Source organism: Somniosus microcephalus, chromosome 22 (assembly GCF_052327205.1).
Source record: "Somniosus microcephalus isolate GS21.2 chromosome 22, FLI_Smic_1.0, whole genome shotgun sequence".
Classification (NCBI taxonomy): Eukaryota; Metazoa; Chordata; class Chondrichthyes; order Squaliformes; family Somniosidae; genus Somniosus; species Somniosus microcephalus.
Genome location: NC_141008.1, coordinates 40,202,300 through 40,274,388, shown reverse-complemented (window position 1 = coordinate 40,274,388; position 72,089 = coordinate 40,202,300). Strand labels below are relative to the sequence as shown.

At 45.2% G+C, this 72,089-nt stretch overlaps 1 long non-coding RNA gene and 2 other non-coding genes across 5 annotated transcripts; all 3 read right to left on the bottom strand.

Annotated features, from left to right (window-relative positions):
* Positions 1 to 56,028: 56,028 nt before the first annotated feature.
* On the bottom strand, positions 56,029 to 67,071 carry LOC147102190 (uncharacterized). 3 transcript variants are annotated; one of them, XR_015073223.1, is made up of 9 exons: positions 67,005 to 67,071; positions 62,117 to 62,239; positions 61,704 to 61,757; positions 60,932 to 61,003; positions 59,562 to 59,644; positions 58,781 to 58,834; positions 58,183 to 58,248; positions 57,313 to 57,414; positions 56,029 to 56,356 (listed from the first exon to the last, which is right to left on the bottom strand). It is a non-coding gene; the product is annotated as an uncharacterized LOC147102190 (long non-coding RNA). The 3 variants fall into 3 exon arrangements; XR_015073224.1 differs by having other exon boundaries at positions 61,704 to 61,754; XR_015073225.1 differs by having other exon boundaries at positions 62,117 to 62,206; positions 67,005 to 67,036.
* On the bottom strand, positions 58,328 to 58,464 carry LOC147102192 (small nucleolar RNA SNORA8). Its single transcript, XR_015073314.1, has one exon. It is a non-coding gene; the product is annotated as a small nucleolar RNA SNORA8 (small nucleolar RNA).
* LOC147102191 (small nucleolar RNA SNORA18) lies at positions 59,798 to 59,932 on the bottom strand. The gene has a single exon (XR_015073312.1). It is a non-coding gene; the product is annotated as a small nucleolar RNA SNORA18 (small nucleolar RNA).
* Positions 67,072 to 72,089: the final 5,018 nt, after the last annotated feature.

The window sequence follows — 72,089 nt, the reverse complement described above, 5'->3', positions numbered from 1 at the left end:
GGCGCACTAGGTAAGTGCAGGTCGGAGGCTTGCACCTGCGGGAAGCCTCCGACCCGAATTTCTGGGCCATTAGTAAACATTTCCAAGCTAGTCTGATTGGTTCTCTTGTCCAGGAAGAAAGATGAATGTTTATTTCTGTTAAATTGTAGCTTTTCCTGCTTTATGTTTTTAATTTGGTGATGCAAATTACGAATGTGTTTCTCTGCACTTGTGAATAAATGCTGCATTTCTGACATGTAATATGGGGGGGGTGCTGGTTCAAGAAGACAACGTTTATTAATGGAATTGATTGAAGTTGGAAATACGGAAACCTGTTTTTGTTCAGTTCTTTTTAATACTGTGAACTAAAGAAACACAGCACTTCGGATTTGTTGGTTGTCTGGTTGCATTGTAATTAATATCATAATTACTTATCTGGACGTACAGCACGTCAGCGCCATAGGAAAGCCGCTGCTCCTGCTGCTTGTGCAGCCATTGCTATAGTAACATGAGGGATGGACTAATACATTGAAAACTTTAAAATTAATACAAATTGCATGAATAGATATGCCTCTTTCAGTACATGTTGGGCTTTTGGATTGTTTGTCGATGCATAACCGTGTAACTGAGTGACGTTTCTGAAGTGTTAATGCATTATTAGGCAGTTCTTGCACATCCCAGTCATTTCTGACAAGTATTTTTTTTTGAAATAGAGTTTGTACATGACGAACTAAAAGCTTTTAATTAATTCTACCGTAAACAAACTTGCAGAATGGGCATGTAAATGACAAATGAATTTCATTATAGATAAGAGTGAGGTGGTGTATTTTGGTAGGTGGAATAAGGAGACTACCTACTCCTTGGAAAATAAGAGTCTAAATGGGGTAGAGGTGCAAAGGGATCTCGGGTATAGATTCACAAATCATTAAAAGTAGCAACGCAGGTTAAAAAAGCCATAAAAGTGCAAAATATAGCGTCGCGGTTCATTTCTAGAGGAATAGAATTCAAAAGCAGAGAAGTTATGTTAAACTTGTATAGAACCTTGTCTGATTGTCTCATGATTTGAGACGGTGGGGTGGCACTATGACATTACTGTATATATGCTTTTAAGTGGTTGCTGTTGCTGTCGTTGTTGTAAAAGTTGTTGCTGTTTTAAAATTTGCTCACGGACGAAAAGGTCGCGCTCAAAGGAGTTCGTGGCCCGCTCAGTACAATAAAAAATTAGAGGGAACATTGCTTGTGGGACTTCACTAGTCACTTCCTTCCATTTTGAGTACATACCCATTATCCCTACTCTCTATCTTCGACTGCCTAACCAATCTCCTAACCAGGTCAATAATTTGCCTTCAATTCCATGAGCTTTAATTTTAGCTAACATTCTCTTATGTGGAACTTACCTAAGAAAGGATATACTTGCCGTAGAGGGAGTGCAATGAAGGTTCACGAGATTGATTCCTGGGATGGCGGGACTGTCGTATGAGAACAGATTGAGTAAACTAGGCCTGTATTCTCTTAAATTCAGAAGAATGAGAGGGGATCTCATTGAAGCATACAACATTATTACAGGGCTTGATAGGATGGATGTTGGGAGAATGTTAGCTTTGGCTGGGCAGTCTAGTACCAGGGGCCACAGCCTCAGGATAAAGGGAAGGCCGTTCAGGACTGAGATGAGAAGAAATTTCTTCACACAGAGGGTGGTGAATCTCTGGAATTCTCTACCCCAGAGGGCTGTGGAGGCTCAGTCATTGGGTATATTCAAAACAGAAGTCAATAGATTTCTGACTAGTAAAGGCATCAAGGGATATGGCGATAGGGCCGGTGAATGGAGTTGAGGTCGAAGATCAGCCATGATCTCATTGAATGGCGGAGCAGGCTCGAAGGGCCGAACGACCTACTCCTGCTCTTATTTTTTATGTTCTTATGTTCTTATTTAGAATGCTTTCTGGAAGCCCATATAAACTACATCCATAGACATTCCGTGTCCACTACTTTAGTTACTTCCTCAAAAAATTCAATTAGGTTCATTACCCTTTACATATTCATGTTGGCTCTTTCTAATCAGCTCAAATTTCTCTAAGTGCTCAGTCACTCTGTCCTTAATATAGATTCAAATATTGTCCCCACAGCAGATGTTAGACTAACAGGTCCATCATTTCCTGGTTTCTCTCTCTCATCTTTCTTAAATAATGGAGTTACATTCGCAATTTTTGAATCTACAGGGACAATTCTTGAATCCAGAGAGCTTTGGAAGATTAGGCCAAAGCCTCTGCAATTTCCTCACCTACTTCCTGTCAAATCCTGGGTTGGAACCCATCAGGTTCTGGGGATTTGTCAGTCTTTTATTTTTTCTAATACTGTTTTCTTGCTTACTTTAACTTTAGTGAGTTCCAGTCCTTGATTCATTATTAGTTTCCCTGGAATGTCAGGTATATTAGCCTCTTCCTCTACTGCGAAGACTGACACAAGGTAATTATTCAACAAGTCTGCCATTTCCTTATTTTGTTTTGCAATATTACACGCATCTGTTTTTAAAGGGCCCACATTACCCTTGACTACCCTTTTCCTTCTATTATAACTGTAAAAACATTTTGTGTTAATCTTTGCTATCCCTCGCAAGTTTCTTTTCGCATTCCTTTTTGCAGCTCTTACTATCTTTTTTGTCTTCCTTCGCTGTTCTTTGTATCTCTCCCAGTCTCCTGGATCTACACTATTCTTTGCACTCTAGTATGCTCTTTCCTTTAGTTTTATGTTATCTCTCACCTCTTTTGTCAACCATGGCTGTTTTATTTGGTAAAGTAGAGCTCTTTCCCCCTAGGGGTATATACTGGTCTTGCATTATTTTTTGAACACCTCCCATTGAATTCGATCATATTATGATCACTGTTTGATAAATGTTCCCTTATTGTTAGATTATTAACTCAGTCTGGCTCATTACAAAATCTAGCATGGCCTGTCTTCTTGTTAGTTCTAGAACATATTACTCCAGAGAACTATCTTGAATGCACTCAAGAAATCCACGACCTTTCTGACTTGAACTACTCTGCTCTTCCCAATCTATATGAAAATTAAAGTCTCCCATTAAAACTTTGCTTTTGCTACAAGCCTCCCTAATCTCTGAATTAATACGTTCTGCCACTTCATTGTTGTTATCCGGAGACCTGTAGACAACTCCCTTTACTCTTTTAGGTCATTTCTTATTCCTCAATACTAACTCTAGAGTCTCCGCTGATTGTTTTCCCTTACCTACATCCTCTCTTACTAATGTTGTGATCGGTATAGATAGGTATAGTTTAGGTGTGACAGGCAGGTGTGACGGAAATTGCGTGATGGAAATAGGCATGACAAGAAATTGTTACAGGATGTACGTGTAATACTGCAAGTGCATGCATACAGATGATATTTAGTATGTTATAGATAGATATATATGCACTGTAGGATATAACAACAACAACAACAACTTGCATTTATATAACGCCTTTAATGTATTAAAATGCTCCAGGCGCTTCAAAGCAGCGTGATCAGACAAAAACATTGACATTGAGCCAAAGAAGGGGACATTAGGTCAGGTAAAGCGGCAGGTTTTTGATTGTGTCTTAAAGGAGGAGAGAGAGGTGGAGAGACAGAGAGGTGTTGGAGGGAATTATAGAGCTTAGGAGCTGGACAGCTCAAGGCACGGTTGCCAATGGAGGGGCGAAGGAAGTCGGGATACATGAGGCCAGAATTGGAGGAACGCAGAGTTCTGTGAGGGTTGTGGAGCTGGAGGAGGAAACAGTGATAAGAGAGATTTGAATCTACTGATCAAAAAGAACCTGGAATAAGTCCATAAAATAACTTCTCTATAAATAAACTGTTTGATGCGAGTATGCAAAGTCTGGAAAAAAATTCTTTGGAGTTGGCAAAATTTCATAATAAGGCCCCAAATGAGTTTGAGGATGTCTGTAAAAAATTGCTTGAAGGAATTGGATAGAAACAATAAATACAAAATAAACATAGCGTGACGGAGTTAGAGCGATTAAATGAATCATCTTCTTGTTAATGCAGGAAGATTAATGGTGTAAAAGAGAGAGTATAATCGCTTATGATGACAATGATCACATAGCAGGTATGACATGCTTTTATATATCACTTTGTCATCTCAAAATGTCCCAAAGTACTTCACATGAATTACTTTAAAATGCAGTCATGCAAAAATTATATATGCATCATTTTATTTTCTGTAGCATTTATGAATTTCTATTTCCCCAAAGCACATTAAATTTGTTTCGAGGTCCTGTAATACTGATTACCATCTTAGTTTCCATTATATGAACAATTGTGGCAGATGTGAATAGTATTTAAAAAGTAGTAGCCTCCTTTTTTTATTGTCAGAGAAGCCTTAGTTAATGAAGTATCGATTCCCTTCTTTTAGGAATGCCTTGGTATCTCTGGTGTAATTCCCTTAAGCAAATGATAAACTACATATCCTTTGACAATGTGCTGCTTTGAAAGTTGTTCGGAGTCTCAGGTCCAGAGTGAATGCTGCCCAACCCTTTGGCCAATGTTTAAACTTTGCTCGAGGGAGTGTTTAGATTTATATAATGGGGGGTGGGGGGGGGGGTGGCGGGGCATGCTATGGAACAGTTGGTAATTTTGATTTTGTTATGGATTGGAAATATTTTCCTTCTAATTTTACATTCTTTTCTAGGCTTTCATCAATTTTATAGAGTGCCTTCTTCCTTTTGTAAGTTCTCTCAGGGCATTACTGTGTGCTGGTTAATTCTGACTAAATGCCAGAAATGAACATATCCAAGTCTAATATACACATAGGAAGAATTGCTTTGGTCACTGTGTGTGACAACATCATAAACACATATTGACCAGGGTAATCCTTCCCCATGAATGATAAACCAGCACGTGCCAGATCTGAATCCAAAATTCATTGTGCCATTTCCAATCTGACTTATTATTATATGCTAAATATTCAAGCAAAGCATAATTATAATCAAAATGCAAAATTTCTTCAGAAACTCCTCAATGCGTTAATGGATACAGGCACAGCATAGTGTGTGTTCATAGAATCGTATCAATTACAGCCTAGAAGGAAACCATTTGGCCTTTCTTGCCTGTGAGGATATGAGCTACCAGCCTGGAGCGATCCCATTTTTATGCCCTTTCCTCATATTCTTTTATATTTTTCCTTTTCATAGACTTATCGAATTCCTTTTTAATTGGCTTTGCCTTAATAGCTATTGTGGCAATTAAATGTTCTAATAATCCTTGATGTGAAAAATATCTTCTAACTCCTTCCTTTCTTCTAGTGATAACCCCATGCAATACAAAAGAAATACTTGCATTTATATAGTGCCTTTCATGAGCTCAGCACATCCTAAAGCATTTTACAGCCAGATGTAGGCTGGCTGTCGGGCGGGTAGGCCTGTGGCACCAGGCTGTAGAGAGGAGGGAAGGAGGGATCGGAGGGGGGTCGGCAGGCTGGAGGGGGGGATCGGAGGCCGGAGGGGGGTTGGAAGGCCGGAGGGGAGGTCGGAAGGCCAGAGGGGGGATCGGAGGCCGGAGGGGGGGTCAAAAGGCTGGAGGGGGGGGTCAAAAGGCTGGAGGGGGATCGGAGATCAGAAGCCTCATGGGGGTGGGGGGGGGGTGGGGTGTCAAAGGCCTTGGGGGAGGTCGGGTGGGGGGGAGATCGGAAGGGTGGAGGGGTGTCTGATCGCAGGAGGTTGGTGAGGCAGGAATGCTGAATCCAGCAGGTATGTGGAAAGGCATTTACTTCTTGGATCCAGCAGTCCTCGCCTCCCTTTAGTTGGCAGGTTAGCCGTGGACCAGGAAACCCGCCCGCCCACAGTTCAATTTAAAATGGCGGAACACCATGTGCCAGCAGCTTCGCTATAATATTTAAAGTGCCAACCCACCTCCTGCGAGCCCCGCCCTGCCCCCTCCCACCTCCAGTAAAACTGGAAGTAGGTGGGTTGGGGTCAGGATTCAGATTTTTAACTCTTTAACCTCTCACCCGATCCCAACCCACCCGTTTTGAGGGGTTAACCCCACCCCCAATATATTTAGCCTTGCCAAGAAGCTGGTCACAGGGCAAAAGAACAGGGCCCTTTGGTGTTAGAGCTAAATCTTGATAAATGTATAACCAGCTTGCCAAGAAATATGCTTGGATCAGGATTTCATTAAAATGGAGATAAAAATATCCAACTTGAGAACTTTGATCTAAACCCAATTAATCATTCATTCAACAACTTAATCAAAAGAGCCAGAATCAGAAGCACTTAACAATAGTTTGCACAAAGTTAATTAGACTTATTAAATGGATTGCTATTTCCAGGTGAAGGTTGACAGCATATTGAATGTAATTTGTAAGTTAGTTTATCAAGTAGCAAAATAAGTAATTGGGGAACGCTTGTATAAAGACCTTGGCCAGAAAATCCACGGGAAGGTTTCTGGGGGCTGATCTATGGTGGGAAGAACTTCCACTTGCCCCATGAATGCCCCGCTGACCCTAGCCCACAGCTGCATTATTCAGAGCACCACTGGGTCACCCGCCTCAGGAGGCAGATGCAGAGTCCCTGCAGCAGCTTGGGCCCCAGCTCCAATGATTAAAAAGGTACAGAACAAAAACATTCCCTGTTTTTCAATAGGTTGCTTTCCTTGCTTTCAATTAAAATGGAAAAAGCCAGCTATTTAAATTTTAAATCCCCTGACGCCTCTTGGGAACACTGTATCCCAGGGACACACAGGCATTCATTGCGCCCTGTGTTGCGAGAGAGCAAATGGAAGAGAATACGGCATATTGTAGGAATAGGTGTATTCCTAACTAAATCGCTGAGGTCGACTCAGGAGAAACAATCCAATAAGTTTTTAATGAAGGATTTGACGAAGTACAGAAAACAGCAAAGACCAATGCAGGAGAGCCTTGGAACAGGTCTTACCCCAGTGGAGACGCCACGAGGACTGACTAGGCAGTCCGGAGGTTTGTGCGATGACGTCATCGCGTTTGCGTCGTGACATCATCGCGTTGCTCGCGTTTCCCGCGCTTGGGGCGTCACGTGACTTGCGTTGTGATGTCATTGCGTTTGCCCGCGCTTAGGGCGGTCACGTGATGTGTGCGACGACGTCAGCACGTTTACCCGGCACTGCTGCTGGCCGTTGCGGCCGAAGTCGGGAACGGGAGGCCGAACCGGGCCGGCGGCCATCGCAGGCGTGGGAGGCCGAACTGGGCTGCCGGCCGTCGCGGGAGCGGAAGGCCAAGCTGGGCCAGCTCGCGTCCTTAAAGAGGCAATGCCCCGTACAGGTAAACTGTATGTACAAACATAGGTAAGTTAAAAGGGAATTATGTACAGGTAAGTAAGGGAATTATGTACAGGTAAGTAAGGGACACCCGGTGGTATCGCTACAATATGACATATTGATCTCATTTGCATGGCGTCATAATATGCCCATTTATGGGCAGCTGTATTATACTCCCACCCCACCCCTGGCTGGAAATTTCGATAGATGAAAATTTCGGATTCCACTTCATCCCCTCCCCCCCACCAGGTTACCAACTCTGGTTGGATGTATTCCTGGAGGATTCATCACATGACTTCCCGCCTCCAACTGCCCCGCCCAGTCAAACAGCCTTTTCCCATCTCCAATATTCTTAGAACTAATAACTGAACGGGTTCAAAGAAATGAAAAATAAACACACAATTTTTTGAATGCACCATTGATTTTTCTCCGGGGTTGCTCGCGGCAGTGCCCAGGAAATTACGGGGTGATTTTCCTCGGATACTTTAGGCTCTCAAGAGCCTCCAAGGTTTCCAAGATGGGATCTTAAGCTGAAATGCTGGTTTAGCCCACGTCTAGCGCAAGACGCCACCTTGGTAAAGGAGTTGAAGCTTGTGCTAGGAATGGCCGCCCGGAGGATCGTTAAGCAACTGATTGCTACTTAAATTGCCTGCGAGCGCTCGTTAAAGAGGCTACACAGCATTTTGGTGGCTAGCGCTTGACCTAACGCCCTCTCCGAGCAGCGACCAGCTGATTGGGATTAAACAAGTTGCTGCTGAGGATTTCGAGCGCTACTTAAAGGTATATCACCTTTATTAAAAGAAAATACTGCAGATGCTGGAAATCTGAAATAAAAACAGAAAATGCTGGAGATACTCAGCAGGTCAGGCAGCATCTGTGAAGAGAGAAACAGAGTTAATGTTTCAGGTCGATGACCTTTCATCAGAACTCCAGTTCTGATGAAAGGTCATCGACCTGAAACGTTAACCCTGTTCCTATCACCTTTTACTGTTCACTTGCTGCTGGAGGTTTGAAAAGGACTTTTGAAACACACCGGGAGACTTTCTATGACACTTTGTCAAGACTTCACCAACACTCTATCAACATTTATTCTACAAATTCTCTGAGGACTTCACATCACCTAAAACGAGTGAGTGCTGTGCTACTCCACATTATTGGACACCTTATAGGAGTCACCAGGAGAAAGGGAGTGCTTGGTCAGCAGTAACTTGCTAGGGGTCCCCCTTGGTTTGCAGGAGGAATGGGAGGAGGACATGAGGCCAGGCAGAGCAGCACCAGATGCTGCATGGGAGAGGGACAGGAGGGCGAGGTAGACTCCTTCCCCCCTGCGGGTATAGGACATGCCTCCTCTTCTGGACCTCCTCCACCAGGGCCTCCAGTGCCGCATCCGAAAACCTCTCTCGGTCCCTGAGCCATCCTGAAGCCTGCCGCTGTGTGTCAGCCAGCGCACTCCACACCTTCAGTGGAAGTGAGTGCGTGGAACCCACATATACTGCTCCACAAAAGTTGCGTCTAATCAGCGCTTGTGTGCTAAACCTGCAGGTGTCTGTTTTAGTACCTCCAGGTAAATTCAAATTATGGTAATCAGCAAGTAAGCCCAAAATTGGGAGCTAAAACCGGACTTTGAAACAGGCGAATCTTATTAGCACAGCACCCATTTAGTGTCTGTTTTCACCCTTTCACCAAAATAACCCCCCTAGTCTTTAATTCCTGGAGACTCCAAGTTGGCAACCCTAAACCCTAGGCTACATTAGCACAAAAGGCACATAAATAGAAAACGCAAGAAGTAACTCTTCCCATGGCTTAGTTGACTAAGGTGTGCAATTAGAAAGTCCTGGGCTGGTGCTTCCTCGAGGCTTCTCCCACTTCGCTGCCATAACTTTGCTGGAATTGTGTCAGAAACCCTGTTTACCACTGGTGACATTTGCCACGTCACTCAATCTTCAGTCCACTGATGCATAAAACAAGTGAGAGCAGCTTGCTTGCCAGAGGAAACAATTTAATCACTATCCCCATGGAAAGGAGGTAACAGCACAGGAGGGTGCAGCATTTTAACCACACGGCAGGTTTCCTTGAAGTGCAGAGCCTCATTAATGGCAGACATCTGGTCATCTGAGCTCTTGAGCCACAAGCCTATGGCATATATGAATAGAAAAGGCTTTTATTCCATTAATGTGCAGCTGGTGTCAGACGACAAGAACAGAATAGTGTATGTAAGTACGCAAGTTCTTGTCATGAGCCACAATGCCTTGGGATTCCAGTGGCCCATCATGCCACCGTTATTTGAAGGAGAAGGGAAAGCGAGTAGCTGACTGGTAGGGAATAAAGGATGTCCATGTCGCTTCAGTGGGAGAAGTTAGTATGGGTGCAGCCTGCTACTCCTCAATGGGGTCCTCTTGACATGGCAGTGGCGCTGTACTAACGGACCCTGTGGTAGCTTCTGTCCACTCCCGGCCATTTCTTCAATCTTCTGAGGTTGGTACATGTGGAATCACCCTGCAGAGCAGCTGCCTCATCTGTATGTCAGGCTGCCATATTTCAGTTGCTAGGGCTGGGAACAAACCCATGGTTCACACTTAGGAATGTGGAACTTGCCATCAAGATTCTCTCAACTGATCCCTTCACCTCGTCATGCCAGAAAGGACAGCCTTGTGTAAATTGAAGCCCCTGGTTTTGATCGCCTTAGTCACAGTGCTTGTGAGGGAAAATGTATCTGCGCTTTGGACGTCTATTCTGCGGCACAACTCTGCAGATGCCTGTGTCGTTGTCCATTGGCTCCATAGTGGCTTGCAGGTTTCCCAGATTCAGTTACCTTATTGCTCAGGTTTCAGAACAGCACATCTGCTAAGAATCCAACATCCATGCAGGGAAGCGCTGAAGATTCTCAAAGGATTGTATGAAATACTTGTGCTCATTGATGAGCTCCCCCTGACAGGCAATCCCCATAATGTAAGAAGCTGTGGAGTCTGAAGCTGAGGAGTGTCTCGGCCTGACTTTCTGTTCAGTTGTTTCTGCTGCTACCTCCACTTGGTCCTCCTCACTTGTGCTCCCTCCAGATTCCCCAGTGGATGTATCTGAGTTGGTTCCTATATGCTCATAAGGTTATTCAGCTGGTGACAGGTACATCATCTTAGAAGGGTCGTGCACCTACAGAAAAGCACACAGTTCCAATTTTATTTTTCATTCATAGGATGTGGGCGTACTGGCATGGCCAGCATTTATTGTCCATCCCTAATTGCCTTTGAGTGGCTTGCTAGGACCTTTCAGAGGGCAGTTAAGAGTCAACCATATTGCTGTGGGTCTGGAGTCACAGCCAGACCAGCTGATTCCCTTCCCTAAAGGACATTAGTGAACCAGGTGGGTTTTTCCAACAAACTGGTCACCATTACTGATACTAGATTTTTATTTCAGATTTATTTAACTGAATTTAAATTCCCCAGCTGCCGTGGTGGGATTATGAACTCTTATCTCCGGATTATTAGTGCAGTAACGTTACCACTATGCTACCGTTCCCAATACATGAAATGCTATGCTGAAACTGAGCAGATCCAATTGTGTGTTATTGAGTGAATTTGAAGGGGGAGCAGGAAGAAGTTAAAGAAGACGCTTACCTTGTGGGCTGCCAACAAGCTGCCAAGCTTTCCAAAGCTCGACTGCTTCAACTATGATTTGAAGGGCCAATCCACAACTCTGGGGTTTGCAGGCCTGTCCCAGTCTAGATCGTCTCTCTTTGATTGTGTGCAGCCTTCTCCTTTGAAAACCGACTAAACAAATACGTACTTTCAGAATGTAGAAGAACATACAGTTGCACTCCATTGCCTAGCCTACAACCCAACTTGCATAATTGGGCGAGATCAGCTCATTTATGCGCTGGAACATGGAGTGCCTGAACAGCGACGCTCTGGTGACACTACAGGCGGGCATTATCAGCCCCACTGTCCATATTTATGTATGAATAGTAGCCACGGCGGTGAGGAAGTGTGGAGCTGTATCCCAGCATGGTTTAGTGCCTTTAGAAGAGGAGGGAAGAAATTGGAGGGAAAGTAAAAAAAAAAGGATGAAACCACACTGAGAGAAATAAATTTAAGAAATGCAGCAGATTAATGGATAACATTCTTAAACTGTATTAAAACTTGCCCAGGAACTGTTCCTAAAGGGGCCTGACTTATTTAAATCCCTCCACATCAGATATTTTCTGTTGCATTTTCGAGAAAAGCCTGGCCTGCAGAGTAACATAGACAGAGCAATTTGAATTAAACACTTCAGGGAACAACATGAATTTCTGGAATCTGTGGATTTCATTTCTCCTCAGTTAAGGAAAACTCAAAAACTTTCAGGTTGGCCTGGGAGACAAGTCTGAAAGTAACCACTGATGACAATTCCTGGAGGGACGTCGAGTTGAGATCTCAGTCTCTGTCTACCTTCAATAAGAAAGGAAATCCTGTTTAAACTTACTCAGCACTTCTTCAGCCTATATATTGTGAACTCATTTTCCCAGCAGAATACACTGACATGTCCAACTTCTAATGGGAACAGAGGCCCTTTCTTGCATATTCTTTTCATAAGGGCAGTGTTTTAATTGCATGCCTGGGTATCTCATCTGTTTCAGCTTATGTCAGATGAGACATTGAAATTATACTATATGGATTTTGACTCAAGTTACCAAAGAGATGTAACTCACAACTCAGACCTGAATCGTGAGATCAGTCCTCCTGCTGACAACCCAAGACATGGAAGCAGTTTAAACTCACTCAGCACTTCTTCAGCCCATGCACTGTGACCCTTCTCCTGATAAACATGGAGGAGGAAGGCCATTCAGCCCATCTTAGCTTCCCCTCATTTTTTTCTTTACACAAAGGTGATCCATACATGGAATGGACTTCTGGCGTTGAAGGCGAAAATCCTAGAATCACAAGAGAAAACAGTAATGGGGTAGTGTGGAGTCTTTCTAGATAGATGGACTAAAATGGCAGTGTATTCTGTCAGGAGAAGGTTCACAGTGCATGGGCTGAAGACGTGCTGAGTGAGTTTAAACTGCTTCCATGTCTTGGGTTGTCAGCAGCAGGACTGATCTCGCGATTCAGGTCTGAGTTGTGAGTTACATCTCTTTGGTAACTTGAGTCAAAATCCGTATAGTATAATTTCAATGTCTCATCTGACATAAGCTGAAACAGATGAGATACCCAGGCATGCAATTAAAACACTGCCCTTCACAGCATTCAGCCACTTTCCTCAGGGATCTGTCAATTTCGATGCACACATCTTCACTTCAATAGTGGCTTCAGGTCTTTTGGATGGACAAATTATGACTTTAAAAATGCATGACAACAGCAACGAGACTGTTATTACGTTGTCTGATTTTAGCAGCAATCAGACTCCTGGATCCAATGCTGGGTAACCTTTTCCCCCTTCCACTCAACTCTCAGCCTGCTATACAGAATAACTACACAACCACTATTCATGTTCCACCCACTTCACTTCTTTCATTTTTGGAGGAATTAAAAAAGTTTTCCCACCTGTGTGTGGTAATCTTCAATATATCTAACAACGAAACCTATAGTCCGACTTCATGCCTCAGTGCACGATACATCAAACTCTGTTCAGGCATTTTGCTTTGTGCTAAGTATCATTTAAATTAGACAATAGTTTATTGATATGTATTATTCCAATGTATAATTTATATTTGGTTAATGTGGATTTTAACCTATGTGTATATGCCTATCAATATCCCTATTTCCATCTGTTATGCTGATTTTTCCCTCAGTTTTTCCCATTATAAAGAGAAAAAAAACGCATTTATACAGCGCCTTTCATGACCACCGGACGTTCCAAAATGCTTTACAGCCAATGAAGTACTTTTTTGAAGTGTAGTCACTGTTGTAATGTAGGAATTATTCCCTCCTCGCCTGTTGGTGGGATTGTGAGTTGTGAGGAGGATGCAAACAGGCTTCAAGGCGATTTAGACAAGTTGAGTGAGTGGGCAAATACATGGCAGATGCAGTATAACGTGGATAAATGTGAAGTTATCCACCTCGGTAGGAAAAACAGAAAGGCAGAGTATTATTTAAATGGTGATAGATTTGGAAATGCTGATGTACAAAGGGACCTGGGTGTCCTTCTACACCTCCTTCTTCTTCTTCTTAGGCAGTCCCTCGGAACCGAGGATGACTTGCTTCCACACTAAAAATGAGTTCTCAGGTGACTGATGAGTCCAATGCGGGACCTCCAGTCTCTGTCCATGAGGGTCCTGACATTCCAGGTCCCGAACTTCATTTTAAAGGGTGGAAGGTGCCTGTGCGTGAATTCTTTTAATGTGGGGTGGCCGTTGCCCACCAGCTACCACACGGGCTTGACAGGGCAAGGTCTTGGTCCAATGGCAAGGGGATCCAAGATGATTGGAGACCAGGCTCTGCTACATCGGCCTAGCACACGCACAAACATACTCCTACTGTCACCAAAGATCAAAAACCAAAACCAAAAGGCACAGAGCGGTGCAGCACATACCTACCTCATCCCCTGCCTCCACATATTGACTTGCCTCTCTATCATTATGGTTTGTCCTCGTCTAATTCTAATATGTTGTCCATGCCACCTGTGAGCAGCCACTAGGAGGCGAGCAGGTGCAAGGCCCCCTTAGGCAGGACGCGCATGTCCGTTTTCCCCTCCTCCTCCTCCTCCTCGTTGTAGGGTTGCCAACTCAGGTCGGACATAATCCTGGAGAATTCATCGCACGACTTCCTGTTTCCAACCGCCCTGCCTCCACGTTTCGGCCACAGGTCGCCCGACACGCTCATCCACACGGCACTCCACCTTCCCACCTCAACGGGTGGGTAAACGGGCTCTTAAATGACCCGACCAGATGATGCTTGACTGTCAGCCAAACTGTCTTTTTATCCCGCCGCCAGCCAATATTTTTATTAACTAATAAACGTACAAAGAAAAATGAAAAAAAAAATCACTTTTTTTTTTAAACGCGCCAGTGATTTTTCTCTCAACAGCCACTGAAAGCAAACATGCAGGTGCAGCAAGCAGTTAGGAAGGCAAATGGTATGTTGGCCTTCATTGCAAGAGGATTTGAGTACAGGAGCAAGGATGTCTTACTACAGTTGTACAGGGCCTTGGTGAGACCACACCTGGAGTACTGTGTGCAGTTTTGGTCTCCTTACCTAAGAAAGGATATACTTGCCATAGAGGGAGTGCAGCAAAGGTTCACCAGACTGATTCCTGGGATGGCAGGACTGTCGTATGAGGAGAGATTGGGTTGACTAGGCCTGTATTCACTAGAGTTTAAAAGAATGAGAGGGGATCTCATTGAAATGTATAAAATTCTGACAGGGCTAGACAGACTGGATACAGGGACGATGTTTCCCCTGGCTGGGGGGTCTAGAACGAGGGGTCACAGTCTCAGGATATGGGGTAGGACATTTCAGACTGAGATGAGGAGAAATTGCTTCACTCAGGGGGTGGTGAACCTGTGGAATTTTCTACCACAGAAGACTGTGGAGGCCAAGTCTCATATTTAAGAAGGAGATAGATAGATTTCTAGACACAAAAGGCATCAAGGGGTATGGGGAGAGAGCGGGAATATGGTATTGAGATAGAGGATCAGCCATGATCATAGTGAATGGCGGAGCAGGCTCGAGTGGGCCGAATGGCCTACTACCTGCTCCTATGTTTCTATACTGAGGTTCAGTTCCTTGCACATTGGCAGCCTTCCAGGACCTTGTGAAAAGGCCATTCTGCATTTGTGAGTTTGGACAGTGAAAGTACTTTGGGGAGAGCCAATCAAGTTCCTAATGGACATGAGTCTGCATCACAAAAACTGACCATAATCCAGCATGAATTGAAACCATCTTGGTAATCTCAGAGAGAAGATAAGGATGGCTGGTGTGAAAAATGGAAAATTCATGCATGTGTATTCGAGGATGCTCCTGTGAGGAAAGGTAGGAGATATATTCTGTCAGAGTGTTGCGGCTAACACATACTGATGAGCACAACATTCAGCTTATCAAAATAACACAGATAGAACAAAAAAAACATTGGAATTCTTCCAGACCAAAGCTTGCACTTCAATAAGACTTGACCTCTGGAGTATTCCTCTAAAACTACAATCGGCAAAGCAAATCCGAATTCTTAACCTTCTTGAACCTAATTCTTTGACCACCGGAGATGTCTATTCAGGGTAAAGTACCCACACCCTCCACAGACATTTATTGACAGAAATGTATTTGATTGAGTGGATCACTTAGTGCAATACATAAGAACATAAGAAATAGGAACTGGAGTAGGCCATTTGGCCCTTTGAGCCTGCTCCACCATTCAGTAATATCATGGCTGATCTATCTCAACTCCACCTTCCTGCACTATCCCCATATCCCTGGGTTTCCTTAGTATCTAAATACACATGCCTCCCTGAACAGCATTAGCTGGTGTAGATGCTCTGGAAATATTATAACACAAATTCAGCAAATTTTGACCATAGCTTTCATAGAAGTTTACAGCATAGAAGGAGATCATTCAGCCCATCGTGTTTATACCACTCCACTGAAAGAACTATCCACTTGGTCTAGTTCCCTTGCCTTTTCCGCGTACCCTTTAAAAAAAAAAAAATTCAGATATTTATCTAATACTGACTCATGGGGCCATCATTGTTTACATTCCTCCAGTTCAAAAAATATCCATTGACTAACTTCATATCCATGCAGCCACATTTTCTTAAATACCTTAATATTATCAACAAGTCTTCAATGTAGTTTGTAGTTGTCTGTATCTGTTTCGTCCCCTTTTTAAAAAATTTTTTAGTCTGTTCCCAGTCCACTGGTACCTCCCAGTGTCCACTGAACCCCTCATACCAATTGTCAATACAGTACCTCACAAATCTCCTCTCTAGTAACATTAGTTCATTTACTTTGGTAATGTAGGTTAAGAGAAGAATTTTGGCCAGAACACTAGAAGAAATGCCCTGCTCTTCAAATAAATGCCACCCAAACAGTTAGGCTGGGCCTTGGTTTAACATCACATCCAAAAGAGAGCACCTTTCACAAGGGGTCGGCCATTTAGGTCTGAGATGAGGAAAAGATTCTGCACGCAGAGGGTTGTGACTCTTTGGAATTCTCTACCCCAGAGGGCTGTGGCTACTCAGTTGTTGAGTATATTCAAGGCTGAGATCAATAGATCTTTGGACTCTAAGGGAATCAAGGGATATGGGGATCAGGCGGGAAAGTGAAGTTGAGGTCAAAGATCAGCCATGATTGTATTGAATGGTGGAGCAGGCTCAAGGGGCCATACAGCCTACTCCTGCACTGAAGTGTCACCCTAATTATACATTCACACCTTGGAATGGGGCTCGAACCTACACCCTTCATGACTCCAAGGTAACCGTGCTACAAGTGAGCCAAGCTCACAGAATTTAAGCACTGGTATCTGTATTCAGGAGTCCAATAGTAAATTCGGTGAGGTAAAGTGGAGAAAGAATTGTTGCAGTGATGATGTCCTGCCTCTAGGTTTCTTCGTCCCGCTTTATAAACATGCTAAAGATGTCAAGTGGCAACTCATGAAAACTGATTACCCTTTATTTTTCTTATATTGTCAGGCAGACATTTGGCACTGGCACACACTTAGCAGAATTATATACAATTCCACTGAGGTTAACCAGGCTTTTGGAACTAGCCCCTTCATACACCAGGGATGTTGAGGCTAATTATAGCACAACCCCGCTAACTCAGCACAGACCCGGGATTCAATCAAGAGATGTTTTTATATTCCACAGGATTCATAGTTGGCTGCAATCCAAAGTAAACTTACCAGGATTTGCTAAAGCCGGTGGCTCGGTAGATTTGGGAGGTTTATTTTCAGGACACAGTTGCCTGTGTGAGACCCTCATGTCGGAAGCCAGCACTTGCAGCAGAATACAACGTAAAAACTGCTTCGGACCTTCCTGAGATGTATGGCTTAGTGCTACCTGACAGTACAGATACCCAATAAACCACTGGACTCAAGCAACATCTTTTCTGTTTATAGATATTGAATATTAAGGATCAAGATTTCATAATCCTATTTCATAAACACTACTGTAAATCGTCACTGACTGATTAATTGCAAAGATATAAAAGTGACTTGACACATGGAACATGAAGGTTGCCTTGGCCATAAAATGGAAATAATTGATTTCCTTAGTTTGTAAACCTGCGCAGGGTCCATTCTTATCAGTTTCTGTTTGACTGGTATGCTGATAGGGTTAGATGAAGTAGGGCGGGACGAGGCCCGTGTGGAGCATAAACACCAGCATAGACCTGTTGGGTCGAATGGCCTGTTTCTGTGCTGTAAATACTAAGGCTGAAATTTTGCCTACCTGGGCAGGTCCATTGCAGGCGGTGTCCGTGGTGGGTCGTGACCCCTCTGCTGGCTCCATCCCGCTGTTGAAAATGAACTTCCCTTAATGGGGCCTAGTAAGCGTGTTACCCGGCCCAATTAGATGGATGCGTTTTCAGCCGGGATCTTAAATTGGACCCTGGCCATTAGATTTGATGTTTAATCTAACATAGTGCTGTCAGTGCACTACAGCATTGAAGTGCTGCAAAAACTGACCAGCACTGCACAGAGGCAGAGGGCTGCACCCTGGTTCTCCGATGACTCCCTCCATATGCTTGTGGAGGGAGTCAGAGCACGCAGGGAGGCCCTCTTCCCTTCGGATGGGCAGAAGAGACCTCCCCAGAACACCAAGACAGCCAGGTTGCAGATTGCAGAGGAGGTCACAAGCAGGGATGTGGTCAGGTGGACCTGGGTGTAGTGCCGCAAAAGTTTCAATGATCACATTAGATCAGGAAACGTTAGTACAAAGCCACACTCAACTTCACCCTGCTGTGCCTCTCATCACATCCCCATCACTCTGCCTTCCCTACCCTACTCCTGCACATCCTTACTCACACCAATATACAGGAAACTCTTTGGTATCCGGCACCGACGGGACCGGGATGGCGACCGCGGGAGACTCAGACTCGGCAACATTTCTGGTTATTGAGGTGTTGTTTTCGGAATATGAATTTTGCTGGTTAACAGAGAATTCCGGATATTTAGGTGCTGTTTAAACGAGAGTTTCCTGTACCTTGCACCTCCACCCATCCCTCTCTATCTACATTATCAGTTCCCCATCTCACTAGCCACCCCTTACACTCACCTTCATCCTAGTGCAATCATACCAACTAACACACAAGGTAGGCACTTGAGTGTTTTATCCAATGTTTATGTAAAGTTTCTGTTAATGTGGTGTCAAACATAAAGATCTTTATTTTCAACACTTTCCGGTCTTGGAAAGATTTGTGTGAAGTTGCTTAGTGAGTTGCAGTGAATGGTGAGACATAACGGTACCCCCCGCAATGGTGATGAGTGTGAAAGGAATGGCTTGGTCATTGTAGGGATGCTTTATGTTGTTGGTGTGGGGTGGTGCAAACCTAGCGCATCATGTGGCAGCCATATAGGTGTAATGTGTAAAGTTAACTAAATCTGTCCATGATGAGGCAATCCCTGGCCTCCCGGGCAGCAATGTGCTCGGGTGCTGATGCCCTGTGTCCTGTGCAACATCAGGTGATTGCGGAGAAGGTTGGTGTTGTTGTTGTTGGTGTTGCTGGTGTGCCTGGTGCTGCTGGTGTTGGGGCTGATGGTGATCCGAGTCTGAGGACCAAGGTGAGACAGTATAAAGGGCACCCATGCTGATGGAATAGATGGCAGTTGAAGTACAGATGACAGAAGCGATCTGTCAATGTTGAGAGAGTTCTTCCAATGAGGTGACACTGGATAGAGACTTTGCTGGAAAGACTTGCAGCCTGTAGAATCTGTGCTGGAAATGGACTGAGCAACAGCTTGTGGCTGAGGAAAGTGAAGATCTGTCAGGTGGGAGTTTTTACTGTACATTTGATGCTGTCAAGTAATCAGCTGGAGCAATGGCCACTCAACTCCTGCCTCAGGTTGACAGACGTGTTTCCCGAGTTGTGTGAATCCTGTGGCCATGCAGGGAAATGTTTTAAGTAATTGGAAAAAAAGCTCTTAAGTGCTTATAAATGACCTGATAATCATCTCAATTGGATCGCCCGCTGCTGCTGGTCGGGTTGGCTCTGCGATGACACGTGCCTGGGGGAAAGGCACGTGGGGGCGGAATGACAGCGGATTCCCGACTCGATGTCAAAAATAACAACTTTCCCAACTGGCCCGCCACTAATCGGGCCCCCTATCACCCCGGAAAATTCCGGTCTAAGTAATACTATGTAAGATTATGTTTGATTGATTATTGATAATTGCTGTTTAGAGGTGGCAATAGGAGATATCTCTTGACAAGACTTGGTTTATTAAGCGTTTCAGAATGAAGTGTTTCCACACTAGTTTTGCCTAAACATTTTGGGGCAAAGATTGGGTCGTGCCGCCTTTGGGGCGCTAACTTTGCCGAGGCGCTACTTTTAGCACCCAGAAAAAGTTAGCGCCCTGCGCCCGATATTCAATGGTAGCATCCCAAGAAGGAGGCGGGGCGCTACTGGAAGCACGCCCCCTCCTTCTTGGGGCACTCCCAGGGAATGTCACGGCACTACGTGCCGCAGCGCCACGCGTGCCGGCACGTCGCGCCGCGGTACTACAGGCCTCCTTCCCCTTATTAAAGGGGAGGGACCTTGCGCAGCGCGACCTGGGGCCCAGCTGGGCCACCAGGGATCGGGGTGCTGGCAAAATAGCCCGACACTCCTCTTGAGTGCTGAGCTGCCCCCGATCGTGGCAGGCACCCTGCACGGGGGACGCGGGGGCAGGTGGCGGCCAGCAAAAAAAATGGCCGTCCGGCACCTCCCCTTTAAATATCGCCGCCCCGGCCGCATGTACGCCCCCCTGGCCCTGTTGGACATAGCGTCCAGTGGTACGTCATGGGGCGCGACCGAAATTTGCGGCCGGAGCACGAGCTGGGCGCTGCGCACGGCAATGATGTCATCGCCGGAGGCGCAGCACCGCGGGGCGCTACTGGCTACCGCCACCACTAACCTCCCGCTGAATTTCACGGGAGGCATTAACGGCGCCGCACCCGGGCACTAGTTGCTTTGCGCAAAGCAACCGAATTTTGCTCCCTTTAGCTCTTTAACACTCAAGCCAAGTCCAGACTATTGTATGTATCTAACCCTGCCTTTCCCAGTTTGTCCTTCATGTTATTGATTTGGAAAGATCTCTAAGAGTTAAAATATTGTTAGTTACAAATCAATGCTAGTTAGTTAAAACTTTTACCTAGGCCATCTATATTTCACAATATACATTGATAGCATATTTGAAATAATAAAACAAATATTGACTATAATCTTGGGCTATGACTGGGAAACACTTTCTTAAGGTCAATAAATAACCACTTATATGTCAATTATATTCTACAAGGCTCTCTTAATGGCCCACATACTTCGGACAGTACAAGCCAGAGAGATACAAGCCAGATATTCAGGTACTGTCCTTGGTCTGTGATGAGTTAGCACCCCACAGCTAGGTTAGATGGAGAAACATTGTGCCGAGTTCCTACTCTCTTCAGAGACTCCCGATGAAAGTGTGTGTGTGGATGTTGAGTAAGGATAGGAATGGGATGATTTGTGATGCCCCCTATGGTGAATAGCTTGATGGCATTCACTGTCGAGGCTCACATGTGAAGAAATCCCATTTCAGCAAAGCAATGGAGTGATAGTAGTACCTGTGTAGCCATACTCTCACAAGGAGCCACTGTCTTCAGGATAGGGAGAGATGGCGAAAATTGGTGAAGGAAAAGGAATAAATTAAACTTAGAGCTCCTATAGTGGCCTAATGGGTAAAAGCATCACCTGGTACAGCATTGTTATATAGGCCAGAAGGTCTCGGTTCAATCCTGGTCTGTCTTGAGGCAACAGTTGGGATACTACAATTGACCTCAGCACCACAATGTAAGGGAGGAGAAAAAGCAGCCACGGTTGTCGCTCCTGATCACCATCCAGTGACCCTTGCTGTAAAATGCACATTGCGATGACTGGTATGAACCTTGGTATGATGCCCCATTAATTAAATAGTCTGCTGATATTCATTGTATCGGCTTGCCGATAAAGAATGGTCACTTGGCAAAGGAACTGGAGAGTTGCTGAAGATGGTGAAACTGTACCCCAGCAAGAGACATTGCCTTCAGGGCAGGAGAGAGTCGGGAAACTACAGAATAAATGAAACCTGAGAACTATTTTTCCATTCATGTATATTTTCCCCACATTAATTTTCATTGATTCCTTTGTAAACAGAGTCTGCTTCGGCTGCAGTCTGCTTTTCATCTTACAGTCTGCTCCATTAATGCTCCTCAGTCAACTCAAAAACAAAGCATTCATATTCAGAGTTGGCGGACTAAGGAGACAGGATGCTGCGTGGTGTGCTGTGTCAATGAACTGGCAGGACCTAGACTTGTGCGCCTGACTCCCCACAAAAGTGAGCACCTAATTTTGGTTGTGACCCAAGTCAAGGCACTGAGTGGAGGTTAGACAGCTCCCCGTGGAGAGGGGGAAATAGCAGTACATTCAGAGATCCAAGGGCAGGTGTCCTTAGCAAGGGAGCTGGTGAGTGATGCAGGGGACTTCAGCAGTGGGACATTTTATTTTTTCAATGGGGGCAAAAGAGAAAGAGAATTGAGACTCAGCTAACTTGTAAATTGTACTTTTACAGCAGGCAGAGTTTTGATAGATAATCTCAGGGTGTGCCTGCACTGACTCTACTGAAAGATCAGCGTGAATTAAAGTGCGCCACTTAAACTTACTCCTACTTTTCACTAAAATTAGTGAAGGCAGGAATTTAACACTTCTGTCCCCTTTGGAGTATGGGCAGATTGCAAACCAAATGAGGCTATATTTATCCTTCCAAGATTGCTGACCTATGACATCTAACTGTTACAAAAAAAGAAGCTTTTTAAGATTTGAAATGAAGTCCCATTAGACTGTTCTTTCTTTTAAAAACAATACCGTGGCCAATTTTAAACCCCAAGCAGGTTTCAGATGGGCGAGGGGGCGGGACCTACGTTAGACATTCACTGGCCTAAGTTTGAGACCAGTGGTATTTTACGTCCCGGTCCTCATCTGCATGCCCACCTGGGTGGAAACTGGCAGCTGGCTGGTGGGCAGGAAAGGAAGTTCGAGTGGCTGGAGACTGCCAGCTGGCAAAAAGAAAAAGAAAAGACTTGCATTTATATAATGCCTTACACAACCAAAGTGCTTTACAGCCAATGAAGTACTTTTTGAAGTGTAGTCACTGTTGTAACATAGGAAACGCGGCAACGAATTTGCACACAGCAAGCTCCCACAAACAACAATGTGATAATGACGAGATAATGGCCGAAATTTTGTGGAGGAAGGCGGGTTGGGGGCGGGAGGGCTCCAAGGTGGTCGGGAAACCCGGGAGGCCGGGTTTCCTGCACGCCCTGCCGACTTTAATGGAGGCCTGGGGGGGTGAACTGAGGCCTGGGGGCTGATCGGAGGCCTCGTGGGGGGTCTCCGATCGCGGGGGGTGGGGTTAGGTAGGAACCCTGGATTCAGGAGGTAGGTATAAAGGCACTGACCTCCTGGATCCAGCAGACCCCGCCTTGCTGTAACTGCCGGGTTTCACAAATTGTGTGAAACCCACCCACATGCAGCTAAAAACAAAATGGAGATTAAAAAAGAGGCTTCCAGCCTCATTATAATATTTAACTTGACGTTCCGCACCTGGGAGCGGGTTGGTCGTCTGTCCCCGTCCTTCTTCCCGACCCACCTCTGTTAAAACTGGAAGTGGGCGGGTTGAAGGCGGGTTTATGTTGAGAATCCCATTTTTAACAATTTAACTACCCCCATGCTCCAAACCCACCCATATTTTTTAGGTTAAAATTCCCCCCAATTTGTTTTTGTTATGTTGATTGAAGGATAAATATTGGCCAGAACACCGGGGAGAACTCCCCTGCTCTTCTTCGAAATAGTGCCACGGGATCTTTTACATCCACCTGAGAGGGTAGATGGAGCCTTGATTTAATATCCCACCCGAAAGACGGCACCTCCGACAGTGCAGCACTCCCTCAGCACTGCACTGGCATGTCAGCCTAGATTCTTGTGCTCAAGTCCCTGGAGTGGGACTTGAACCCACAACCTTCTGACTCAGAGGCGAGGGTGCTATCAACTGGCACTAAGGGAAGGCTCGGTGGCAAGCAGGTAAATCACGAGGGGCTAGTTGGGGGGGTTTCAGGAGGGTCTCGCAGGAAGGAACAGGGGAGCCTGAGGCAGGGGAGGCCGTGACTTTCTTTGTTGCTCCTCCTGGGCCCACAAAGGAAAGTTTCACACTTACCTTGAAGCGCCTCTTCTGTCTGCAGACCTGCATCAGCCTGGCGGGAAAGCTGAAAAATGCAATTGATATTCCTTCGACGTAATAGGACTCCAATTTGCATTAATTCACAAGGCACCGCCCCACTGGCCTGCAGGTTGAAATGGGAAATGTCACAAAAGGGTGACGTTACAAGCGGGTAAGTAACTCACTCGTTAACTGCCCACCTGCCACGTTTCATGAAGGCATGATAAAAAGGAGCTTTTTAAAGGTGGGGAGAGAAATGGCAAGGTGGAAAGATGTAAGGTGAGACTCCATACTTTGGAAGTGGAATGGCAGAAGGGAGAAGGGTGGGGGCACGTGTCCCGGTCAGATTGGAACAGTGAAGGACGTGAGCTCAGATGTAGAGGGATGGAAGAGGTTGCAGAGATAGGTTGGGGTGAAACATAGAAACATAGAAGATAGGAGCAGGAGTAGGCCATTCGGCCCTTCGAGCCTGCTCCGCCATTCAATGAGATCATGGCTGATCATCCAAATTCAGTACCCTGTCCCTGCTTTCTCCCCATATCCCTTGATCCCTTTAGCCTTAAGAAATATATCCAACTCTTTCTTGAATATACTTAATGAACTGGCCTCCACCGCCCTCTGTGGCAGAGAATTCCACAGGTTCACCACTCTCTGGGTGAAGAAATTCCTCCTCATTTCAGTCCTAAATGGCTTACCCCTTATCCTTAGACTATGACCCCTGGTTCTGGACTCCCCGGCCATCAGAAACATCATTTGTAAATGAGGATGATGATTTTGAAGTCAATGCATTAGAGAACGGGGAGCTAATGGAGGTCAGCAAGGGTGATGGTGATAGGTGAGCAAGACATAGTGCAGGATTGGATGACTTGGAGTTCATGCAGGGTGAAGCTCAGAAACTAGTGAGTGAACTACTGGAGAAATTGAGCATCAAGGCACAAAGGTATGGATGAGGGTGTCAGTGACAGTGGAGGTGACGTAAGGGCTTATGAGCCCTGACTGCATATTCTGCATTTATTGTAGGCAGAATATGTGTAGAGTTTTCTATATTAGTATGAAATTCACAAGTGTAAAGTGCAATGGAGATTCGGTTCTCTGCTTTGCAGAAGTGGGTGAGGTGGGCCTGATCGAGCTGCAAAAGCAGTACTTAGTGACATCTGATGCTGAAGGAGTAAGTGACCTCATTCTAGCCTTGCAGGGCTAGAGGGCAGCTTCTTCTTACTGAAGAACTGTTTGCTGAATTGAAGGGATGTATTTTGCAAAGTTTAAAAAAAAATCAGCATAAATTGTATGAATCAAAGAAAGGAAACCTTTGTGTGGAGTGGAGCTATTTTAATGCATATTGTATGAGGCAGAGAAAAGAAAACCTTTGTAAATGTTGATCTCTCCCCTCTCCCTTGGTCAAATTCATTAAGAGCCAAATAAGAGCGAGTAAAGGATTGCCAACTCTCACTTTTATACCACTCTCTAATTTCCCGAAGAAAATCTCCCTCATCTGTTTTTAGCGGTTCCTTTGTTTCAAAGTCAAATAGATCCTCAACCCATGATATAGTTTCATAGCTGGGACTAATGTATTGACAAACATTAACAATTTACATTCATCAAAAGCAACATACTTAAACAATAATCTAATTTTTCCAGTGGTACTTATGGCTTTTAGGATTTGTCTATTTAATGCTTACTGAGGAATGCTGGTGTCATTGAAGTAAACTTCAAACCCATTTTATTTGATCTGCTGTGATAATGTATTGTTTGTTGTTGCATTCTGTAATCATTGTGAGTCAAACCTTACACGGACAAGCACTTGCCGTTGACATTTTTAGGTTTGCCTTTACTGTTTTTATCCAAAATTATTATTTTAGTTACAGTACATGTTTTCAAAGCGTTCTCTATCAACATTCTTTACATAGCAAAGGGCAGGTGGCGTCAAGTTTTCTCACTTTTCTAGTTCGACTTGTTCAGTCCCTAATGGTTTCTGGTAGGAATATTCACTTTCAAATTGGGTGATGATAATGATGATCCAATGAAGTGTGGCCAGGGCTAGACTGATCAACTGCAGGGAAAGATCCAGAGTTCATGCCCCAGTTAAACTTTCACCTCAGATACACAGGCGCTGTTAACCCTTTCAGTATTCCAACTGTGCCTTTTTTATCCATAAATAGTTTGCAAACATTAACAGCAGCTGTTACTTGTTATTAATTGCAAGATTTCCAGAAATGACCAAGTGTGTGTTGTGATGTCCAAAACAAAAGGTTGAGGGCTTATTGCGCCAGTAATGTCTCATCTGTAATCTGGGAGCAGTGGTCTACCATCATTCTATGGGTCCAAATGCTGGCACTTCTGCATTTTCCCCTTCACAGCAATGCAAAAGTGACAGTGTAACTCCAAAACCAGGTCCCAATCAAACTCTGAAACACAATGGTGTTAGAGCCCCTGGCGAGGCTGCCTCACATCATTTGAGCTTGACATCTTGTGGAGGAGAACTCCAGTGTGGTAGCAAGTCAAGTTTTTTTTTTAAGTGCTCAGAGGACCCCCCGCCACCCAGCCTCCCCACCTCCCCCTCCCCCCCTCCCCAACAACCATACCGGGTGGGAATAGGGCGGGTGTGCAGTTAAAATGACCTGGGAGTAATTACCGCTCTAGTCCCGCTTCATTCCCAACCCCCGCCATCTTAACCGTGCACTTTTTTTAGGCGGCCCAGAAAAGCGGGGGCCGAATTTAAATGGCAATTTCGTGTTCTGATGATGTCATCAGGATGCGCACGCTATTTTAACTGGGGCCTGACTAAGGACTGCATAAGAACATAAGAGCAGGAGTAGGCCATTCGGCCCCTCAAGCCTGCTCCACCATTCAATAAGATCATGGCTGATCATCGACCTCAACTCCACTTTCCCGCCCCATCTCCATATCCCTTGATTCCTCTAGAGTCCAACAATCTATCTATCTCAGTCTTGAAGATACTCAAAGACTCAGCATTCACAGCCCTCTGGCATGGTCTCCGAGTGCCAGTAAAAACTGGTGGCAGCAGGAGTCCAAGCCACAAGATGCCCAGCTAAGTGGTATTTAATTTCTATTTTTTACAGTTTCCTTGTGGGACAGGAGGAGTAGGAGTGCTCCTCATGGGCCCAGGCGAATACCTTGGGCCTCCTCTGCCACAGGATTCCCCCCTCCCCGATTGCGGACTTGCTGACCCACCCGCCCCCTCCAATCTGTATTTACCTTGCCTGGGGCTGTTTCTGTTGGTCCCCGGTGGCAGACTGACCCACTAATTTTGACCGTTGCCCGACGGTGTTGACGCCATTCCCACCGGCTCTGGGAGGGAGCCTAGCCGAGGAATGTGAATGAGGTCTGGGAGTTATAACCTCCTGTGCCAGCCTCACAATCCGGGGTGGGGCGGGCGGGGGCAGGGGCGGGGTGGGGAGGCGGATGGTTCACTTCCCACTTCGGCCCTCGTAATCACACTTCCCTCCCCAAGTTAAAATCGGCCCTAATGTTCTTTGTAGCTAAATTAGAAACGTGATTCAGAAGTGAAGATTGTTTAAGAACAAGAATATGTGCTGTTTCTCTTTTATCCAAAGTAATTAGCACTATTTTATGAATATCTGCCAGATTTTGGTGAACAGCATCCTTTAATCTGGTAAAGCAGATTTGAAATTATTGTGAATCGGGTGATTTTTATTATGACAGTGATGGAAAGCTGCCGATATTATCAATCCTATTGCCTTATTATTTCTTCCATACCCATAACCTAAGTAATGGCATCATGGGCATCAAACAGCAGATCATTGACAGTCCCTGTTGAACAGTGAATTTCAGCCCAAGTTATGCATCCGAGAATCATCCTTCCGAGTGTAAATTCTAGTGTTTTATTTATAAATTCATTCCCGTAATTTCAGCGTCCAGCTAGTGCTTCTGGAAAACTGGCCATGAGCATACTTTGGAATCGGTTAAAGAACACACATCATGGTTCAGCTGAGGAAGAATGGCCCTATTCATGAACTATTTTTGGACCTAACATCAAAGCTTATTAAATCTGGTTCAGCGGTTCGGAGGAAAATAACTTGCATACAGAGGGTCAACTTTGGGAGAGAGAGGAATAAATAGAAAAGGGAGGGCCCGAGAGTCCAGATCCCAGCCTTTGCTAATTTTAACAAAAAAACGGACGTGAATAAAAACACTGCTCTTTACTTGTGCCTATTTTTTAACTAAAATTATTAGGCAAGGATTTCAGCCCACTGGTATAGTTGTTGCAATTAAGTGCTATTCCTGTACATTGCCTCATAAATGGCATTTCTGAGTGGAAAAGCATCGCTTGTGACGAAGGCAAATGACCCTGAGGCAAGGGGTTCGATTTTAACTCAGTGGCAGTGGGGGCAAGGAATCGGTGCAGGTGGGGGTCTGAAGTGGGCAACTTTGGTTTCTGCCAGGTGTGGCGGGGGGGGGGGGGTGGGGAGGGATAAAATTCACCCCCCACCCCACGACGTTTCAGATCCTGTAATACAGAAGACTGCTTTTTGAACTAGAAAATAACCGTTCCTTCCAGGTACAGTTCTGGGAAAATGAATATTGTCCCCCCACTTACTGTCTCTGGCAAAATTACATTGAATGTACAGCACAGAAACAGGCCTTTCAGCCCATATGGTCTGTGCCGGTGTTTATGCTGCACACGAGCCTCTTCCCACCCCTCTTCATCTCACCATATCACTTCTATTGGTTTCTCTCTTATGTGTTTATTTAGAACCCAGGTTGTAGTGTATGTGCCTTTAAGGCAGAACTACTTTTACAGCTCCTGTATACTGTAGTACCGGCAGTGACCACACCGGTATATAAGCTTTGCGCATGCCTCTATACCCCCAGTCTAGAGACTACCCTCCTCCAGTAAAGACCTGTTATTTGTTAATGTACAGCATCCGTGTGATTATTTAATAATAGCACATTCACTGAACCACAGATCCAACAGTGGCGACGAGTGTCGATTTGAATCTACCTGCAACAAATTTTTTTTTAAAAAATAGTAGAGGCCAGGAACACGGGCGTCGACCACGAGCAACCGCCCAGCAGTCAGGCAGAGATCCAACTTCACAGGGGAGGCTGTGGAGAGCCGGGCTTGGTTCCCCAGCCACAACGAGCAGTAAGAGACCGACGACAGGTCCAGCGCAGACCCTTGCCGAGCAGCGGCGGCTGGAGCCGACCGACGGCGGAGAGAGAGCCGAGCAGCGTCGACGGGGTAAGACAGAGGGTGAAGAGCGCAGGGCGCAGCCGGGGTTTGAACACCGAGCGGCGTCGAGGAAAATAAAACAAACCGGAGAGAGAGAGGATAGGAAACAGCCGGGTTTTACACTGAGCGGCGTCGAAAAATATAAAAAGAAGAACGCGCAGAGCACAGCCAGTGCTCACGGGCTGAACAGGGTCTGCAGGGCGAAGAAAGGGGAGACGCCATTGAGCCGCGGAGAAGAAGGAAGAGCGCGGGAGGCGCCATTGAGCCGCGGAGAAGAAGGGAGAGCGCGGGAGACGCCATTGAGCTGCGGAGAAGACGGAAGAGCGTGGGAGACGCCATTTTTAGAAGCCGCAGCGGAGAAGGGCGAGCGCGGGAAGGAAGGAAAGCGCGGGAGATGCCATTTTGTGCCAGCAGAGAAGAAGGGGAAGCGCGGGAGGCGCCATTTGTGATAGTTGACGGACACCCAAGGATGCCGAAGAGTGGCAGTATCTCTGCGTTCGACAATGAAGTCGAAGATTGGGCGACATATGTGGAACGTATTGAGGTGTACTGCAGGGCGAATGAAGTGCCAGATGCTAATAAAGCACTGGTTCTGTTAAATTCCATGGGTGCAAAAACTTATGGGTTACTGCGAAATCTAATAACCCCAGAGAAACCAGTAAACAAGAATTTTGAAAGCATAGTAGAAATCCTACAGGACCACTTAAACCCCACACCACTGCTGATAGCAGAACGATTTAAGTTCCATAAAAGGAACCAACACAAAGACAAAAGCAATGCTGAGTACCTAACGGAACTGCGCAAGCTATCGAAACACTGCCAGTTTGGAGCGGGACTAGCAGACACATTAAGGGACAAGTTTGTGTGTGGGCTACAAAGTGAAGGAACCCAGAAATGGCTTCTATCAGAAAAGGACCTTACGCTGGACAAAGCTTTCAGTATGGCAGTATCACACGAAGCAGCCGCAAGGGGCGCTGCAGAGATACAACGGAGACCGCAAGAATATGGCACCAATGAAATGTCCTGTGGAACAGGGAAGTGCTATCACTGCGGCAGAACAACACATGACCAGAAAGATTGTTGGTTCAAGGACCAAGTGTGCAGGCAGTGTGGGAAAGCAGGACACATAGCAAGAGTCTGCAGGTCTGGGAAGAAAACCAACAGTAAGAAATCTCCACAGGAGAAGTACAAAAAGGTACACCAGGTGATGGACAGTGGTCCAGACGAACAGAAAAGTGACACAGACTCCGGAAGCAAGGAGCTGGGTTGTCTGAAATTACATAAGGTAACCGAAATGGAGGATCACCAGACTATCTGGGTTACACTCAAGATAGACGGAGTCCAAGTGGAAATGGAATTGGACACAGGGTCAGCTCTAACAGTCATAAATCAAAGAGACTACAAGCGGCTATTTTCACACATACCCTTGAAAGCTACAGAGATTGTCTTGAAGACATATACGGGCAAAAAGTCTACCCCAAAGGAAAAATAAGGGTGAAAGTGACATATAAAGGCCAGAAAATACCTAAAATGGATATATATGTATTGCCAAATGGAAGACCACCACTGCTAGGATGTGAATGGATCCGGAAGATACAATTAGATTGGCATTCCATACAGGCACTGAAGGTTGAGGCCAAAAACGATGATGACGTCACACCTGGACGACTGTCAAAAATGCTAACTGACGCAAAAGAAGTGTTCCAGGAGGGACTAGGAACACTAAAAGGAATAACAGCAATGATTAAAATAGAGGAAAATGCAAGCCCAAAGTTTCTGAAGGCCAGACCAGTGCCTTATGCGATCAGACCAGCTGTTGAAGCAGAGCTGGAAGGGTTGGAACATTCAGGAGTACTGTCCAAAGTGGACTGGAGCGAGTGGGCTACACCCATCGTTCCTGTAATGAAGAGGTCGTTGAGTAATACGCCTGGGGAACCAAAGAAGGTCCGCATCTGTGGGGATTTTAAGGTGACAGTGAACCCAGTCCTTCACACGGTGCAATATCCGCTTCCACGAATTGAGGATATTTTCGCCTCACTATCTGGAGGTAAACGCTTCACCAAAATTGATCTAGCCCAGGTGTACTTGCAAATGGAGGTAGAAGAAGCTTCGAAACATTACCTTACGATCAACACTCATAAAGGTCTCTATCAATACAACCGGCTGGTGTTTGGAGTAGCCTTGGCTCCGGCTATCTGGCAAAGGGCGATGGATCATGTCCTGCAAGGGATTCCAGGGACCCAGTGTTATTTGGACGACATCTTGGTCACGGGCGAAAATGACGGTGATCACCTCGCCAACTTGGAGAAGGTGCTCACCAGATTAAAGGAGTATGGACTACGAGCTAATCGCCACAAGTGCGAGTTTTTCCAGAAACAGATCTCGTATTGTGGCCACGTCATTGATGAAGAGGGGTTACATAAGTCCCCTGACAAGATTGAGGCAGTAGTCAAGGCTCCAGCACCGGAAAATGTGTCGCAACTGAGGTCGTTCCTTGGGCTGGTAAACTACTACCACAAGTTCTTACCAAATTTGTCTATGGTATTACACCCGCTGAACACCCTACTGCAAACAGGGGTACCATGGAAGTGGGATGACGAACATAGACGAGCTTTCCAGAAGTGTAAAGAATTGATCACATCAAAAGAGGTGTTGGCCCATTTCAACCCAGCACTACCAATTCATTTGGCATGTGATGCATCACCCTACGGTATTGGAGCGGTGCTGTTGCACAAATTCCCAGACAGGTTGGAGAGGCCAGTAGCCTTTGCGTCTCGGTCACTAACCTCAGCCGAGTGCAACTACGCCCAGATTGACAGGGAGGCCCTCAGCCTAGTATGGGGAGTAAAAAAATTCAACCACTATCTGCATGGGCAGAAGTTCACCTTGCTGACTGACCACCAACCACTTGTCTCCATCTTTAATCCTAAGAAGGGCGTTCCAGTGATGACTGCACAGCGGTTACAAAGATGGTCCCTGTTTCTAGGGGCGAATCAATATGAAATAGAATATAAAGGCACGAAACAGCATGGGAACGCTGATGGGCTATCGCACCTGCCACTGCCTACTGTGGAGGAAGCACCAGCAGTGGACCCTATCGAGATATTTTATTCGTCAATAATTGAACGATTGCCAGTAACAAACGCGGATATAGAGAAGGAGACCCGCAATGATCCGACGCTGTCACGGGTATATGAATTGACGGTGAGGGGATGGCCAACACATGGCGACTCACTGTTGCCAGCATTCTCATCCAGAAGAGAACAGCTGTCAGTATGCCAGGTGACAGTGATGTGTGGATCCAGAGTGGTGATTCCACCCAAGTTAAGGGAGAGAGTGCTAAATGAGCTACATGAAGGTCATCTGGGGGGAGTGAAAATGGAAAGCCTTGCTAGGGCTTATGTGTGGTGGCCGGGAATCAATCAACAAATCGAAGACCTAACTAAGAGCTGCTTAGGATGCCAGAAGTTCCAAAATGCACCACCACATGCCCCTCTGCACCCATGGGAGTGGCCCTCCTCTCCATGGCAACGGGTACATATTGATTTCGCTGGTCCATTCATGGACTCAATGTTCTTAATAGCAGTGGATGCTCATTCAAAGTAGCCTGAGGTGATAAAAATGTCTTCAACCACTACAGAGAAAACGATTGCAGTCCTACGGACCATATTTGCCAGAAACGGTTTGCCAGAGCAGATTTGCTCTGATAATGGACCACAGTTTGTGTCCGACGAGTTCCAAAAATTCAAGGAATGGGGTAAGGCATTACACATCCGCCCCGTATCATCCAGCCACAAATGGATTGGCTGAGAGGTTCGTACAAACCTTTAAGAAGGCGATAAAGGCCATGTGCGACGATGAAATTCCACTACAGCATAAGATGGACAATTTATTATTAGCCTACTGAAACGCGACACATGCAGTTACCAACCAGACCCCGGCCATGATGTTCTTTAACCGAAGGTTGAGATCTCGTCTGGACTTGCTCAGACCAAATGTGCGAAGAAATGTTGAGGACAAACAATTCCAGCACATTAATGAGAAGCCGACAAGGAGCTTCAATGTAGGGCAACCAGTCTTGGCCCGTGACTATCGAACAGAGAAGTGGCAACCCGGAACGATATGTACAAGGCAGGGGCCATTAATGTACACAGTGGATGTCGGGGAGAACATTATGAGACGCCACGTCGATCAGATCTTAGCGTCACAGGAATGCGTCAACCCCATGTCTCGAGTACCTGGGGATGAACCTGACATACCGGTAGCATCTACTTCAGACCCAGTAGCAGTGGAACCCGATGAACTACCCGATGAAAAGGGGTCAGAATCGCCTCTGCACCAAGAACAAGAACCTCTGAAAAGGCGCTAACCCGAAAGGGTCAGGAAGCCGCCCCAAAGACTGAATCTATAAATGGACTTTTGTTGTTTAATGTACATGTTGAAATGTTAATTGTTATTTGAATATTAGGGGTATTACTAATCTAAAAGGGGAGGAATTGTAGTGTATGTGCCTTTAAGGCAGAACTACTTTTACAGCTCCTGTATACTGTAGTACCGGCAGTGACCACACCGGTGTATAAGCTTTGCGCATGCCTCTGTACCCCCAGTCTAGAGACTACCCTCCTCCAGTAAAGACCTGTTATTTGTTAATGTACAGCATCCGTGTGATTATTTAATAATAGCATATCCACTGAACCACGGATCCAACACAGGTCTCACGCTCCGGGGGTGGGGGGGCGTCGGGGCAGGGGGGGCGGCATGGTGGGGGGGGGGGGTGGGGGTTTGGGCAGATGGTTCCCTGCCAGCATCCCTGATTCCCGTCCCGAGTTAAAATCGACCCTTTATATATGTATAAATAAATCAGTCAGGAAGGTTTTGCCGACAGCTGTAAGATAAACAATGGGGCAAGGCACACCACAAAATGTGACTGACAATAACCCTGGGCAACAGAAGACTCAGTAAATACTTTTCACAGTAACAACCCCTGGAGTGTAATTCACAGTACTTACCTGTGAAAACACAGCCTGTTAAGAGGACTTTTTTTAAAGAGGCAGTGTCTCTCTTGTATTGCATTTCAACAGTAACCTTTGTGAAATGCAGCAGGGAGAATATTCTTTACTTGAGATGCTGAAGTGCAATATGCACCAGCTACAAACCCATGGTCAGTGTTCTCGCTCAGGCTAACATCCCCAGCATCGAAGCTTTGACCACGCTCGATCAGCTCCGATGGACGGGTCACATCGTCCACATGCCCGATACGAGACTCCCAAAACAAGTGCTCTACTCGGAGCTCCGACACGGCAAGAGAGCCCCAGGTGGGCAGAGGAAACGCTTCAAGGACACCCTCAAAGCCTCCTTGAAAAAGTGCAGCATCCCCACTGACTCCTGGGAATCCCTGGCCCAAGACCGCACAAAGTGGAGGAGAAGCATCCGGGAAGGCGGCGAACACCTCGAGTCTCTTCGCCGGGAGCAAGCGGAAGCCAAGCGCAAGCAGCGCAAGTCAACCCAAGCACCCCACCCACCCGCCCCTTCAACCACCGTCTGCCCCACCTGTGACAGAGACTGTAGGTCCCACATTGAACTCATCAGTCACCTGAGAACTCGTTTTTAATGTGGAAGCAAGTCATCCTCGGTTCCGAGGGACTGCCTAAGAAGAAGAGAAACCCATGGGGGCTCTGCAAGTACAGTCTTAGGCTTGACTTACAGCTCTTATGGTGCCAACTAATGTCTCAGTTGGAGAAGGATGTGTAGTGTGACTGTTTTTTACAGGAAAAAAAGGGAAATTATTTTTAACATGTCACTTTCCCCCACCCCCCAGTTGAGAACTGACTAAATCATCTCACATTCTGCTGGGTGTTGAGTCCACCTGCACCGAGACACAAACAGTGTGGACGTTATGCTGGAAGCACTCAGCTCGTTGACCTGAAATGTTGATCCTCTCTACAGATGCTGCCTGACCTGATGAATGTCTCCAGCATTTTCTGTTTTTACTTCAGTTTCCCAGCGCCTGCAGTATTTTGCTTTTAGTGTGAATGTAATTTTTGCCATACAGTGACTTATAATACAGCATGCTATATGGTGAATTACCGAGTAAATCAGATTTAAAATTGCCTGTGCTGTCACATGTTGGTATAGTCATCTTTTGTATACATCGCAAAATACGTTATAATAGTCTACATATTTACTTCAGTTGCTTTCTCATACATAGACATGTGAAAACGACCCCAATTGTATGTTTTTGCAGCCATTTTTTTTTTACAGAAGCCATTGGCCTATTTAAAGAATAAAATTTGATCAACCCAAACCATCAATGGGGCATCTAAAATTAAAAGATGAAACACATGACTGGATATTCCTCACTGACTCTTGTATCAAATCATTTTAAATCTGAGATCGATGTTTTGCTAGACAAGGGTATAAAAGGATATGAGCCAAGGCGGGTAGATGGAGTTAACATACAGATCAGCCATGATCTCATTGAATAGCAGAACAGGCTCAAGGGGCTGAATGGCCTACTCCTGTTCCTATGTGCCATTGTTATTTAGTTGAACTCAGGTAGTTGACATAACATTTCATATATCCTTTTGTCCAAACTGCAGAAGACGTTATCTCTATTTTTGTTCCCTCTGTGATTCATTTTGACCATATATTTTTTGTGGTTTCCCCAGTTCACATATTCTCTTGAGCCACTGGTTTATGATGGCTAAAAATAAATCAAATTCCATTTTTATTAGCCGACAACATTATCTCACCACCTCTCCGCTCCAATTTCCACAGGAACCGGTCCTCGTGTTATATCCTTGTTCAATCTTCCACCACAACTTGAAGCTGCCCTCTTCTGGCACCTTCCCGTGCAACCAATGGAGATGCAAAACCTGTCCATTTATCTCCTCTCACACTATTGTCCGAGGGTCCAAACACTCCTTCGCTGGAAACGTAAATCAAGTGCACTTTCTCCAATCTAGTTACTGTATTCGCTGTGTGGTCTTCTCTACATTGAGGACACCAAACATAGAAGTCCACTTTGATCAGCATCTTCGTTCTGCCTGCATATGCAACCCTAACATCCCTGTGGGGTACCACTTTAACTCACCTGCTCATTCCCACGCTGAGATCTCCGTCTTAGTTCCAATGAAGCTCAATGCAAGCTTCTGGAACAATATCTTGGTGTCAAATTATCTCAGGAGACCTTTTAGGAGCAGATCTGTGTGGGGGCTGAACACCTATCCACCCGCCAATGGGGGCGATTTTAACCCTACTCACTCAGCAGATACCTGGTGGGTGGGCAGTTAAAATCGCCCTGGCTCTTACCTATCTGAAAGCCGCCACGATCGCAACATCTGTAATTTTAACCGGCTCTCCTGAGCAGGCAGCATGGACACACGCCCGGAGCCAACAGGGTCCTTCTTTACATATGCATGTTGCGGACCGATGACATCATTGAGACCCGACTGTAACTTTAACTCAGGCCTGAGCGGGGAATCCACCTGGAGTCATGCATCCAGGAGGCACCCACCCCATTAACGGCACATCTAGGGTGTCCACCAGAGGAAACTCAATTGGGGACCCAGCCACAGCATTATTGGGCCTGCCTGAGGAGTTTTATGGAAATAATTTGGCCAGTATCTCAGAAAAGCTGGTTTAAGTTCTCTAGAAAAACCCTGTGGGGTAAAATCCAACTTTGGCAGGGATGCAAACTGGGCAGTAGAAAACCGGTCACCCATTATACACATCATCACCTGATTTTTCTTTCCCCTGGCCTTTTCATTTTTAAATGCTTCCGATGCCCGAGTATCGCTGGATGCCAAGGACACACAGGCATCCCTTGCCCTCAGCGTTGCTAAGGGTGTCGCTATGAGAATGGCAGTGCCCATTGTGGCCTTGCTCACCACATGAGAAAACACCTGTGTTCTTCCAGAAGCCAACCTGTGACCTGGTGCTCTATGGCACAGGACAGCTTCACATTGACTGGTCTGTTCTTACTTTGCTTCTGTTTAATATTGAGAATATTTACATCACAACATTTATTAAGATTACTTTATTATAGTTGCTTAGCAGTAAAATTAGTTGATATATTTACATTATTTCTCTTTAATCAAAATTTTACCCAAAGTACAATTTGTTGAATAATCTATGGGCTGGATTTTAAGGAGGAGGATGGGTTGGGGGCTGGTGGGGGGGGTTGCTCCGAGGCAGTCGGGAACCCGGGAGGCCAGGTTTCCCGCAGGCCCTGCCAACTTTAACAGCAGGGCCTGATTTGCACGCGAGGCCTTGCTTTCCTGCCTGCAGCCAACCAGATTGCGAGGCTGGCTGGCTGACTGTGGGTGGGTGGGCCTGTAGCACCAGGCCGCACAGAGGAGGAAGGGAGGGATCGGGGGCCAGGCCGCTAAAAGGATCGGGGGGTGGGGGGGGGGGTTCAAGCAGACGATCGTGGGGGGGGGGGGGGGGGGGGGGGAAAGAGAGGATCGGGGCTAGATGATCAGGGTGGTGAGAAGGGAGGATCATGGCCGGCCTCAGCATCATCGTTTGGGGGGTGGGGGGGGAAAGAGGCCTGGTGTGGGGGGGTGATCGGAGGCCTCGTGAAGGGGTCTCCGTTCACAGGGGGTGGGTTAGCTAGGGACCCTGGATTCAGGAGGTAGGTATAAAGGCACTTACCTCCTAGATCCAGCAGTCCCCGCATTGCTGTAACTGCCGGGTTTTATGAATTGTGTAAAACCTGTCCACATGCAGTTAAAAACAAAATGGAGGTTAAAAAAGAGGCTTCCAGCCTCATTATAATATTTAAATTGACATCCCGCCTCTTGGGAGCGGGTTGGTTGCCCTCTCCCGTCCCGCCTCCATTAAAACCGGAAGTGGGCGGGTTACATAGAAACATAGAAGATAGGAGCAGGAGTAGGCCATTCGGCCCCTCAAGCCTGCTCCACCATTTAATGAGATCATGGCTGATCATCCAAATTCAGTACCCTGGCCTAGAAATTCAGTCGTGTTTGCGCCCACTTATTGGCTATAGAGTGGTTTGCGCCGGAAGTTCAGTTGGTCCCTAACATCGGCGTTAGCCGGTAGCGCTGCGCCGGCACCGATGACGTCATTGGTGTGCGCAGCGCCCCGGTTCCAATGCTATTCCGTGCCGATGGCCAAATTCAGTTGCGGCCGCCTCGCCCGTAGCGGCCGCAAACAGCGTTTGAAAAACGGTGCCTTGCAGCTCCGAGAGGCTGGCGCATAAAGGTGGAGGGGCGGCCGGCCGCTTTCCCGGCGGCCGCCTGGCCGCACCTCCCTCCCCGGACTCCTGCACCACCACTGCATTGGTGTCTGACTCCCGCGAGCCTGGCACTTCTCCGTGGTGCCGGGCTCATTTGCCGGGGGAATCCAGTGGCGATCTCACGGCTGCAGGCAGCTCCTCCTTAAGAGAAGGAGGAGGCCTGCAGTACCCCAGCCTGCCGCACCGCATCGGGTGCCGCAGCGGCAGCTGGACGCCTGAAACTGACTTTCATCGCCCCAAACGAGGCGGCCAAACCCTGCAATAGCGCCCGCCTCCGTCTTGGGGCGGCGCAACGGAATTTCAGGCGGGCGCTACGGGAATCCGGGCGAGCGCAAAATTTCGGGCACTAAAGACCTGGCGCGGCGATACCGAATTTTTAGCCCCCTGTCCCTGCTTTCTCCCATATCCCTTGATCCCTTTAGCCTTAAGAAATATATCTAACTCCTTCCTGAATATATTTAATGAATTGGCCTCAACTGCCTTTTGTGGTAGAGAATTCCACAAGTTCACCACTCTCTGGGTGAAGAAATTCCTCCTCATCTCTGTCCTAAATGGCTTACCCCTTATCCTTAGACTGTGACCCCTGGTTCTGGACTCCCCCGCCATCGGGAACATCCTTCCTGCATCTAGTCTGTCTAGTCCTGTTAGAATTTTATAAGTTTCAATGTGATCCCCTCTCATTCTTCTAAACTCCAGCGAATATAAGACCAATCGACCCAATCTCTCCTCATATGTCATTCCTGCCATCCCAGGTATCAGTCTGGTGAATCTTCGCTGCACTCCCTCCATGGCAAGAACATCCTTCCTCAGATAAGGCGACCAAAACTGCACACAATACTCAAGGTGTGGTCTCACCAAGGCCCTGTACAACTGCAGCAAGACATCCTTGTTCCTGTACTCAAACCCTCTCGCTACGAAGGCCAACATACCATTTGCCTTCTTAACCGCCTGCTGCACCTGCATGCTTACCTTCAGCGACTGGTGCACAAGGACACCTAGGTCTCGTTGCACTTCCCCTTCTCCCAATCTATTGCCGTTCAGATAATAATCTGCCTTCCTGTTTTTGCCACCAAAGTGGATAACCTCGCATTTATCCACATTATACTGCATCTGCCATGCATCTGCCCAATCACCCAACCTGTCCAAATCATACTGGAGTTTCTCGGCATCCTCCTCACAGCACACACGCCCACTCAGCTTTGTATCATCTGCAAACTTGGAGATATTACATCTAGTTCCCTCGTCTAGATCATCTAGGGTTGGAGGTGGGATCAGGTCGGGAATCCCATTTTTAACAATTTAACTACCCCCACGCTCCAAACCCACCTGTTCTTTTAGGTTAAAATTCCCCCCTATATTTCTGTTGAAACTTCTTATCATTTAACTGTCTTTGCCCCGCAGTAAACTTCACTGTGCAAGCTGAAAGCTGTAATCCGATTACAAACCCAAACCTGAGATTCTTTGCTCGACTACTCCTTGACTATACAGCGGGGCCTCGAATCTATCAGCGATGAATAGGGAAGGTCAATCTAATAAGTAAGAACTTCCTGTTGTTATGACAACAATCGTCTTTCCCATTGCATTGACTGCGAGAAAAAATTATGGTACTTTTATTTTCCACCAGAGTTTGCAATGTCAACTAATGGGTTTAATTTCCTCTGTGCATTAACATAGTGTGGACAGGAATCTATGCAAAGGAAATTAAACCCATAAATGTCTTTACCAGAGAGATTTTATGGAAGGCTATAGCTTTAACCACGTAATATTTGTCAGTGAAAGGACAGAAACCACCTTGAATCTAGGCAAAAAGCAGCTAGCATCTTTCTAGTTTAAGGCATGTCCTTCAATATGAAATTAAAATGTAAAGTTTGAGTTGAAAGAACACTTAATGCTTCATCATGTTGACTGTTACATAAAATTTATTTGTTTAGAGGGAGTTTTAGGCTCTGACTTTAACTCGGGCCAGGACTTGGAGGTGCGAGGTCAGAAGAGGGTGGCAAACAGTCTGGAACATGAGGCTGGGGAGATTTAAAATCCCGGGCCTCATTAGCATTTTCCGACACTGACTCCTGTCAGTAGTCGGCGGGAATAACGTCACCGGCGGTGGACGGGGGGAAACACAAGGTAAGTAAGGAATGGGGGATGATTGGGAAAGTCTGCGATCGGGTCGGGGGGGGGGCGGCGGTGGAAGCCCGGGGCAGGGGTGGCCCAGTGCATCCTTGTGGGGCAAGGAGGAGCTTGCCTGGGCCTCCTGTGGCCAATATCCTTGCTGGCGGGTTTGCATGCCTTAGACCGGCCCGCGGTTAAAATGGCGTGCACGTCCCAGTGGCGCCATCGGGACTCGACTTTGCCATTTAAATTAGGCCCCGCTCCTCTGGGGGAGGCAGACTTCCCGGGCCAGATTTCAGGCTAGTTAACATTGTGGGGGGAGGGCAGGAATGCGGCGCTATCTTAACCCCCACCCCACCACCTTCATCCGCTCTGTTCCCGCGGGAGGGGGAAGGGAGTTAAAGTGCCCCCTTCAGTTTCAGAAAAGTAAAATAGCTGAACGTAGCAATAGACAGACGAGGAGGGGATACATTTAAAATGTAATTTAAAGGTTCGGCCCCAGCTGGAATATTGTCCAATTCTGAGCACCACACTTTAGGAAGGCTTTGGAGAGGGTGCAGAAGAGATTTACTAGAATGGTTCCAGGGATGAGAGAATGCAGTTACGTGGATAGACTGGAGAAGCTGGGGTTATTCTCCTTGGAGCAGAGAAGGGTAAGAGAAGATTTGATAGAGGTGTTTAAAATCATGAAGGCCGCGATTTTGTGATCGGTGTCGGGATGGGTGTGGGACAGCTGGTTTCCGGGTTCCGGTCCTGCCCCCAGCTTCCTCCGCTCCACAGTCGTGATTTTCCCTTGATTGGCCTTGTTAGGCCCGCCCTGTGGGCTTACCGGCCAATTAACAGGAATCGGGTCTGATGACGTCATTTGATGACGCGTCATCTGCCGGTTTCCTTAAAGGGACCACGCACAATTTTATTTTGACAGTTGATTTCTCAGTGTTTGATAGCATTGAGGTGCTGAAAACACTGACAATCGCTGCACAAAGGTGAGCTCTTGCACCCAGGCTCGCCAATGACTCCCTCCAGATGCTGGAATAGATGGCAGCTGCAGGTGAGGTGACAGAAGCGATCTGTCACCGGTGAGAGAGGTTCTCCCAATGAGGTGGCACTGGACATATAGTTGGATTTAAAAACTTGTAAGCTAAAGAAATCTGTACATGTTTTTAAAATGCAGTAACCAACATTTTCTTTGCTCTGAAACTCACCATGTGCAACATTGCATCCTTCACACCACTTCTGCAGCTGTCATCTTTTCACAAACATTACACCAGACTCACAACACGCCACACTTACCTGGCGTGGTGTCCGGACATCGGTAAACCTGACCCAGAAGTGGGAAAATCCAAAAACAGGCTGAAAACTACGGACAAGTACCTGTTAATAGGCAGGTAATTGCCTTGAATCCATTTTCCGCCACTAGGTGTCGGGTCCATTCGCAAATCGGGGACCCGATATTTGGGAAAGCTGTTTGGAGGCAGGTTGATAGCGAGTTGGGGACTCACCGTCAATCAATAGCATTTTAACCTCTGACCCGCCTCTCTGAGCACCGGCAAAATCGCGGCCGAAGGGTTTAGAAAGAGTAAATAAAGATAAACTGTTTCCAATGGCTGAAGGGTCGATAACCAGAGGGCACAGATTTAAGGTGATTGACAAAAGAACCAGGGACGAGATGAGGGAAAACTTTATTTATACAACGAGTGGTTAGGATTTGGAATGCACTGCCTGATAGAGTGGTGGATACAGATTCAAAAGTAGCATTCAAAAGGGAATTGTATCAAAACCTGAAGGAGAAAAAATTGCAGGAATATGGGGAAAGAGCAGGGGAGTGGGACTAACTGGATTGCTCTTCGAAAGAGCCCTAACAGACTCGATGGGCCAAATGGCCTCCTTCTGTGCTGTACTATTCTATGATTCTATGACAATTACATTAAAATTCATGACATAGCAAACACTGCAATTATTGACTCTCGTTAAAAATCTGTATTGTACTTTATAAATCACAGCAAGCATTCTGTGTTTACTCCAGTAAATACATTTCAGTCAAGGACACTTTGTTATCACATTGTTGCTGACAAAGAGAGGATTGACACCAAGTTATAAGCTAATGATTTGTTTCTTCTGCCTTGTTTTTACATACACATTGGCTCTGGGCTACATCTTGGCTCAGAGGGGTAATGGTGTGTGCAGAGAATCAGTAAACACATATATAGTCTATAAATCTGTATTATTATAAAATATTGGGGATCATTTTAACCAAACTCGCAAAATGGGATACCCACGGGATCGGGTGGAAGTCGGTTTTACACCCCGTGCAATATTGACTTCACTAGAGAGTAAAATCGAGTGGGGTGTAAAACAAGTGTTGCAGCCGATCTCGTCGGTTTCCCAATGGTTAGGTTAAAATTGCCCCCATTGTGTCTGTCTACTGCCCATCCTCTTTCATGCCAACCCTTTCTAGAGAACTAATTGGTCCATGGGAACCATGTGATGTTAGAATATTATCAGGCAGGGGCCAATCAGATGCCAGTATTTAAACTTAGGGACCAGTTCAGATATGACAGAGACTTTCCTGATGTCGCGTTGCTGCTGCCACCATTTTGAATGGTGGGCCTTAAATAACGACTGCTGAGGTTATGAATAACTACAGTAGCCCTGGACCTATAGAGGCAGCAGAAGCAGCGGCAGCTGGGCTAGGGTTGCCCACCCCCCAGGATTGCCCTGGAGTTTCCGGGAATTAAAGACTAATCTCCAGGACACTGCTGCGAGCAATGGAGGAGAAAAATCAAAGGGGCAATAAAATAATTGTGGTCTTCCAAAAATTTCTTTGAACACTTTTGTTTACTAGTTATGAAAATATTGGACATGGGGGAACTGACTGACAGTTAAGAATCATCCAATCAGGAAATGAAGAGTCTATTGGCTTTCCAATTGGCCTGGGAAGGTGGTGCACCACGAGTGTTGGGCGGCCAATGGCCGGAGTGTGGGGGGCAGGGCGGTGGGAGGCAGGTCATGTGATGACACCTCCAGGAATATGTCTAACCAGAGTTGGTAACCCTAGGCTGGGCATGAAATGCAAGCCCTGGGCTCCAGCAGGGCCTCGGGGTTAGTGTGAGGCGCAGGCTCCCATTCAATAGATATTCCTGGTTGTGGCTGGCTACTTATCCAGGAGGTTTTTTTTGTTGCCACTATTCACAGTTTGATGATATTGTTGGACTGCAACCTCCCAGTGCCCGCACCTTCTCATCTCTCACTTGCCGACGGGCACTGATTCTCAGCTGCTGCTAATTTAAAAGTGTCTCCAGGTTCCAGAACTGGCAGGTGGGGAATTGCAGGTCTAGTGGAACTGTGGGGAGGAGAGACAGCTGCTGAAAATGGAGCTCTTGAACAAGAAGACTATCTCGAACCAATTCCCCCTGTCGCTGTAACTGTAATTTATGGAGTCTCTGTAATAGATCCTGTAACTGGAATATATCTGTCTGTGGAATCTCTTCTGTATCATCTCTGCAACTCTTTATTACTGACCCCAGCACAGACAGTCACTGTGTATATTATACATAGTTATACAAAGACAGTCACTGTGTATCTTAACAGTAATTTTTTATGTCTGTTGTAACTGTTGCAGCCACTGAGTCAGTCTTGTCAATTTTTTTCATCTGCTTTAGTTAAATGTTTAAGTCTCTTTTTTTTTCTAATAAGTTATTTTCTACCATCACTACATTTTGTTATTCATCAGTCAAATTACGCAAAACTCCCGAAATTTTCTCTCCAACCAATGCCCCCCCAAACAATTATTGCACAAATACACCACAGCAAAATAAATCATATTCCAGTAAAATATCAATACGATACAGCTACTGATAGTTCCTCCGCCCATAAACCTCAAAAAATAAAATTTATCGTATAACATTGTTTTAAATTTTTTAATTAAAGAATTCACAACAAATCACAGAGTTAGCTGTAAACCTGGCTCCAACAGCTTTTCCCCTTCTTCTACAGCAGCATGAAGCATTCTGCTAGGACTCTGGATACACTCTTCCCCTGTAAACTATTGGGCACAATTGGCATTAAATTTGTCTGTTAGTAACTGTTAGGAAAACAACTTCCAGAAGTCAATGGGCAGCCATTTCCCTTTTCATTGCAAATAGGGGGCCCAACACCTGTTTTAGGACTGCTTTCTAAAACTGGGCTGCCCTGAACACAGCCAGAGCCGAGCCTGCTGCGATCGGGATAACCAGGTCTAAGCAGCGGAGGCCGCCACCTAAATGGTAGGTTTTGCAACAACAAAAAAAACCTGACTGGGGAGCAGCGGTCCCAAAGACCATTGCTGGTCCCCGTTTGGGTCCCTCCCGATCAACTCCCCCACCCCCGCCACCAAACCGCCTCCCAGAACCTACCTGAGGGCTGCCGCCGACATTGCAGTGGCCCAAAATTGAGCTGCCTTGGGACGCGCAGCAGACGCCCACAGCTCACCGGTCTAATTTAAGTGAGGTCCAAGGCCTACCTGTTCCGCGCAGGGTTTGTTTCCTGTGCCCAGTTCCTGCTGGCGGGCGCGCGCTTTCCAATTTCTCCTCCATCGGATCTGAACAGCACACTTCCACTTGCGGGGCAGGTTAGCTCAGTTGGTTTGAGCTTGGTGGTTATAACACGGGTTCAGTCCACGTGCTGGCCAGCTACCCTGCCTGGGCTGCTTTGCCTGAAATGCGTAGAAGGCTATGCTGATAGGGTTAGCTGAAGTAGGGTGGGAGGAGGCTCGTGTGGAGCACAAACACTGGCACAGATCGGTTGGGCCGAATGGCCTGTTTCTGTGCTGTTTCTATGTAATTCTCTGAATCTGTCTCAAACCTGCCATTACCATTCAATTCTGTAAGTAGTAGAAAATTCAGGTTTTTGTCTCAGCTCACACGTGAAGAATGTTTATGAAAATTTAATTTTTTTAAGAAAGTATATAATCTGTGTTAAACTTTAGATCTAAACTGCATAAAATCAGCTACCTTGGACTACTTTAATGGTTAGCAGCCTAAACTATCCGTTTCCTACTGATTGGTGCGCAACCCAAGCGGGTGGGGCTTCAGCCAGCCTCGGCGGTACATCACCTGGCCCTGACTGACCTGCAGGCCTTGGGTCATTTGCCGAGGCCTTCACCAGGGTGTCCCGCTAAAATGGGGGGGCAGAGTTTAGCGCAACAGTCTGGGGATGCAGACGACCTCTACTCTCCCTGCCAAAACAAAAAAATATATACCAGTGACCGCCGCTGTGGTTTGTGCAAGGCCACAAGCTATAAACTTTTGCACAGGTACTGGAGGTGACCCCACCACCATCAGGAGAACGCTGGACACCTGGGCCTAACAGGTGGTCATTGCAGAGAATGTAGTTCCCCAATTTGCATCTCATTTTTATATGCCTGTGCGCGTACTCTCTGCCCGCTGGGAAAAGTGGGAGTGGGGGGACCCAACTATACGGCGATAATATAGAGTAGGTCCCTGAGCAGTGTTCTGCCCCTAGCTGCTCCAGATCTGCTGCAAGATCGGTAGGGGAGCAGGTGGAAAATCAAGGCTGCTGTGTTGAGCTCAGTTCTCAGCGTGCCTTCCAGTCAAAGCACTACAGCAGCTGCAAATCAGCAACATGCTTTTTGAGTCACTCGAAAAGCCATAATCTGAACAAGCTCAAAGCCAGGGGAGGAGGTATTTACTATGGTCCGTCCAAGGGTAAATTTTACTTAATCTAAGATTTTTGGTGCATTGGTTAACCAAAAGCTCAGTCAAAGTGGTGGGTTTTAAGAAGGGTCTTAAAGGAAGAGATGGCGTTGGAGAGGTGGGGAGGTTTAGAAAGGGAAGGCCAAGGTTTTGGGCCTAGAAGGCTGAAGGCACGGCCACCAATGGTGGTTTGAAGATAGGGGGGACATATGAGAGGCCGGAACTGGAGGAACAAAGAGTTCTGAGGTCCATTGACAACTGGTGGAAAGTACATGTTTGTGGATCTCGGATGTAAATAGGACTGATTTCGGCTAGGGAGCCTGGTTTCAGCTTTTTGGTACTTGAGTATAGATTTTCCTCCGAATACCATCTGATTCTCAGGCGGGATTTGAGTTGGCTGGGGTGAAAGGTGGTGCAGGGATCTGTTACACCAAATCTCCACCCAGTTTAATGTCTAACCATTCCATTGGTTTCCAAAAGCACCTGCCCAAATATGGGGGGTGTGTTTAAATGAGACAGTAATGATGTGGTGATGTCAGATGTCACATTCTCTAGCATTTCCACCTTATTTATGCTGAGTATCAATCACTCCCTTAGAAAACGGGCATCCATTGTTGCTAATCATTAATTTAGGTGGGACTGAACTTAAACGGCAATATCAGGTATAGTACAAAGTCTTCTAAACCCTTTGTAGCCAAACTGTTTTACTCCATTTTTGGCCCTTACCCATTCTAAAGAGACCACAATGGATTTTCCTTTGGGAATACCCCTGTGTAGCTGTGTCTTTTCTTTGGAGTAAAAAGAGAAACAGAGAGACAGGCTTGTCAGGCACCATAGCAGACATATGGCACCCATCTACTGACACCCCCACTCCAGAACATAACAAGCTGCTGGTGCATCCAGATTATCAAGGAACAGTGTTTGTGGAGGAGTCACTCTACAAGGAGAACCATCAATGAATTATATCACACCTAAAGGGAATTAGGGTTTACGGGGAGCGGGCAGGAAATTGGACATGAGTCTAGGTTCGGATCGGTCATGGCCCTGTGGGAAACGGAGCGGGCCCAGGGGCCATGTAGCCTGGTTCTGCTCCTACTTCTTGTGTTCTAATTATGTGTTAGATTTCAGGAGATGGTTCTATTCCTGTTCCTGGCTGGGGTGGAGATCACCTTTTACAGAAGGTAAGTACTGTAGAAAATATAGGGACAGTGATCTCCTGGACGAGTTTCGATCGCCTAGATGGGTCGGAGAGGAATTTCCCAGATTTTTTCTCCCAAATTGGCCATTGGGTTTTTTATCTGGTTTTTCGCCTCTCCCAGGAGATCACATGGGTTCGGGAGGGATGTAGAGTGATAGTAGATTTGAGGTTAGGATCAGATCAGCCATGATCTTATTGAATGGTGGAGCAGGCTCGAGGGGCCGATTGGCCTACTCCTACTATTTCTTATGTTCTTTCTATCTGATCTGACCTCCACTGTAGGCACTGCAATGCCAGTGCCTGTCAAGTTCACCACTGCTCTGAATGTTTATGCTATGGGCTATTTTAGGCTGCCTCAAGAGGTATCACTAATGTTAGTCAATCAGCTATGCACAGATTCATCAAACAAGTCACAGGTACATTGTTTGTTGGAGAAAGCAATTCATCACCTTTCCCGTGGAAAACTGACTCCATCATTATGAGCCTGCAATTTTACCGAGGGCAGGGTTTCCCAAAGTACAAGGAATCATAGCCATATGTGCTCCTTTCATCAATCTAATCGTCTACATCACAAGAAAGGATTGCACTCTCTCGATGTCCAGCTCTTTTCCAACCAGCAGCAACCGCATCAGGTAAGTAAATGCCCACTTTCTTGGCAGCTGCACGATGCCTTCATTTGAATGTAGTCTAGCATGGCCCCTGTCTTTCCAACTAATGGGAAAGTGTCTCAGTGGCTCCTGGGAGAAGAACGCTATCCTCTACAGTCGTGGTTTATGACACCTGGGCATCGCTAAAACTAGGTGGTTGACTCTTAAATATCCTTTGAAGTGGCCTAGCAAACCTTCTTCTTCTTGGGCAGTCCCTCGGAACCGAGGATGACTTGCTTCCACACTAAAAATGAGTTCTCGTGACTGATGAGTCCAATGCGAGACCTACAGTCTCTGTCACAGGTGGGGCAGACAGTGGTTGAAGGGGCGGCTGGGTGGGGTGCTTGGGTTGATGCGCGCGTGCCCGATACGAGACTCCCAAAACAAGCGCTCTACTTGGAGCTCCGACATGGCAAGAGAGCCCCAGGTGGGCAGAGGAAACGCTTCAAGGACACCCTCAAAGCCTAGCAAATCACTCAGTTGCATCAAATCGCTACAACCATGGACTACAGTGGTTCAAGAAGAAGGCCCACCACCACCTTTCGCAGAGCAATTAGGGATGGGCAATAAATGCTGGTCTTGCCAGTGATGCCTAGATCCTGAAAAAATCTAGGCTTCAGTCTCTAGACTCACACATGAAGAATGGCTACTTGGGTGAAGTACCAGACAGTAACAAGCACCCACAGAACTACTCTCCAGCAAACAACATCGGCCCAGAAATTCAGGTCCCCACGGGTGAGTACGCACGGGGTACTCACACGTAGGCCCAACGAAAGTGCCGGTTTCGTGCATGCACTGCGCATGGGCGGGAAACTGGAACTTCCGTTCCCCTGAAAGAAGGGGTTGACAGGTGGAACGCGTGCGCCGGAGAGGCAGCACGTGCGCATCGAACTTACGTTTGTTTTGCAGGGCTCTCCGGGAGGGTAAGTCTCCAGCAGTTACACTTTTAAAAAGCAGGCGCAAGGCCTGCTTTTAACAAGGTAAGTGGTGAATTAATTAAAATTAAAACATTTTTTCCACAGGTTTACTATTTATAAATACTTTAAAGAAAGGTAAGTTTATTTTTAGCCCCGTTAGAAAATGTAATTAATTTTTTCAAAATTTTAAATTATTGTTTAAAATAGTTATTTCATGTAATTTATAGTTATTTTAAAAATGTGATTTAAAAAAAATTTATTGGAAGTTTTAGTTATGTTTTGGGGCTTATAGTATTTATAGGTTTGACAGCTCTTCCTGTCAAATTTATGAATGAAGCATTCCCTGCTATCATTGGCTCTCCATGGCGTGATCCCAGGGGACGCATCGAACTAACTGCGCCCCTGGGATACGCAAGCACTGCGCGCTGGCAGTTGGAGGAGGCCCAGGATCAGAATCCCACACGGGCTTGCACCCCCGGGAAGCCTCCGACCCGAATTTCTGGAGAGAGCAAACAGAAAAGAACTCGGGGAGAAGGAAGAGGTAGTAAGTGATTTTCATTAAATAGTTTATGTTTTAAGAGCGGACTAATTACATTGCATCACTGATCACGTAATTACACAACACATATTTACAAATCTGACCAAATAACTAGCCAATTATTTTACCAAGTTGAACCTCCTCCTTTACCAGCTAAATGCATTCCAGGAGGCGCCTGGGATTTGAAATATTAAAGCCCATGAGGCAAAACTTCAAAAGCTGACTGAGTTTAAACTGTAAAATACATTAAAACTCCTTTTAAAGTCTTCTAGCTCACATGATGTTATCAAAGTTCCCATAGCAAATATAATCCCAGTTACAAAATGGAGTGCTGCTCTATCTAACAAACTTCAAAAATAACTTTATTAGTGAAATTTCAACACAAATAAGGAATAACTAGAATTCTCTCCAACACTAATATTGCAACTTGTTCAAAACTATTTGGAAAAGTGAAACAGCTTGCTCATTATACAGCACATCGACTAACATTAGTTTTTTCCCCCCTCTTATTCATCCCCTTTGCCCCTTCCCCCACAGTAACAGTGTTTGATTTTGGTACAAACTACCATTTCAGATCAGGTAACACACCCTGTTTTTTCTGCACTGATTTTTCCGAGGTGAGGTCTTTGTTGGCTGTGTAGCACTAAGCTGTAATTCCTCCCAGATGGTGCCATCTACTGTGATCATGCTGTAAAGTTCTGGGCAGCCTGTTAATGCTTTCAAAGACAATCAATTCGAGGGACACACCTTCTCCTCATTGCCAAACCAGCTTGGCTCTCGATTAGGCTGAAGTTTTTTTTTCATCAAATGGAGATCCACGAAAAACAAACTACTGTAATTGTCTCATAAGCAATGCCAACTGGCAGAGCAACAAATTAAATTGATTTATTTCTTTACAAGTGTTTTTCTTGTTGGCTTGTAACACATGAAATCCAGTGAGGTTTGTTTTGGCAGGGAAGGGGAAGACGGTCCACCAGAACTGTCGGAACCCCTGTCACAACACTGCCATCTATGAACGAGTTATCAGGCAAACAGCCTTGAGACACTACAATTGCCATACAAATATGTGCCAGCAATGTTACATAGGATATGCGGAACAGAAACAGGCCATTCGGCGTTTATGCTCCACTCGAGCCTCCTCCCGTCTTTCCTCATCTAAATTTATCAGCATAACCCTCTATTCCCTTCTCCCTCATATGCTTGTCCAGCCTCCCCTTAAATGCATCTATACTATTCGCTTCAACCACTCCCTGTGGTAGCGAGTTCCAGTCTCACCACTCTCTGAGTAAAGAAGTTTCTTCTGAATTCCCTGTTGGATTTCTTGGTGACTACCTTATATTGATGGCCTCTAGTTATGCTCTTCCCCACAAGTGGAAACATTCTCTCTGTATCCACTCTATCAAAACCTTTCATAATTTTAAAGATCTCTATTAGGTCACCCCTCAGCCTTTTTTGAAGAGAAAAGAGACCCAGCCTGTTCATCCTTTCCTGATATGTATACTCTCGCATTTCTGGTATCATCCTTGTAAATCTTTTCTGCACTCTCTCCAGTACCTCTATATCCCTTTTATAATATGGCGACCAGAACTGCACGCAGTACTCAAAGCGTGATCATTTTGTTAGCATACATTACAACAGTGACTACACTTCAAAAGTACTTCATTGGCTGTAAAACGCTTTGGGGCATCCTGAGGTCGTGAAAGGCGCTATATAAATGCAAGTCTTTCTTTCTTTATACCAGTGATGAAATACTTTACAGGTTCATTATCAAAGGGAGATTTTCAGAACACCCCATAACTCAGAGGACAAATGCCTAGATGGGACAGAGCCATACAAACAAGGTCCCATGTACAATCTTTGCTGAGTTAGCTGGTCTAGGCAGGGGTAGGTGATTGGCTTCAGTGCCTCTGAGCTAAGGAACGGGAAAAAAGTCAGCCAGGGTTCTCTGTCCTGATCACTACTCAGTGACTCCTGCTGGAAAGTATACCCGTGAGCACACCAGGCTCAGCTGTGATTCCCCTCGTGAATGAGTAGCCTGCTGACATTTGTACCTCTATTTTCTGAAGTCCAGACCGCTGCCCATTTTGTACATCAGGTGCATTTCCAGGAGCAGAGAAAACAGGGGCTACGAATGTCCTGCATGCTATTTCCTGAAATCGAGCATGGAGGAGACTCAAATATGTTTCTGCCTCTGAATAATGGACATCCAGAGATGCTAGAAAATCAGCAGCGAGCGTTAGTTATTTGAAGGGCAGTTTCTGCAGTTTTAAAACCATTTCTGCACCGTTTCCCACTTTTTTAACACTGGCACTTAGGTTCTTATGTATCCTCAACACCATTACTGACACTAATGGGAACACCCCTTTCTGAGGTGTTTTAAAGAAGAGGACCATCAATGAGAGGGTCCCAGGCAGATCATGCTGTATCAGAGGTGCTGTGTGCCAATGTTACACATACAAAGGTGAACTTACCTCACTTTCTTAGTTGATCAGTGCGTGATGTGGCTACTATTCCCAAAGGAACTTGGGACAGTGAATGCAATACAAAGTGGCAAAGCAAGTTCTGAGGAGTACACAAAGATTCTGCAAAGGGATATAGATAGGTTAAGTGAGTGGGCAAAAATTTGGCAGATGGAGTATAATGTGGGAAAATGTGAGGTTATCCACTTCGGTAGGAAGAATAAAAAAGCAAAATATTATTTAAATGGAGACTACAGAATGATGCGGTACAGAGGGATCTGGGTGTCCTCGTACATGAAACACAAAGTTAGCATGCAGATACAGCAAGTAATTAGGAAGGCAAATGGAATATTGGCCTTTATTGCAAGGGGGATGGAGTATAAAAGTAGGGAAGTCCTGCTACAACTGTACAGGGCGTTGGTGAGACCACACCTGGAGTACTGCGTACAGTTTTAGTCTCCTTATTTAAGGAAGGATATACTTGCATTGGAGGCAGTTCAGAGAAGGTTCACGAGGTTGATTCCAGAGTTGAACAGGTTGTCTTATGAGGAAAGGTTGAGCAGGTTGGGCCTATACTCATTGGAGTTTAGAAGAATGAGAGGGGATCTTATTGAAACATAAGGGGGGCTTGACAGGGTAGATGCAGGGAGGATGTTTCCCCTCATGGGGGAATCTAGAACTAGGGGGCATAGTTTCAGAATAAGGGATTGCCCATTTAAAATGGAGATGAGGAGGAATTTCTTCTCTGAGGGTCGTGAATCTTTGGAATTCTCTACCCCAGAGAGCTGTGGAGGCGGAGTCATTGAATATATTCAAGGCGGAGATAGACAAGATTTTTGAAAAACAGGGGAATCAAGGGTTATGGGGAGCGGGCAGGAAAGTGGAGTTGAGGCCAAGATCAGATCAGCCATGATCTTATTGAATGGCGGCGCATAGAAGATAGGAGCAGGAGTAGGCCATTCGGCCCCTCGAGCCTGCTCCGCCATTTAATGAGATCATGGCTGATCATCCAAATTCAGTAACCTGTCCCTGCTTTCTCCCCATATCCCTTGAGCCTTAAGAAATATATATAACTCCTTCTTGAATATATTTAATGAATTGGCCTCAACTGCCTGCTGTGATAGAGAATTCCACAAGTTCACCACTCTCGGTGAAGAAATTCCTCCTCATCTCAGTCCTAAATGGCTTACCCCTTATCTTTAGCCTGTGACCCCTGGTTCTGGACTCTCCTGCCATCGAATGGCCTACTCCTGCTGCTTATGTTCTTAATGAGATATATGAATGCCTGACTAACTGTAATGTTGGGTAACAGAGAGCTATGCTTTCAGTAGCACTGAAGTGTCACATTGACTCAGTCAGTCACACTCTCACCTCTGAGTTAGAAGATTGTGAGTTCAAGCGCTACAATAGACTTTAGCACAGAACCTAAACTGGCACTTCAATGGAGTACTGAAGGAGTGCTGCAATGTTGGAAATGCCATCTTTCAGGTGAGATGTTAAACTGAGGTTCAATCTACCTGTTCAGGTGGACATAGAAGATCCCATGGAACGACTTGAAGAGTGGTGTGCTCTCCGGGTCAACGCTCCTCCCTCAACCAAAACTCCCAGAAACATATTATCCATTCATTGCTGCTTGTGGAACTCTGCTGTGTGCAATCCATCTGCAAACATAGCAGCGACTAAACTTCAAAAATAATCCACTGTCTAAAAAGTTCTTTGGAATGCCTTGAGGACATAAATGGAATTATATAAATGCAAGTTCTTTCACTACAAGAAAGAAGATATGCCAAGATGATCGACTGCCATGTACTCTGATTGACCACATCCACCAAGGTGACACCAACCATAACTGCTGGCCCTAGCACACCCAACTGACATCAAACAAGGGGAACTCTTTCCACATGGTACAAGGCATCAAGTAGCCAGGTGCAGAGCTGTGCCATCTAATGCAAGAACACCTGCAGTTACCATGTAACATAATGCTGGCATGTCCATTATAAGAAGTCAGCTGCACTCTAGGACAGTAAGGGGCAGCTCTGGTCTGAAACTTGGTTGCATCTCCTTGCAGGCATTCTGCAGTGATCATTTATAGGGATGGTGTAGTGGCACAGAATCCTTATTGCAATCAATCACCTCCCACCAAATTGGGAAATTAGGCACTGGACTGCTCCATTCCTTGCCTGCAGACTCCGAAAGATGTGCCACCTTTTATTTTATTTTTGCCTGTAATTTCTCAAACCTGTCCTTTAGTCTTGGCAAATGCTGCTAATGGGCTGAGAGGACTTCTGCTCCTGTCCAAAGGCTTTCAGAAATGTTGTCACCCATTTGTGCAACTCCCCTTTAATTGTTATCATCCCTATAATTTTTACTTGTAATTTTCCATTGCAGGCATGTTCTTTGCACACATCCAACTCTGCACCTGGAGTTATGTATAATTATGATCATGAGATGAAAGTGGCAGAGCAAAGGGAGATTTGAAGTGAATCAAAAGTGCAAATGGAACCCTACAGAAAAACCTCAAGACAAGAAACTTGAAAATAAAAGCTGTATGTTGGTGGCCTGATACTGGCAGAAATCTGAGAGTTAACATCCTGAAAGCTCTGAAACTCTTAAATGGTAAAGGGGCCTCACCCCCACACAATAGTTGGATGCCATCTCTCCCAGTCAAGCAGGTTTTCAGCCACCACTTCAAGCAAGATTTTGGCCTCAAACCTGCCCTCCCAGCAGGAACTGTGGACCCAACCTTCAATGACCAGTAAGCCATGTGTGGCACTCAACTCTCTTCCCCACCCTAGCTGTTCTTTTTCAATGCTGGCTGCATCCCCCTACAAACACCACCTTCTCCCACTGGCTACATTCCCTGTTTAACACCAACACCCACTCACCCCAACCTACATTTCCTATCCATAGCACTAGCCCCAATGAAATTCACACCGCCCCATGGTTGGCTATTCTATGCCTCAATCTCCTTTCTACCACTTCTGAATACTCCTTCCTCAGCACCCCTCCAGCTAGCTGAATTTCAGTCCTTTGGCACACCTCCTGGCTTGCACTTAAGATTGCCCAGGCAGGGAATGGAGTCCACTGGACTTCATTCCCACACCCTCTTCCCTCCATAAATTGCATTTAAAAACTAACCCGGTCTTAATTTTAACAGTAAAGAGCAATGCAAGATCTTAACTATAGGTTTAAAAAAAACTTAAAAGATTTACTGAGAAATGTGCTCGTGTTACTTCAAGCATTGTTCTGGATCTCTGGCTTTGAGATGGTGTGCTGCTGCCCCCTAGTGGTCCATTTCTCCAATGCACCAAATGTAAAAAATCCACTATTCCAGGGGTGGCCAAACGACAGCCTGATAGCAATTCAGCTCTAGTTACATTTATTGTTTGCTGGATTGTTGTTTGAATATCATGAGTCTGGAGGTTTGCAAAGGACTGCTCCAAGACCTCATTTGTGAAAATGTTTTAAATCAAAATACCCAAGATTTGTTGCATGAACATGAGATTTTATACAAGCCACTCTGCATTTTGCAGTGTTTGTATCCCTTACACATCCTTGGAGGCCAGGCTTACGTATCCTGCTACAGCTTACTGGTGGAGGGCAACAAGTAATTGGGCAACCGGTATGCTGGGCCAACCAGCATGTTAGGATGCTCAAATAGGCCAACAGCAGGACAAGTGTTTGTGAGCCTCTCCTTGAAGGGTCACTGGTTAAGGCTCTCAATGCCTGCTTCTAATGAACAGAGCTGCACAATGCACACTCCAGCCATTGTACCCAAAAGTTGCAATGAGGTCCGACAACAGGCTGCCAGCAGTTGAAGACCATCTTCAGCACTGAAACCACCTGACCAATCCTGGTCAGCAATTTAAAATGGGCAAAGTTGCTTTACATTGCAAAATGTGTATCTGCAACAATGCCAATTGGTGTTAGCTAGAGTAGGTTTACATCTTATAGCCCATCACAGAAGTGATTTAGCCACAATGCAAGAATTGACTACCAGTTCTTTAAAAACAAGGACCATTTATAATGTATGTAAACTACTGCCCATAAAAATTTGTAGAGAGAGGTTGAAACTGACTTCACCTTGGGGGCTTGGCTACACCTAAGTTTAAGTTCCTCCATGCCGCACCCCATCCCCTGCTCCAGTTCTGGTCTCTTGTGCATCCTTGATTTTCTTCACTCCACCATTGACTCCTGTGCTTTCAGCTGCTTAGGCCCCAACTGATTTCCCTACCCAATGTCAGCCTCTAAAAATAGCACTTGTTAAAACCTACCCCTCTGTCCCAATATCTCCTTGCAGCTCGGTGTCAAATTGTTTGATCACACTCCTGTGCAATGCTTTGGGAGGTTTTACAATGTTAAAGGTGATATATAAATGCAAGTTAAGCAAGAGGCGATAGGCAGTGTAGTTGAGTATTTTTTATTCTGTATCACTGGAGTGCACACAATGAATGCTAGGGCAAAAATGTGTAAGAACCAGATACTTATACAAAGTTTTACTGAACTCTAAATGGAATTTTTATTTCCTTCTTGGTCAGTTTCTTCCTTGAATGATCCCAATGTAGCAATTCAAAAACCACAGCTTCAATGTGCAGACTGGGTCAAAAATTAATATGCATGAAAATGCTTGTAAAAATACAAGCTGTGCAACAATTTGATTTAGCTGCTGTAAAACACTGGCTGTTAATTGGCTGTTTAGTCCCAACTGACCATCTTGTGCTTCCAAAACTCCCTAAAAAGCAAAGTACAAGAAATAAGTTTCCAGACAAGACCAAGAATTCTATGCCAAGTAGACATCAAATTGCTCTTCTGCATTTTCACAACTAAGTCACAGTGCCCAGTTATTGCAAGTGCATTTGTAATAAAATTAAAAATAATTTCAGTTGCAGTGCCATCCATTTTTGTAATAAACTCATGACAATATTTGTATACTATGCATTGAGCCATGGAGTGGATCTCTGAAATACAGACTGACTTGCTTCACATACAAGTGCACAGTAAATAATCAATCAATCAATCAAAACCTGCAGAGAACAGGGCACGTAGACCCAAGAAAAGTGTCTGAATCAGCCATCAGATCAAGTGGGTCCCTTCGCCCAAGCTCAATGCAGGGGAGCAGGTCCAGCCTGCCTGCAGCTAAGTCTGTTACAGTGGAGCTCAGCTGGTAATATTCTCAGAGCAACCTGACCATGAAAATATTGCCACAAATAACCCAATAGAGCCTGTTGGGAAGCAGAAATTGACCCTTCCTTCTAAATTTAATGCGATAGTGAGTAAGCACAGCTGGTTCCCTCCCAAAATAAACTGACTACTTAAAGACTCTAACCAGCAACTTTGAAATGGACATTAATGTAAATGGCTAAAGATTATTGCTTTTTTGGCCAATAAGCAACTGACCATTTTAATAATAAGTGGTGGGGCTGTCTTCAATGTTTTATAAATTGTGTACCCTATGAGCATAGACTGCAAAACATATATGCCTGCAGTAACTAAACACAGGATTTTACTTTTTGGTCATTGCGTTAAGAGTTGTTGGATTTGTGCCAGAAAACCCTCTTTGAAAATGACCGAGATGAACCTATGCTTTAGCAGGCACTACAGGATGTTACATTTGCCATCTACAAGCACAAGTACACAATTTAAATAATCCAACAGCTACAAGATTCCCAGACATTTAAAATATGTTACCTGAAGAACAAATGACCAGTTTGAAGCCATTTCTTCAATGACATTATTTTCAACAGTCTTAGTTTGCCATCAAGTCTTCCACTCGTGGGCATCTACTTCAACCTACACAGAAATCCAATGTGAAATTATGCAGAAGTAAACACCAATTCGCAAGAATTGACAGCAACCTATGTAAGGAGCACTGGTTCTTGCTGACAGGTTGCAAAATAGACAGCCACAAAACCCAGGCAGGTCGCTAGTTCAATCCCAGTTTCATTGATTTCAGCCAACAGAAGCAGCAAGTGTATCACTGGAGCTCAGCAACCTTGGGCTAGCAAGGGAAGCCACACTAACAGCTCACCAACTGATGCCTTGCCACACCTAATGGGAAATGTGCATGCATCCCTCCAGTGAAGACAGAAGATTGGATTGGACTAGGCTAGAAATAGCATCCCTGCTCTGACCATCTAGACAGAGGGATCAGTGAGGTATCAAAGGGTAGCATGCCCCTTTAGAAAGGGAGAAAATTGCAGAGGGGGTAAAAGCTGGAAGAAACCGAGTGAATGTTATTTGGAAACAACCGGTGTTCCCAGCTAATTGCGTTACTAATAGCAACTACAACCAGCTGGGATGATTTTTACTTTATGGTCATCTCCACAGCAGACCAGAAACTGTCATTCCGATAGCCTTGGTAAGTGACCAGTTGCATCAACATTACAAGTAATAAACTGAAGTTGCAGATTTAGCTTCAGCACAGAACTTTAAAATGGCATCAAGAAAAATGTAACTTTTGGGAAGATGGTGTTCAACAGGTCAACAAACTACTCCAGGTACTTTAACTATGAACATAATAAAAATCACCACTTGTAGAGTCCACAAGAACTGTCATACCTGTCCAAGCATTTAAATGCAGTGATTCCCTGGAGCCTCAAGTTGATGCAAACTGTTCAGCCACACCTACAAGTAAAAATGTTATGAGCAAATGGTTCTATTAGTATCATGGAAGTATGCTATGTTACCCCATGCTATCAGTTCTGCATGTATCAGCAAAAATACCAGGTTAACAAGCATAATCAGCATGCTAACCAACGATGCCAAGTGCTGAATTTAGTGTAGCACTGCTTTATGAACATCCCATCAGGAGTTACTGTGGGCTGCAGATACTTCAGTGCAATTTAAACAGAAAAACCAAGAAACCACAAGCTTACCAATATCAATCTCAAATCATTGCCCAATTTCCTAAATGCAACAAATTGCATCCAACATTAGAATGTTTGATCTACAATTTTACAGAAAGCAGCTACCATCTTAAATACAGTAACTGCAGCTAAATATTAAACTTATTTTTAGATTTACTACTAGTTGCATTTGCCAAAAAAATGAAACCAAGCATGCAATTACCATTTATATTCAGTATCATACACACTAGATACACAATTTTACATCTGAATGCCCTTTCCAGTGTGCCATTAAGAACAAACCTACATACCTTAAGTAAAAAACACAAGACAGGAAGGGATCTACTCCTCAGCAGTCTTGACAGCTTTAAAGAGAGAAGTCATTAGATCCAAAATGTGCAAAACTAAAAGGCAGTCAAAGCTTGAACTCAAGGAAGTTGCTAGATCAGCTACTGACAAATACAGTCCTGCTCAGAATCATCAATTTATGCTCATTTTCTTTCACACAGCAGTTGAACAGAATAAATCATCATTACAGAACTGACATTTGAGCAATGCCCACAACTAATTGGTTGGGCTATGGGGGAAGAGCAGGGGCGTGGGGCTAAAAAAATAACTTTCAAAAAGCAGAGGGCGGAATCATTCTAGAAGTAGTGCTGCAACTTGGCCTAATTTTACACTGAATGTTTGGTCATTGATTTCATCAGATCAATGACCAAACTAAACATTGTGACTGTATCAAAAGCAAAATACTGCAAATGCTGGAAATCCAAAATAACAGAAAATACTGGAAAAACTCAGCAGGCCAGGCAACATCCGTGGAGAAAAGAGTCAATGTTTCGGGGCAAGCCCTTGGTCAAGACTGGTTACTATATCATTGTTACTAGATCATTCAGTACAGATAAGATTAATTGTACAGTAGCTTTTCTAGTAACAGCACATTTTACTAGTTATATAATCAATGGCCCTGGGAGCAGCAACCTGCAGATGGGAAGCAAGTTACTTCCAAAAGGGGAAGTGGCATCACACCCTCAAGAAGATAGTAGCAAACTTATTTCTAGAGCAAATAAGCAAACGTTTCAACCTCCTTACCTGGTTATAAAAGTAGCCAGAAATGCATCTAATGTGGGCTGAACATTCTTCTAAATTCATCTCCATTCAGGTCATCAAGAGACCTTTAAAGAAAAAAAGTTCAGAAATTATATATCTTGAAAGCCACCAGGCCAACATAATGTTCTGAGATTCAGCAACCAGCTTCCACTTTCCTTTTTGAAATACCCACAAAATCTCAGTTCTATTCTGCATGGGCGTTGAAACTTGAGACAATTCTTTGTTTTGTAGTATAATCCCACTGGTTTAACAGCAATAATCCAGTGGGTAAAGCGAAAACTACAAGATTTCTCTTTGAGGCATTTCCAACAACACAAATCTATTGTAAAGGTTCAGTTGGGATAGGCCTCATTTCCCCAATGTTAGAAGCATCAACAGTCCCACTTAGTCTCGATAGATAAATACTGCAGATGCTGGAAAAACGCAGGTCAGGCAACATCCGTGGAGAGAAATTTGAGTTGATGTTTCAGGTCGAAACCTTTTCAAAACTGGAAAGAAAATAAATTTATTTTCTCTAGTTTTGAAAAAGGGTTTCAACACAAAACATCAACTCAAATTTCTCTCCACGGATGTTGCCTGACCGGAGTTTTTCCAGCATTTCCTGAGAGTCTCCCTTAGCTTCTACAACTAATCACCTGAAATGTGTATCTTCTCAGACAGCTTCCTCCAGTCTCAAATATCCACCCACCCAGAACCCCCTCAATCTTGCCACCTCAACCTGTCCAACTGGAATTAAATACAATCATCTGACACCTTCAGCTTTGTGCCTTTCACCAATCCCACTACCCCAGCAACAGCTCCCTTCCCCCTCCCATCAGTCCTCCAGTAGTCAACACTTCACCCATGTTGACTTGCACAGCTGTCCCCTCACAATTGCTATCAATGCCATTGTTCCACCCTCTCCCATATCAGCTCATTTGCTTACAAGTGCACAACTGACCTAGTCCAACCCCATCCTCAGCTACCACAGCCTCTGAAGTATCCAAAATGTAGCCACTGATATGTTCACACTTAATTCCCATTCCCCTATCCTCACCAACTTGTATAGATTCCTCATCTCCTACACTAAATTTCAAATACTCATTCCTCTACAGCCTTACCCCACCCTACCACCACCTCAAATCCACAAATCCTTTCCAATTGGAGCACAGCCCACTTGTCACCCTACCACTAGCGACAGCCTCTAGTCTGTCAGCACCCATTTCCCCCCTCCTTTCCAGATTGCGCCATGGGACATATTTTCAACTTTAAAAGCACTAAAAATGCACTAGGTTGTAAATTACCACAAAGCCATTTCAATTCGCTAGAAAGTAGTTCATTCAGTATGTCTGCAGACAATTTGAGGAACTCACCTCAGTAGCCAAGCTGCCCTGGGATGGCAACACAATGTCAATGTCCACATGAAGCCATCTCACCAGGAATTTCTAATAGAAGAAAAGACAATATTCAGACACCATTTTGTCAGAGGTATTTATGGCATCACAGCCAAAAACCATGATTTTAAGATATCATAATTTTGCATTAAGAAGCTGACAGGCATTAGTGTTGAGAAGGTAGTCTGTAGAATGTTCAGAAGGCCTTGTCATTCACCGTCAATCAGAGCAGTTGAACGTTTTTAGCATTCATCACAACAGCTTAATTGCAGAGGGGAAGGTAGAAGAAAATTGAGATCTCAAATCTAGCCACACAAGAATTAATGCACAATACATTGAACAGTTAAGGAAAAGCAGTGGTGGCCAATTTGTGGAAGTTCATTTGGTAATGGCTCACTTGTAACCAGTTAGTTTTCCTTTATTACACTGCTACATTTCTGCACACTTTCATTGCAAACTCCTGGCAGTTTTGGACACTTATGGAGTAAAATTCTGACTCTGGGCACCAATAAAGCCACACATTACCAGTTAAAAAGTATTAACAATTTAAAAAATGAAGTGCTATAATTTTATAGTTGCCAAAACAAAATTGCTGTCCTTGGACAGATTAAAAGATTTACACCACTATCATAAAACAACCATTAAAGTTTTAGCATCACTTTCTGGCTTCTGATCCACTGTTTTCCAGTTCACTTTACAAGTGAAAAATATTTAAGATAAAAATATCTTTACAGGATAGAAATATTCACACCTTTATCACTCATCCTGCTGTAAGACCAGTCACTGTCAAAAGTCCCATCTTCTGCTTTTAAATAAAGGGGAAAAAAAACACGTTATGTTTTATGCAACATTTGTATGCAAAAACCATTTAAGATCTCCCAATTTTAGACAAAAGATTTGCATCAACTGCACTAGAACACAAATTTGTTTATAATAACTTTAATAAGCACAAAAAATCCAAAGTACAATAGTATGGCATTAGGAGGAAAGAAATTAAAATTAAAGTATTTGTCCCTTCATAATTGTACCACAACTGGTAGGTCATGACCAGCCATGGGTTGCAGAGAAGAGTTTACTTTCAGCACTCAGTTCCAGATTTCTGTCTACTTAAATAAAGACAAAACTCTGAACAACATGCTGATGACAAAATGCAAAATCTCTCACCTGCATGCTCGCTATCTCCATAGCTCAGCTCCTCAAACAGAAATTGCTGCAATTGATCTTGCAATTCTGGCATTTGAATCCAACCATTTCCTGTTGAGAATTGTTGGATTTAAGTACAGCAATCTGAAACAAGATACAACCCCCATCATCTTTCATAAGCAAGAAACACCTAATGTTAAGTATGATTAATCTCATCTTTAAGAAAAAAACAAATCCCTCTAGTATTTCAGGCTCTACAACACCTATTTCAGGTCTCTGCGCCACATATATACATAGCGCACGAGTGGTGGTTTGTGAACACAAGCTGGTACTTAAAAGTCCACTATTTGCAGTTTTCACAAAGTATGAAATTCAATCCCTCAAGCTAGTAAAATTCCCAGAAAAATACACCAACTCCCACATAATTAATGGATTTATTCAGCCACCATACAAAGGGTCCCCAATTACAAGTGGGCAGAATTACAGAAAGCAATCCCAAAGGCACCAATAAAAAATTCCAGATTCAACCAAACAATGGCCTTTTATTCAAATCAGCAGTTTTAACAGAAGCTAAGTTATAACAAAAGTCTCTCCAGGACCTCAGGCCAATTAAAAAAAGTGTATGCTACATAAAATGTCACCCCACAACACTATAGAAAAGGGAAAAGATTTCTTCCAGTCTCCATCTTTACAAGGCCCAGGCACTTGAGGCACAATCCACTCAAACTTAACTTCTTGCAAATACTGTAATTTTTGACTTTTTTGGAAGAAACAGTCTTAAAGGCAATGACTCAGATTTTTATAAATTATGTTTGGTGTAACTACCCATTGAAGTAGTACAAATTTTAATTTGGTTAATACCCTGTTCTATCCAAGTGCTGGCTAGATGCTTAAAAAAAACACCCGAGAAAGGCTGAGGCTAGGGAATGAAAAGGGGATTATCCTGACCAGATTTTTCTTGTCCTGGAGTACTAGAAGACCCTCCCCAGATGGAGCACTTCTAGAATCCTGAATCATCTTTAGAAAACATTTAGCACAAGAGGAACTGCAGCTGACTGGAGGCAGCTACAGCAAGAGATCCATTTGCAATCAGTAGACAGCCAACACCAATCAAAAAGACTTAGCATTTGATTAAACTGTTATATAAATGCAAGCACTGCCCACATCAAATACAGTATCACCTAAAATAAAAACAAAATACTGGAAATACTCAGGCCAGGCAGCAGCTGTAGAGAGAAACCAGAGTTAACGTTTCAGGTCAATGACCATGCATCAGAATGGGTGACAGGGAAATTGACCTGAAATGTTGAGTTTCTGTCTACAGATGCTGCCTGACCTGCTGAGTATTTCCAGCATTGTTTTTATTTCAGATTTCCAGCAGTATTTTGCTTTGGCAAAAATGTAGCACCTAAATTTGAACAGAGCAACATTACCCAGTGGGACAAATGACCAGTTAGCTGCTTTTGGTATAATCAGTTGAGGGAAGAATGTTGGCCAGGACACAAGAAATCAGAGCAGGAGTCAGCCATTTGGCCCTTCGAGCCTGCTCTGCCATTGAATAAGATCATGGCTGATCTTCTACCTCCACTCCACCTTCCTGCACAATCCCCAGGTCCCTTGATTCCCATTAATATTCAAAAATCTATCAATCTCTCGAATATACTCAACGACAGCCTCCACAACCCTCTGAGGTAGAGAATTCCAAAGATTCACGATTCGCAGAGTGAAGAAATTTCTCAGTCATAAACATATAGAAACATAGAAGATAGGAGCAGGAATAGGCCATTCGGCCCTTCGAGCCTGCTCCGCCATTCAACGAGATCATGGCTGATCATCCAAACCCTAGCACCCGGTCCCTACACCGACAACCATCCCACCCAAACCCTATCCCCGTAACCCCACGTATTTAATCCCCCCTAACACTAAGGGCCAATTTTTTATCATGGCCAATCAACCTAAACTGCACATCTTTGGACTGTGGGAGGAAACCAGAGCACCCGGAGGAAACCCATGCAAACACGGGGAGAATGTGCAAATTCCACACAGACAGTCACCCGAGGCCAGATTTGAACCCGGGTCCCTGGCGCTGAGAGGCAACAGTGCTAACCACTATGTGGCCAACCCGTTATTTTGAGACTGTGACCCCTGGTTCCAGACTCCCCAGCCAGGGGAAACCACCTCCCCCTGCATCTACCTGGTCAAGTCGTGTAAGAATTTTGTATGTTTCAATGAGATCACCTCATGTCCACTGTAACTGATTTCTATGGAGAATGAGACCAGCCACAGGCCAGGTGTCATTTTACTGTGGTCTCTGCTCTTTCTGGAGAGACACCATAAAGATCCTATCATTTGAAAAACAGAACTATGCCCACCTGAAGTGATGGAACAGCATCAGTTTCACACCTTACCCAAACAGCACCTCAAACAATGCTGCACCAGAAAATTACCCAAAATCACATTCCCAAGTCCTGAATTGGAACTTGAACCTAAAATCTTGACTCAAACACAGGACTCTTGCCTCATTCTGGTAAGAGAACAGAGACAAAAAGTAAGTGGCAACAGATCTGAAGAACTTGTGCTGAAATTAGCAAGACTGAGTTTGTCCCAAACAGCATGGAACACTGGTGGTGGTGAGCACCAAATGTACACAATCTGGACAAGTTGATGAACAACAAGTTAATGTGGCTGGTTCAGTGGAGGCTATAGGTATAAAAATAAAACTGGAGACCAGAGTTACTTGAAGGGGGAAAAGTCCAATGACAAGCAAAGATGAGTTAATAGTGGAAATTAGATGGCAAATAGTTCTGGCAGTGATATGGCAAAATTAAAGCAACTGGTTCACAGTAGAAACCCATATTTTGATTTTTGTAACTTGCAATAGATTACATAGGAGGTACAGCACAGAAACAGGCCTTTCAGCCCAAACAGTCCATGCCCCCTTCTGTCTTTCCTCATCTAACTATCAGCATAATCCTCTTCTTCTCCCTCATGCTCATCTAACCGCCCCTTAAATGCATCGATACTATTCACTTCAACCACTCCCTGTGGCAGCAAGTTCCACATTCTCACCACTCTGGGGTAAAGAAGTTTCTTCTGAACTCCCTATTTGACTTCTTGGTGACGCTCTTATATTGATGGCCTCTAGTTATGTTCTTCCCCACAAAATGGTAACTGCCTACACCTTCCATAATTTTAAAGGCCTCTATTAGGTCACCCCCTCAGCCTTCTCTTTGAAGAAAGAGACCCAGCCTGTTCATCCTTTCCCAATAGGCATATCCTTGCATTTCTGGTAGCATCCTTGTAAATCTTCTCTGCACCCTCGCCAGTGACTATATCCCTTTTAGTGCCTCGATATGCTCAATACGAACACCGTCCCACAGCGCTGGAGCTACTCACAGGGCAGATGGCACACTCGATCTGTTACAGGCCTCATTGTCACCAATGCAACAGCTAGTATACAGAGGTGGAAGCATTGCCTGTTTTACTGTAGCCGTGCCTCGGGAGTGAAACATGTCTGACGACACGCACCCTTTATCAGAGTGAGACCCGGCCAAGTCAAAGACGCAAGAAATAAGAGTAGGCCATACGGCCCCTCAAGCCTGCTCCACCTTTCAATAAGATCATGGCTGATCATCAGCCTCAACTCCACTTTCCCACCCGATCTCCATATCCCTCGATTCCCCTAGAGTCCAAAAATCTATCTATCTCAGCCTTGAATATACCCAAAAGACTCATCATTCACAGCCCTTGGGCAGAGAATTCCAAAGATTCACAACCTTCTGAGTTAAGAAATTCCTCATCAGTCTTAAATGGCCAGCCCCTTATCCTGAGACTATGCCCCCTAGTTCTAGACACTCCAGCCAGGGGAAACAACTCTTGCCATCTACCCTATCAATTCCCTTCATAATCTTGTATGTTTCAGTGAGATCACCTCATTATTCTAAACTCCAGGGAGTATAGGCCCATTCTACACAATCTCTCATAGAACAGCCCTCTCATCCCAGGAATCAATCTAGTTGCACCACCTCCAAGGCCAAGTATATCCTTCCTTAGATAATGAGACCAAAACTCTGCACAGTACACCAGGTGTGGTCTCATCAAGGCCCTGTACAATTGTAGCAAGACTTCCTTACTCTTATACTCCAAACCCCTTTCAATAAAGGCCAACATGCAATTTTCCTTCCTTATTGCTTGCTGGACCTGCATGCTAGCTTTGTGTTGCTTGCACAAGGGCACCCAAATCTCAACAACATTTGAAAGTTAAAATACTGTTTTTCTTCCGACCAAAGTGAATAACCTCACATTTCTCTACATTACACTCCATCTGCCACCTTACTGCGCACTCAAGTCTATCTATATCCTTTTGCAGACGGTTCTCACAGCTCACCTAGCTTTGTATCAGCAAACTTGGCTACATTACACACGATCCCTTCATCTAGGTCACTAATAGATTGTAAATAGCGGAGGCCTCAGCTCGGAGCCTTGCAGCACGCCACTAATTAGTCTACCAACCTGATCAGTGTATCCCTACTGTTTTCTGTCAGTCAGTTAAACCCCAACCCCGTGAGCCCTAATCTTCTGTAATAACCTTTTATGCGGCACCTCATTTAATGCCTTTTGGAAATTCTGTGGTTCCCCTTTATCATCGCGGCGAGCGCAAGGGCCCATCAGTCGCCGCCGCCGCCGCCGCCCTCCCCCCACACGCCCGGCCTGAGCGAAAGGACAAGATGGCCGCTGCAATGGGGCCCAGAGCGAGCGGCCGCCGTCCTGCGACATGGGAGAATCACCAACCAGTTTAATGGTGTGGAGATTCCTCTTTGCTCACCCCCCCCCGGTTATAAACACCGAAGTATTACTCTTGCGCCGTGCCTCGTGGACTGGGCCGGGGCTTCCCGCACCAACAACCTACCCTCTCCTCCGCTGCCGCCATCATTGAGAGCGAGTGTAGGCGGGACCGCCCCTTTTATACCGCGAGGGTCTTACGGAATCCGCCACCAAACTCTGAACGGCCCCACAATATTATACTGTTTTATAATTAAAGTCACCCAGGCCCCAGTCCACACTTTTTAAAAAATCATTTAAACTTGATTTATTTTTTTCTCTAAAAGACCACGATGCTGTGCGTGATATTCCCGCCGCCCCTTTTCCGCGCAGCCGCAGTAGCCTGAATTCAAACAATTCTCCCTGTACAGATTGAATTTATTTCAAGGTAATCCCTTCACTTCCATCATCCCACATACACCAACCAAAAAAAACTAGCAAAAGCGAACACAGAGCCCAAAAAAGACACAGGCTCAAAAATAACTCTTATGCCACAGTTAAACTGAGTGCAGTGAGACTGTCATTACTTAAGTTGCAGGTACAGCATACACAGAATCATAGCATAGTTACAGCACAGAAGGAGGCCATTCGACCCGTCAAGCCCATGCTGGCTCTCCGCAAGAGCACTTGAGCTAGTCCCCCTCCCTCGCCCTTTCCCTGTAGCCTTGCAATTTTTTTTCCTTCAGGTACTTTTGAAAGGCATGAGTGACTGCCTCCACCACCCTTTCAGGCAGAGCATTCCAGATCCTAACCACTCGCGTAAAAAAAGCTTTTCCTCATGTCGCCTTTCATTCTTCTGCCAATCACTTTAAATCTGTGTCCTCTGGTTCTCGACCCTTCTGCCAATGGGAACAGTTTCTAAATCTACTCTGTCCAGACCCCTCATGATTTTGCACACCTCTATCAAATCTCCTCTCCACCTTCTCTGCTCCAAGGAGAACAACCCCAGTTTCTCCAGTTTATCCTCGTAACTGAAGTCCCTCATCCAGCAGCAATAGCAAAAGTCCTCAAGGAAACTCACACCTTCCTCTACGAAAGCTTGAAGTCTGAAATGAAGATCTTCAATGACTTTGGAACAGCTGGTAAATCCAAAGTGATGTGTAAGATTTTTCTAGTAACCATTCTTGTAAATCTTTTCTGCACCCTCTCTAAGGCCTTCACATCCTTCCTAAAGTGCAGTGCCCAGAATTGGACACAATACTCCAGTTGAGGCCAAACCAATGTTTTATAAAGGTGCATCATAACTTCCTTGCTTTTGTACTGTATGCCTCTATTTATAAAGTCTAGGATCCCTTATGCATTTTTAACTGCTTTCTCAACCTGCCCTGCCACCTTCAACGATTTGTGCACATATACCTCCAGTCTCTCTGTTCATGCACCCCTTTAAGAATTGTACCCTTTAGTTTATATTGCCTCTCCTCGTTCTTCCTACCAAAATGTATCACTTTGAACTTTTCTGTGTTAAATTTCATCTGCCACGTGTCCGCCCATTCTACCAGCCTGTCTGTGTCCTCTTGAAGTCCATCACTCTCCTCCTCACTGTTCACTACACTTCCAAGTTTTGTGTCCTCTGCACATTTTGAAATTGTGCCCTGTACACTCACGTCCAAGTCATTAATATATATCAAGAAAAGCAGTGGTCCTGGAACCGACCCCTGGGGAACACCACTGTATACCTTCCTCCAGTCCGATAAACAACCGTTCACCACTGCTCTCTGTTTTCTGTCACTTACCCAATTTCGTATCCTTGCTGCCACTGTCCCTTTTATTCCATGGGCTTCAACTTTGTTGGCAAGCCTATTATGTGGCACCTTATCAAACGCCTTTTGAAAGTCCATGTACACCACATCAACCACATTGCCCTCATCAACCCTCTCTGTTACCTCATCAAAAAACTCAATCAAGTTAGTTAAACACGATTTGCCTTTGACAAATCCGCGCTGGCTTTCCTGAATTAATCCATACTTGTCCAAGTGACTATTAATTTTGTCTCTGATTATCGTTTCTAAAAGCTTCCCCACTGCCGAGGTTAAACTGACTGGCCTATAGTTGCTGGGTTTATCTTTGCACCCCTTTTTGAACAAGGGTGTACCATTTGCAATTCTCCAGTCCTCTGGCACCACTCCTGTATCGAAGGAGGATTGGAAGATTATGGCCAGTACCTCTGCAATTTCCATCTTTACTTCCCTCAGCATCTTAGGATGCATCCCATCCAGTCCTGGTGACTTATCTACTTTAAGTACAGCCAGCATTTCTAGTATCTCCTCTTTATCAATTTTTATCCCATCCAGTATCTCAAATACCTCCACTTTCACTATGACTTTGGCAGCATCTTCTGCCTTAGTAATGCAAAGTACTAATTTAATACCTCAGCCATGCCCTCTGCCTCCATGCGTAGGTCTCCATTTTGGTCCCTAATCGGCCCCACCCCTCCTCTTACTACCTGTTTATTATTTATATGCCTATAGAAGGCTTTTTGATTCCCTTTTATTGTAAGCTGCCAGTCCATTCTCATACTCTCTCTTTGCCCCTCTTATTTCCTTTTTCACTTCCCCTCTGAACATTCTATATTCAGCCTGGTTCTCACTTGTATTCTCAACCTGACATCTGTCATACGTCCCCTTTTCCTGCTTCATCTTACTCTCTATCTCTTTCATCATCCACGGAGCTCTGACATTTGGTTGCCCTACCTTTCCCCCTCGTGGGAATGTACCTTAACATTTGGATACTTTAATGCAGGAAACCTAAAAGTATCCAAAAACACGTCGTATCCAACAGTGGTGAATTTCTAAATTAGTGGCAGGAGATGTGGTGTTGAAGGAACAAAATATTTTCAGCAAGGTCTGCTGAGGCACGCCTAATGTCAGAAAAAAATGATTTTTGATCCATTATTTGGAGCTTTTTCAGGATTTCGATTCCAATGTATTAATGTTTTTCATGCCAAAATGCTCTGGAAGTGCTGCCATTATTTTAAGTATGGAAATAAAAGCAGTTGTTGGGATTCAATACAAATTTGCAGGGTCCAGTCCCCCTCAATGGTAGGTTAACGCCTCAAAAACATTGTTAATTTGTGAACTGAAATCTTTCACAACGCACATCCGCACTAATCCAAACTGGTTCGGTTCACAAGGTCAATTTGTCTGCGTTATCCTGATTTAACTATTTTAAATATTTTTTTATTTTTAAGTAGCTTTAGGAGAGATAAGGACGAGTCAAGTGAAACAAAACTTTATATTCAAGTTCTAATAATAAATCACTAAACATAGGTTGATCAATTTGCTGTGGATTTCAGACATTTTTTGTTTTCTTAAGAGTAAAAAACAAGGTTAGCAATTACTGTATTAGAGTCCCTATAAATACTTATATTTCCATCTTTGAAATATTTGAAACCCTTCCAGGAGAAACAATTTTTGTTTTAAAATGCTTATAGTACATGGAGGTTAGAATAATAACCAGTTAATATGTCTGTTAAATAGCGCATAGAGGAATGACTTACACTGTCGGACATACCGGCCTAGAAATTGAGTTTGCGCTGCGCCGGGGCTTAACGCCGGAAATTTAGCGCCGGTGCTAAGTCGCGCTGTGCGCGCCAAAAATTCAGTAGCGCCGCGCCCAAACGGCTGCCGGCGCTACTGAAGGCTGTTTGCGCCTGAAAACTGGCGCTACGCGCCGCATTGCGGCGCTATTCCGGCGCTGCGGCGCCCGATGCGGTGCGGCAGGCTCGGGAAGTGCAGGCCTCCTCCTTCAGTTAAGGAGGAGCTGCCTGCACCCGCCCGCTGGCTGGTTAAATCGGCACAAAAATGAGCCCGGCACCTCGGGGAAGTGCCGGGCTCGCAGCCGAGAAGCATCTGTTCCGCGGGGGGGGGGGTGGGGGAGTCCGGGGAGGGAGGTGCGGGCAGGCGGCCAGCGGGAAAGCGGCCGGCCGCCGCTCCACCTTTATGCGCCGGCGCAAAGTCGTGTAAGACTCTGTTGCCAGAGTCTTAGTTGTGGCTGCCACGGGCGAGGCGGCCGCAACTGAATTTCGGCGCTGGGGCCCGTCACCACGGCAACCGGGACGCTACGCACACCGATGACGTCATCGGTGCCGGCGCAGCGCTACCGGTGTAACGCCGATGTTGGGCCCTAGTCAATTTCAAAACCGGCTGTAAGTCCAGCGCAATGCCCTCTAGCGCCGCAAAATGGGCGCTAAGCCCACTCAATTTCTAGGCCACCATCTTTTGAATGAGATAGAAAGAAAAAAAGAAAGACTTGCATTTATATAGCGCCTTTCACAACCACCAGATGTCTCAAAGCATTTTACAGTCAATGAAGTACTTTTGGAATGTAGTCACTGTTGTAATGTGAGAAACACAGCAGCCAATTTGTGCACAGCAAGCTCCCACAAACAGCAATGTGATAATGACCAGATAATCTGTTTTAGTGATGATGGTTGAGGGATAAAATATTGGCCAGGACACCAGGGAGAACTCCCCTGCTTTTCTTCGAAATAGTGCCATGGGATCTTTTATGTCCACCTGAGAGAGCAGACGGGGCCTCGGTTTTAATGTCTCATCCAAAAGACGGCACCTCCGACAGTGCAGCACCGGAGTGTCAGCCTAGATTTTTGTGCTCAAGTCCCTGGAGTGGGACTTTGAACCCACAACCTTCTGACTCAGAGGCGAGGGTGCTACCCACTGAGCTACAGCTGACACTAACAATGGCAATATGGACTGGCTGGGTGAAATGGCCTGTTTCTGTGTTATAATTTCTGTGTAATGATCAATGACAGTGATTTCTAGCACACATTTCTCTTTTGTCCTGTTATTTTCTTGAACTTGAAATGGAAATAAAAATGATTATACACTGTAATCATTAAGAAAAAAAAGGGAAAGTGCACAAAGAAGAGGAACAGGCACAGAGCTGAATTCTGTGCTCGTACATAGATTCCACACTGTGATCTGTGTAGTGTATGTACCTTTAAGAGGAACTATGTTTTTGAAGCCCCTGTATACTGTAGTACCAGTAGTGACCACTCGGGTATATAAGCCTGTGTAGCGTCTTGTGTTGTTAGTTCACCTCCAGACTTTGTTCAGTAAACACTTGTTAAATCAACTCCTGCATTCCATGTCTCCATTAACACACGGATCTAACAGTGGCGACGAGTTAGAAACGAACTTACCTGCAATTCGGCAGC